The 58681-nt window shown below is 38.2% G+C and overlaps 1 long non-coding RNA gene across 2 annotated transcripts; it reads left to right on the plus strand.

Annotated features, from left to right (window-relative positions):
• Positions 1-20258: 20258 nt before the first annotated feature.
• On the plus strand, positions 20259-34813 carry LOC146440234 (uncharacterized). 2 transcript variants are annotated; one of them, XR_014851375.1, is made up of 3 exons: positions 20259-20366; positions 21614-21690; positions 34630-34813. It is a non-coding gene; the product is annotated as an uncharacterized LOC146440234 (long non-coding RNA). The 2 variants fall into 2 exon arrangements; XR_014851376.1 differs by lacking the exon at positions 34630-34813 and adding an exon at positions 23579-23724.
• Positions 34814-58681: the final 23868 nt, after the last annotated feature.

The following is a 58681-nucleotide window of genomic DNA, read 5'->3' on the forward strand; positions in this document are numbered from 1 at the left end:
TTTAAGAGAATGTTTTATTTAATTAACCTGTCACTACAAAAATCTGATAGACAAGACTGAAATTTATTTAACAAAATTAATAATGATTAATTATATGTCTGCAAGGTATTCCCTCTGCAGCCTCTGGAAACATTTTGGAGATTGCTAGATCAATCTGAACTAGGAGTAGGACTCTTTCTATATTACTAAGTAACTACAGCAGTCTTTTTTACTAGCAAAGCTATGAATGAGATTTTTTTTTTTTTTTTAGAAAGGAAGAAACACAGATTCTTCAGATTCTTCAGTTTTAATGGCAAAGAGGAATTAGATTTTCAGTACACTGGAAATTTAGGAGCAGCAATGGATTTAGTACTTTGAACAATATTACTGAGACCTATTTACATTTTTAGTAAGAATTTGTGATGAGGAAGCTGAATGTTTATTAAATATGTGAAATACAATCCTTTTATGCCACCCAGTTTGCCTATGTACATAAGATTATTGAACATGTGGAAATCTGACTCTTTTCCCTGTTTTTGACACCCAAACTGCTTTCCTGCCTCCAACAATATCAGATCTATCCTCATGTCTACCATGACTGAACTATATTCTAACATTCTTGCACTCATCCCAATTCTAGCCTATTATTCATGATGATGCTATTCTGAAATACATGAGAAAAAGAAAAAAAAAAGACATATCACTCTATATTTTAAAGAGCTTTCTGGTTTCTGCAGAAACTCGATTTTTTAAATAACACCTAAAACTTTAATAGTACTTTTAAAAATAGGAAGTGTACTGTAACAGTAAGGTAATGCTAACTACAAGGCTGGATTTACTTTTCCTTTCCTGAATCAGTTGTCTCTGTTTCAATTCTCTGCCCTCTTTCTCCTGAGTATGCTGTCTGTATCATTCCTTCAAGTACTATTCAACAGAGAAAAACCCCCTGTTTTAAAACTGATGTGTTGCAAAGCTCTAGGCATTCACAGGTAAGTAATTTTTTAATAAAGATTGCTCTCCTAATTTGCCTTTCATACACAATAGGAGTTTACACAAAATACTGGAATTTCCTATGCTTATACCAAAATGAAGCTACATTTACTATTGATCATTTTTACAGAAAAATTTTGTTTGTTTTGTTTCAGACAATTTTTATTACAGTACATAGGACACAAGGGCTAGGTCAAGTATAGCAAGCAAGCACTAAGCCTAGGCAAACATGAAACCTCAGTTCCTGGCTGAAGGAAAATGTATTTTTGCATGCAAGATCTAATCTTTAGATTCTGCCCCTGACATGAGTGTTCCTGAACAAATAGCTGGGATCTGCCTTTTTCTTTGCACATAGACCCTTATCCCACAACAGCTTACAGGTCGGAGAAAAGAAGATTTCACAGGGACTCTAAAGCTACATGTAACTCATCCCAGGAGACTGCACTCATCAGGACACCAGGCCTGATGTTGTTAGAGTTATGCTGGGGTGTACTGATATCCAAGGTTAGCAGTATAAGGAGGTCTTGATTTTGTATATGATTTTAATTCTGTTTTTATAAATATATGAGATTGTTTATGTAATATTTTTAAAGTATCTTATTATTGTTTTCTCATGAGCTTGCTATGCCTGATAGGGTTTGTTGCATTACCCTCCCTCTGCAAAAAGAAAGAAAGTTGTGATAAGTGGACTCTTGATTAAATTAAGTTTTTTTGTGTCCCTGCATGGAGTACAGACTGCATCTCCAGTAGGTGAGAGAAAAGGATCAAGGTAACACCTGCACTGATCTAATTTGCATGTTTGAGCCACTTCTATGACCCCGGGTATAAAAGCCAACCTGCTTTAGGAAAATTGTGTAGAAGAATTAACAATTTCTTGTCAGCATTCTCTGATAATATTGTGTTGAATCCCTGCCCTAAATTCACACACCATGGAGAGAAACACCACTGCCAAGATACTTTTTGTACTTAGTAACTATTCTGTGACTGTAGGTACAGACACGTGAACAGGATTTAAACTCATCTTTTTTCTTTTCAGTTTTTCTTTCTTTCCCCAAATTGTTACTGAGGAATCATTTTGGTTTAAGGATCCCCTCTGAACTGCTTAAATGCCCACAATAAGGAAAGCTATGTTTACTGGTTCTGTGGGGTTTTATTGCTTGTTTTACATTAAATTACTCTGAAAAGAAGAATGACTGCAAAGTGTTAAAACTGATCTGTTTCCTTGTCTGTGCATATGTGGGTGTTTGCCTGTGTGTACACGTGCTCTTTGGAAAAAATGCTTGTCAATTAGTTGGAGGGAGATGAAAAAGAAGAGAAATTCGCAGGATTTTAGAAGAGTATTTTGAAAGCATCTCCTCTGCCCCACTTAACTGATATAAAAGAGTCAGAAACTGTTTTCAAGAGCTAAGGCTGAAACCTGAACTATCCAGACAGCCACCAGCACTGACATTCAGCTCTCAGAAGTTTCGTAGAAGTATTCCAGTTACTCTGTAATTTTTCTTTTTCTTTTAATGTTTGAAAACTGATTTAAATAATGTATTTCTTTTGTTTCCATATTTTGCTCAATAATTTCTTTAAGCTTTACTTAAAATAACCCAGAAGATATGCTTTGATTCATGCTCGTTTTATTGGCCATGTGAGAAGGTCAGCATGTTTCCTTCTTTAGTTTTAAACAGGACATATTCTGTTAGCACATCAGGTCTGTTGAACATATTCAGTGGATGGAGTTAATCAATTTAATAAATAGAAGCTGCAAAAAAATGCTGTGAAGATGAAGACATCTCAATCCACCATATTGGCCGATACAGCCAGTAAGGTCTAATGCCCCCAAAATTAAAGCATCATAGAAAATACTTCTGAAGTGAAATCCTACATCTGATCAAAGTTTTCCTTACAGAGAAGGTATTTACTGGAACTCCAGCTATTCTTTAATAGAAGTCTGGGCATATATACATAGAATAATCCAGTTTCCAAATCCAGGGTAAGGTTATAGAAAACAGATGCAGTTGAAAGTTTGGAAATGTTTATATAAAGTCCCGAAGATGCACTGGGACTTTCTTACATGGTTTACCAATCATTTATCCAATAGTTTTGAGCAAATTATTGGGTTTTGATTTTAATATACTTTTGAAAATAAGCAAAATATTTGAATCACTGTCAGAGGCAACTGTCACATGCTAATAAAACTGAATTTAATCTCACCTAGGAACTTGACATCAAGTGTATTCTTCTTTCCTTCCACATGAGGTACCACAGAAAGAAGGATTATAAATAAGCCTTGGAGACTAGGGATATCAATGGAACAGTGCATGCAAATTGGGGTACAAGCCTGCTTTCAGACTGTTCCCTGAGTTGAATACCAAATAAACAGGGAGCTAGTGAAACTGTATGAGATTGGATGTAGCTGGTGACATTGTGGGTTTTAGTACGCACATGAAAGGGCAGACGAAAACTGTGCTCTGAATAAAGTAAGGAACACAGACTTTGGATGCAGAAAATGTTTTTTTAAAACCCAAGGTGAGAAAAATGAGTGGGTGCAGGAATCTATCAGCAAGTTGCAGAAAGAGCCATTGTTACAGAGTGGATGCTGAAAAAGGCACACAAAAATTGCGAGTGGAGCTCATAGTTCATTTCATATATCGATGTTAACAGTGAAAGTCACTTCAGGAAAAAATAAAACCAAAAGGCAAAAGACAGAGAGCAAAAGGAAGAGAAAACTCTCCTAAGTGGCCAGCGGGAAGAGAGGTGATGGAGGTCCCCAGGCAAGCAGGCACCCCAAGGCTTCTCTACAGCGCAGCAGAGTTTTCCCATAACACTCTCTTGCAGTTGAGACACAAGTTCCATGCTCAAATTCTTATTGATGGGTCCTGACTCTGAGCTCTTATCTCTGACGTTCTGACTGGGGCTGGTGCTGCATCCTCACTGCTACACTCAATGAAAGCATATTACTGGATCTTCAATGTACCCCAAAGACACAAACAAGGGTAAAAGAGGTCAAGACTGAGTGTTTCTCTTGACTGACAAAACTGCTTCCTTTGAGAACCCACCACAGCCACATTACCAACTTAGCTGGTGCAAGACCATGAGAAGAGATTGTGGAGAGGAAAATCTAGGCTCAGGCATCTGGGACACCCTGTCCAAGTGGCTGGGGTGATGGGCACACCACCACTGCTGGGGGAAGGCAGGCTGTACATCTGCAGACAGGAGGCTCTCAGTACAAAGGAATCTACGTCATCCAAAACATTCTGCAGCATTCTGCACGCACACATCAAATTAGCTCTGAGCAACACCATTGTCTGATCAGGCTGTAGAGTATGAAAATTCTCTTCTGAGCTGTGACTCATAAAACAATTTTGTTAGTGCAGCCATTTATCAGCCTCGGCTCTCTAAAATTAGATGCTTGGGATCCAAATCATCAAAATATTTTCTACATGTGCATAGAATTCAGGCAAAGCTTCAGAGGCAAAGTTTAAGTTTTGTTTTCCTTGTATTAAGTACCATTATAATTTACCTACCATGTAAAAATCTTAAAATGTCTTAGAAGATAATGGAAAAATTAAAAAAAAATTCATTAGTTTGAGAGCATTCAGTGTCCAGACACTTTTGAACTTCTTTTAACAAAGACCTTGCATAGTTTCTTTCTTCTTACTTTAAATATTTTAGACTTTTAGTGTCCTTTATAGAGATTAATATCGTAAGACAGAGTATACTTAATTTAAACATTTTAGACTTTTAGTGTTCTTTATAGTGATTAATATCATAAGACAGAGTATGTTAAAATTTAATATGTGTGCTCTTCCAGGGCTTCCAGTGAAGTAAATAAAGAGCAGTATAGTATTTTCTCTGATGTGCTCTTAGTTTCTTGGTAAACAAAGATAAACGGCTCTATTCTTATTTAGCTCCAGACTAATCTTCAGTGAAATTAAAATAAAATAAAAAGAAAACCAAACCAACCAACCAAATATCCCCATAAACTGACATGCTCCCTCAAAGTCAGATATTTTAATTTCATTCACATAAATGCTTTATTCTCAGCCACTAACATATGCACTTGAAATATATCTTCCTTTCTCTCTATTCATCCCTATTGCCACTTTTACATGCTAGCCATTTAGAATCTTTAGAGATTCTGGGGTTTGGTAATCTTTGTCCAAAAAACAAATTAGAAACCTATAAGCAATTTGGATTCATATGGTAAAAAATGTAGATTTTTTAAGAGATGCAGAATAAATTAATTGCATTTATACCAATGTATGGCAATATTTCATACTGTCATTTTTGCTGGTATTTATATTCTCTATGATCTCTGCACATGACTCATAGTTAAAACACCGTGTCTTGATTACAGCTATCTTTTTATGCTGGTTTGAAGGTGACTTTTTAGCTTTCTCATGTAACAGCTACATACAAAAATTTCTATGAATGTTTTTATGTTTTTTATAAATTTGACTGTGTTTTCAGAAAAGTAAGTTCATTTTTATTGCTGTTGGTTGAGCTAATTTTAAACACAGTCTGATTGCACTCTAATAAAACTTGCACAGAATCACAAAATGGGTCAGGTTAGAAGGGACCACAGAAGGTCATCTGGTCCAACCTTCCTACTCACACAGGGCCATCCCAGAGCACACTGCACAGGATTGTGTCCAGACATATTTCCAGTGAGGGAGACTACACAACCTCTCTGGGCAATCTGTTCCAGTGCTCAGACACCCACAGTAAAGAAGTCCTCATGTTCAGGTGGAAGTTCCTGTGCATCAGTTCCTGCCCACTGCCTCTTGTCCTATTGCTTGGCACCACCAAGAAGAGCCTGGTCCATCCTCCTGGCACTCTCCCTTCAGATACTGACAGACATTGATCATGTACCCTCTCAGTCATCTCTTCTGGAGGCTGAAAGACCCAGCTCCTTCAGCCTTTCCTCATAAGAGAGCTGCTCCAATCCCTTAATCATCACTGTAGCTCTCCATTGGACCTGCTCCAGCTGCTCAATGTCTCTCTTGTCCTGAGGAGCCCAGAACTGGACACAACACTCCAGATGTGGGCTCACCAGGGCTGCATTGAAAGGCAGGATCACCTCCTGAGGCCTGCTGGCAATGCTCTTCCCAATGCATCCCAGGATACCATCAGCCTTCTTGGCCACAAGGACCCACTGCTGGCTCATGGACAGCTTGTTGTCCAACACAACCCCCAGGTCCTTCTGCGTGGATTTGCTTCCCAGCAGATCAGCCCCCAGCCTGTGCTTCTGCGTTGGGTTATTCCTCCCCAAGTGCAGGACCCTGCACTTTGTTGAATTTCACAGTTCTTCTTGACCATCTCTCCAGCCCACCAAGGTCCTTCTGAAGCACTGCACAGCCCTCTGGGGTACCAGCCACTCCTCACAGATTTATTTCGTCAGCAAACTTGTTGAGGTGGCATCTGCCCCTTCATCCAAGTCAGCGACAAATAAATTTTGGTAAATTAAAAAATACTCACTCCAGTACTGAACCCTGAGGGATCCCATTAGTGACAGGCCTCCAACTAGACCCTGTTCCATTGATTACACCCTCCTGGATCTGCTGTTCAGCCAGTTCTCAATTCACCTCACTGTCCACTCATCCGGTTCATGCTTCCTGAGTTTGCCTGTGAGGATGTTGTGAGAGATATTGTCAAAAGCCTTTTTTTTGTCTATTTCGGTTACTTTTCCTTTCTGAGCCTCTCTCTGGATTTTCAGGCGCCCATAGGATATGTATTTTTTTACATCGAATACTCATTTGAAAGGAGGCATGAGAAAAAAAAAAGATATTGTAAATGTTTTTTAATTAATAACTAGAAGACAGACAATATGTAAATTCATTTAAAAATATTTATAGCTTTGTTGACTGAAGCAAATTGAAAAAAAAACCAAACAGAGTGAATACAAAATACTTTTTCTAAGGCTTATGAATGGTTGCAAACATGCAAGAATGTATAAAGCAGGAAAAACCCCCACACTCTCATTCTACCAAATCAGAGATATAGCAAGGACTTAGTCACAAAGATTGACAAAATATTTGAGTTGTGGATATCAAAATAGATTTTAAAAATGTGTTTAAACTAGTCACACTGACGTTTTCCCAACTTCATTGTATCTTCACTGTGCCTTCACAATTTTTCTTTCCTTTCTCTTTTCTAATTCACACTGCATCTTCAAAGAGGTGGTTGAAGAGTGCCCTGTTTCTGCATTGTAAGGCAAAACAGCAATGTACTGTAGTACAATGGATTTACTTTAAGGCATTATAAGATATCAGGGAACTTCTAATGAGCTCCATTTATCACCCTGAAGTGAAAAATTCACCCACACTATACAGGGAGAGAAAATATTAAGCTCTTGCTACAATACCCAAAAAAAGAGAAAACTCAATTGGTCTTGACCTCTTCTTTCTTGCAGTAAAAAGAATCAATTACATGTTCTACAGGGTCTATAGTTTAAATATAAAACCACAAAGAAATACTCAGTTTAATTCCAAAAATGTTATTAGCTCTGCTCAGCACAACATAGAGACAGTGTGTCACACTTCTCGGTGTATCATGGAGGAGCCAACATTAGGGTTATTCCCTGCCAAAAGCTGCATAGGATGTTGCAGATACACCCCTAGGCTCCTACAGATTCGTGGGCTTGCCACAAGGCTGACAAATTGACATCTACTTCACATTACCCCCAGAAGGCAACAGTCAATAGCAGGGCTGACACTGTTCATTATCACCAACATGTATTACTATTACAAAAACTACACATTCAGCAATCCTGCAGATGATGCCAAATTAGGAATGACACCAGATCAGGTGGTATTATCTGTAGCGGAATAAACACTGTCAAACCTGTAGGAAGCTAACAAGAACATGCAGCTCCAGGACTGCTGCAGACAAGACTGGGCAGTATAAAGAGCCATTTTAACTTTGTACACAGGCTCTGTCTGCATTAGCAAAGAAGGCCTGGGCTTGTGGCTGATATTTCTCTCACAGTCATACATGCGGGGTTTTGACCCATATCACTAAAAATTCTATAGTGTTGGGGATCAGAAAACCATGTCTAGCACCCAGTGTGATTTGCTCCAAAATTGCTACAAGACTAATTTCTGAGATTAATATATTAGCATGAAATCCACAAACAACTGAATCATTTTGAATTAGAGCTGAATTTTAAAGGTTTTTAATGAGTATGGCATGGGGCCACATATTGAACAAGAAAACACTGAAGACCATATACAACGCTGTGCTGGTTTGTGTGGAAAAAAAATTTACAAGCGTATTGCTAAGCAAGTGAAGTATAAACACAAGGGACAGAAGTCACAATCTTCAAAATGTCACCCCTACTTGAACTTGCAGTCTTAATAAATTGTTTTGTTGTCACTGTTGCTGCTGGGTTTTTGTAGCAAATCTATTCTTTTTCTTATTCTGGCCTGATTTCCTCTACCTTCCTGCTGCAGATCTTTAGGATAAGAGGATATAAAATTCTCCCAGAAGCAGGAAATTGGCTTCCAAGAATAAGACTATCCAGCACTATGAAGCTTTCTTGGAAATAAGGAGAAGAGTTGAAAATGGCTTCCACATTGCGTTCCTGTCCGGGACTGTGTTGGTTCCACTCACTTTTTCTATTTCACTCTCTCCCACATTTATATGTGAATCAGGATATCCTGCAATGTTAATGCTGAAATCCATCTCCAGTTCACAGCTACCTCCTGCCTACTTCCTCACCAGCCCTTCTAGCTTTGACAGTATCAACACTGCAGGGCATATATCCCAGGTATATTGATAAGCAAAACAGTAAATTTAAGGTTTTAAAAGCTTTGCAGCCACTGGAAATTCTGCTCTTGATCTCAGTGAGACTGAGATGTTCTCCTGAATAAGCAATAGAGGCTGGTCTGTTGATTCTAATAATCCTTTTCATAATTAATATTTTTAATTGTATTTTGTTCCAGCATAGTTTTCTTAAGCTTTCTTTAAGTAGTAGCTGAATTTCCAGTTCACTGTATCACATGGGCACTGCAAACAGACAGTCTTACACTGACAGCATAAAGATGTTTTAACACTTGTTTATTAAACCAACGTAGTTTATCATTGATATTTGCAAAGCATTTCCTTGGTAGAAATTAATTCTATATTGCCATGAGTCACAGAAAAAAGGTTTCTGTCATGAACCATCCTTGGCCTTCTCTTCACATATTTAATGAGCAGAGACATACAGATTTAGGCTGGCCTGGCTTATAGCCACATATCATTGGAGTAGGGCCCAGTGTTAGAAATCAAATTTTCTGACCAAAGTTGGCTTGAGTGAGCAATCAGTAGTTTGTGACTCCTGACAGACTAATTGCTATATGTGGGGCTCCATAATAATTTGTTTGTATTGATCCTGACTCTGCTGTGTGAATTGCTAATCTAATACCCTGGAAACCCCTGTGTCATGCTCTATTTAGCTGTGTAAATGTGCTTGCCATTTATTGTAGAGCTTTTACAATGATGGTTGCTCTGCATGGTTTCAGGCAACAGTACTGGGGAGCTAGAATAAGCAGGGATTCTAGAGATGATGCATCTGTGATCAGCCAGCTCCACCAAAATATTCAGGCAGAATTACAGATGAGTACTACAGCTGCTTGTCTCAGTTACATGAGTTGTTTTCATTGTGTAGCAAATCTTCAGTGTCAGTGTGAAGTTTTGTAACTTGTAAGAAACATCTATATATGATTACCTTATTAATAGTTTTTTGTATGCAATTGCCGTTGATTTGGGCAACACCCTGGGGTAGCTTGTATGGAAGACATTTGTAAATATTTTCATAAATCATTATATTTGCTTAAGTAGTCAGGAAAAGCAATCACCAGCATCATTTTATACCATTCTCCTGGGCATGAGGACTTTTCTTTCATCAAGGGGAAATACTGGGGAAGAATACAGATAACTAAGACAGCAGCAAAGATGATAGTTTGGAGGGTGGTTGTGAGAGGGTCTGTGAGAACCCTGAAAGCTTTAGAGACAAACTAAAAAATAGAAAGAATGCAGAGTTTTCAACTACTTCCAGTGATTTCGGACACATGCCATGTAAAGTCTGCCTCAAACAATGAGAGGTAGACAGTGACTTAGAATCAAGATGTTTTTGTGAATGAGCTTGATCATGTCACAGCAGTTGAAAATGTTGAAGATAAAAAAAAGAGTGGAGAAGAAGGAGGAGTACAGAATGAAAGGGGCAGGATGGTATAAAAAAATGTGCATTGTCACAAGTTGTAGCAATATTGAAATAAAAAGCAGAAGTCGATTTTTTTACCTAAATGAAAGGCACATGAAGTGGGAAAGAAAGAAGGATAATTCACACCACAAAAAATTGTTGGAAATAAGTTGAGTCAGGGATGTTAAGCTATAGGTCATTTCTGCTTAATTTTCAAAGCAAAACCTACCTGCCACTGTAATAATTTATCCATCTCTGTAGCATCAGAAAGTCATAAAATCATTCAGGTTGGAAGGGAACTCATGCCAACTCTAGTGCAACCTGCTCCTCAAAAGAGAGTCTACACCAAGTTCAGTCTAGGTTTCTGAGGTCTTTGGCCAGGTGGGTCTGTAAAACTTGCAAGGAAGTTCCTGGTTTGCATACTGACTTGTTTTTCTCCTCACCATGGACTTGAGCAGAGAGCTTGGCTCCATTTTCTCTGTAGCTACCATGCAGGTATTGCAAGGCTGTTGTCAGGTTCGCCCAAGGCCATCTCTGCTCCAGGCTGCACAATCCCAGCTCCCTCAGCCTATTCTCTCAGGGCAAGTGCTCCCATTCCTTAAGTAGGTTGGCTTCCTCCAAAGAACTCGTTGCAGTTTGTCCTGGACAGAGCAGACCATAAGCTGTCTAACAAGTGCTGAGTGAAGGAGGACAATCCCTTCCCTCTTAGTACAGCCCAGGATGGTGTTGACTGGTGCTTTTGCCAGGGTTTGCTCTTGGCTCAGGCTCAGCTCACTTCCCACAAATTTCATGAAGGTTTATTCTTCCTCCTCCTCCTTCACAGGAGTTTTGATTGCCTTCAGAAGGTCATAAACTGGTCATAAGCACCCTAATATTTCTAAGCACCTATTGGAAGCTGTCAGTCATTGCAGTCCCTCCATAGGTCTTCTTAGTCATAAAATGACTAATGACCAAATATATCTGTTGTTTTATAACTAGTTCCAGTATTTTTATATCAACACTGAAATGTAAATTAATGCAAATGTTATTGTAAATTCTGTTACCTTTTAAAACTAAATGAATATACCATGGACAGCATCCCACATCATAGGAGCCATTCTAACTGAACAGGGAGAGGAAATATTAGGGAAAATGTTACTACATGCAATCAAGATACTCTGCTGCTGAGCTCTGCCCAAAAATGCAACTACATTTGTCAAGTGGAGCTGAAAGTCCCTGAATCCAGTGCAGACATTTCTGTTCTTCAAACCTTTGCCATTACAGCTGAAATTTCACTACATTGATGTATCACGGGCCGGGGGGGCTGCACGAGCCGGCTCCCCCCCGGTCCGGGGTCCCTGGTCCGTGTAATTCCACCGGATCTGGTGCGGGCGGCCCCCGAGGTTCTGCGGCATGGCTTCAGTCTCCAAACCACATCAATTCAGCAGTAATATACTGATACTAAGAACTGGACTCCATCTCTGTTCTGCTAGGGAGGTTTATTTGGGGTATGGGGAAAAGGGCTGCAGGGAAGGAGAAGGGGGAAGGGAGACAGGGCAGGTAGCAGGTGCTAGCAGCTCAGAGATGGAAGACCTCGAGCAGATCTGGACATGGACTTATAAAGGGAAAAGAAGGGGAGGGACTGTCTCCCCCAGAGCCAGTCCCAGGGAGTCTGAAGGGAAGACAGGCATAGGGGACCCACCAATAGATTTCGGGTACAGCAGAATGCATATTTCAAAATGAACCAATGGTATACAAAGCAGAGGGACAAAGGAGCACATGGAATCCCAAAACCCCACATTGCTACACTACATCACTCTAAATGAAAGAAGGTGGGGAAAGAAAGTCTCTCTTCTTATATGCTCCATCTTAGATCCCCTACTTCATAATTGCCTTCATTTGATATTGTTAGAGAAACATTTAAGGTGTCTGAATCAAAGCCTAAGGTACACTGCTAATCTGTAGAGTTCATTGCAGGGTGAACATCCTGAAGACAGAAATGGTTTAAATATAGATCAGATACAGACCTCTGCTGATAGGTGCACCAGGCCCTTGTGCTGGCTGGCTAGGAGCTTGGTATCTGTCATATTATTCATTCTTCATTTTTATCATTTAGATATGTTTGTTTAAATGGAAAAGCATGAAATATAGTAAAATGACCCCACTGATTTTTTTCTCAACTTCAATCTTCAAAAACAAAATGAGGAAAACTTCTTTGGTTTTCCCCTTTCTCTTGCATATGAAGTTAATATTCACCAAAATGAGAGGCTTGTCAAGTTGTTGGGTTTATAACATCATTTTGAGTTGGTATATTTAGTGTTTTCCAAAAAAAATTTTTAGGGTCACAGAGGGGTTATGTGGTATTTTGTATCCAATGTAAATATGTATTTGAAAGAAAATTATTTCAACATGGCCCTGTCCAAAGCACTTTGGCATGCAGGAAGTGAAATGGTGCATTTTGGTGAATATTTAAACTCTGTCTGTGGAAAAAATATGTTATAGAATCAAAATTTAAATTGTGTTACTGAATTAAGGGACATAATTAAGAATTTCCTCACACAATTTTTATTCTACAGATAAAAGCCTCTGAATACTCTGTACTTGCACTTAATTTGAAAACCTCTGCAGTGCTGGCTGATTCATTCAGGCTTTCTCAGCTCTTAAAAGTTGCAGAAACAATTGTTGAGGACTTACACCTGCTCCTTCTAATCATTAAAAAAGAAAAGATGTGTAAGTGCGTGAATCTTTGCCCTTGAGAAGATGGGATTTTCATATTTGCTGTTGAAGTTCACTTGTTCCAACCTCATTAGTCACACTTTTCAAAAGACTTTTATTTTGTTTCATACTGTAAGTTATGAGTCTAGGAGCTCTATTAAACTGAGCACTACTGTTTCATATATAATTCAGATAAAAATATACATTGTGTAAATACACATTACGTAGGGAATATCCACATTAAGGTATAAACAATAGTGAAATTAATGAACAGAAATTCAAACTGGGAGAATCTAACAGAATTTCACTTTTGCACCGGAATTCTAATATAGCACTATTCTGGACAGATATATTTAGGGTAACTGCGTATCCTCCAGTTTAATTACAACACTCATACTTCTATCATGGCTAAAAATATAGAGAATAGATCAATGTAACACTATAAAGTAGATAAGGTACGTTATCAGAGGTAGGAACTACTTAAATTAACTGGCCTTTATCTGTGCTCTTAATTTTTGTCTTAATTAACAATATACTAAAAATACTACATAGTTCTTTTATGGTAATGATGCTAATTTGTATTCAAGCGTCTTTCTGTAATAGAAGACACTCTGCTTTTTCTAGCAGTTGTAGGAAATCATACAAATGAAAATACAATGACTTTATCTGAACATATGGGAGAAATGACATGGGTTTGTTTCTCAAGACTATATTTGGGATTGCTGGCAATTACATTAAACTTGATTTATTAATTGCAATAAATAGGAAGCCATCAATAGGTCAGATCCCTAAATGCAGCACTTTGGCTTTGAGGGCAGCACAGCTAGGTTGACCTACCTTAATTATGGATCTGGCCCACAGTTCAAAAGAGAGAATATTCCAGGGACCTCCATTTACTCAAGGTCATGAGTGCAACTCAAATTCACTTTAAACGGACACAATATATTAGAAGAGTAAAAATATTTAGGCTGATTAGAAATATAAGAAATTTAAACAACAAGCCAGATGTGTACAAGCATTTGAAATATAATAATGCAGAAATTTACTGAGTAGGATTTTAAAAGCTTCAAAAGCTAAGAATTCAGTGTTCAAAACTCTCATCTAAAAGTCTATCCATAGCTTGAGCTTTTTCCTTATTTAGGTGTGGTCATTGAGATAAGTTGCTTATATAAATATACTGAATCTTTAGGAGGGTACTGGAGTGGCCAAGCTACTGTGAACTTGTGACAGGGAAAACATTTATAGTAAAGCTAAACCAGACATACACCCTGCTATAACAATAGGTACCACATCAGTTACACAATTGGGAAAGAGAATTCCCTTAGAAAATGATGGGAGTTTTCTTTCTTTTTCAGCAGCCACTCGAAATAATGGGGGTTTGTTGTTGGGTTTGAGTTTGGGTTTTGGGTTTTTTTGCATGTTATTATTCTTGACTATGTTTGTTATTGCACATTGATCTAAGGCAATTAACAGAAATATGACTGAAATTGCAGGCTCAGAAAGACAAATCAGTTTTTTTTCAGAAATATCTTGTGACTAGCCTGTGGTTTTTTTTATTGACACGAGCACTTCATCAATGCTAAACAGTTTTCTCAAATAATTTCAAGGAGATATCAGAACTGACAATTTCTGCTACCATATTTGCATCCTAATGAACTTTCTGATAATGCAGGCTGCTGCTATTCCAGTGTCTGACTGGAAGTAGCGTATTTTAAATTTTCTACTCTGCTCTGTCCTGTAAAATACTGCAGAGAAGGAGGGGAATGTGAGAAACAACAGCTAGGCTCAAAAACAAACAGCTGAGGGCAGAAAACACAGCCGACCTCTCAGCTTTTACATTAGAAGCTTAGGTGGAAGTGCCTCCAGGGTTAGTCCCTCCTCTTGGCCCCTGGCTGCCTGTTCCCATCAGAGAGGGCAGTCTACGGACAGCTGGCTGTGCAGACACCAAAGATAAGACCACATCCTGCCCTCTTCAGTGAAAGCACTGCCGGGCTGACCTCAGCTCGCTACTACAATCTCTTCTTTCAGTCCTGCACCTTTTGCAAACCAGACTCCCTTGCATTGCCCAGCCGTGCAATTCAGCGTGACAGTCTTGCTGTCATTTGCTAATTTTACTGAGGCCATCAGTGCAGTAGAGTTAGCCTCTGACTGCCTATTAGTCTTGCTGCCAAACTATTTAGAAAGTCTGCTTCTACGCCATGTTATCACTGCTTTTAACCTCTTCTGTCCGCATGCAGAAAACTGAAGCCAGAGGAGGCACATGCATGAAAGGCACATGGTTTCTCAATGCAAAGCATAGAAGCACAGTTGGACTTCAATGAAGGCAAAATGGGTCACTCTTCTGCAACTGCCCCTGCTCTGCTTCTCCCAGTATCACCCAGAAGATTAAGAATAGAACCTTTCCCTGTGCTGTTTTCCTAATAAATTAAGAGATGTGACTGACAATTAATAGAAAAGTAGGGTGAAAAATCACTACTAGGTGGAAAACAAGTGTAAGCTGGTGATAAAAAAAATCTTATTGTACCAGAATATTCATTCTAATGCGATGTTGCTGATACAGTCAGTGTTCTCTCTTTCTCTGCATCTCTTCCCTCATCTTCCCTTTTGGCATACTGCTGTCTTGGCATAGGAAGCAGCCTGTGCTGCACAGCAATCTAGTGGCTCCTTCATGGCTAAAAGGCTTGGACTAAAGTATACAATAATGTGAGAGCACTTGGTGAAATGAGCTCCAGGCTAGTCTCAGAGGCTCAGGAGGCAGCTTCCAACAAAATGATTAGCAGATATTGAACTATAAACACTACAGTGCAGCAGAAGAGGGTTTTTTTTTTCTGAAAGCCTGACACTAAGAGGAAAAGAGAAGCAAGACTAGGACTCCTTCAGTCAAAGGTACATGGGAAAATTACTTTGAGAGGTTCTTGGCCTGATAATTTCAGAAATCTGGCTACATCAGAGATAACTTTCATTTGAAACTAAGTGTGAAATTAGGGATTAAGGGATTGGAGCATGTCTCTTACAAGGAAAGGCTGAAGGAACTGGGCCTTTCAGGCTACAGAAGAGATGACTGAGAGGGTACATGATCAATGTCTGTCAGTATCTGAAGGGAGAGTGCCAGGAGGATGGACCAGGCTCTTCTTGGTGGTGCCAAGCAGTAGGACAAGAGGCAGTGGGCAGGAACTGATGCACAGGAAGATCTACTTGAACACGAGGAAGAACTTTCCTGTGTGGGTGACTGAGCACTGGAACACAGTGCCATATCTGCATGCTTTTTAATTATCTTTGGGGACAGTGAATCAACCACTTCCCTGGGCAGCCTGTTCCAGTGCTTGACACCCTTTCAGTAAAGAGTTTTTTTACTAATGTTATAATACACCAGCATATTAGTGTTATAGAAAAGAATTCAACATTTTTTTTTTTTTTAACAAACACTCACTCACAGAAGCCCATTCAATATGTTTACATGACCCCTCACAACAATTTGTGAATTAATCCTGTGCACAGAGTGACTGGTATGTTACTCACAGCTAAGTAATTTAAAATTAGGAGTTAGAGTGCAATGCATATTTTATTCTACAGCGCCATCTACAGTAAGGATGAAATATCTTTAGTAAAGTTTCTGTTTTATCAGATGTTAAATCACAGTGGGCTTGAATTTATATTTGTCTACAGATATGGCATGTTATTCCCAATTTGCAACACCAAAACTGCTTATTTTCTGATTAATGAATAATAACCTTTACTTTCTCACCTATTCTTTTTCTTAGGCTCCCTCACTTTTTCTTATTTTATGGGCTAACTTTTGTAATTTTTAATTTTATAATAATTTATTAGTCCATGATAACTCTTTATAATTCTATAAAATATAAGAAGTATTTAGGTTACATCATTTGTTATGAATAAAATAACAATCCACGACTTAAATACTGAGTTATGTCACATGTTATGTTCCAAGCCCAGATCTCCCTGCTTCCTCCATTTGTCACGACAGGAAGGTATTTGCTGCCAGACAAATTATCTGTCTCACTGAGCCAGCATCCTGGTCCAGTGGTTATCGAAATATATGTCAGTTCACTCCCAAGTTCTCACTCCAAATAACTGAAGGTGCTGGGAGCATGTGAGCACAATCCCCAGAGATACTTATTTTCATTGTTCTAAGGAGAACAGAAAAAATAAAGTTTTTCTTCCATACTATTCAAGTTTCTGGAAATATCTTATCTGTAGATATCTTATCTGTATCATACAAAAATGTCTTTCAGTCTGGTTGACCATATTAATCCTCTATCTCCTCAAATCATTGTATCTATACAGCATCAGTACATACCTCATTGTATACATTTAAATTTAGAATTTCTGCTAAATGTGACAATTCTGCTGGACTTGCCTGTAGTTTAATAGTACTTTTGAATTTCTCTTTTGTTTATAATATTTCCCTTTATTTTTCTTTTCCTGTATGTCTTACCTAAAGTATAGCAAATAATTTCTGTAAGTGTTGGAATTTTTTTCATAGTGGCCTATACCAATTTGCATCATGGGATCCAGAAAATCTGCTTTTCCATCCAAAATGCTACAAATTGCAAAATTTTATTAGGTGACCAAAAGAAGCTTACTTTAAACCTTCAATTCTTTATTGCTTCCCATCTAAGCAATAAAAAAGAAACTAACACTTTCACAGATCAGACCAGACACTGGAGCACATGAGGCAAAGTCCTCTTTTTTTATTTTGTTCTGTTCTATTATTAACCCTTTGCTTCTATTCTGCAAAATGAAAACAAAATGCAGGTGAAAAAAGAATGTAGAAAAAGTAGGGGCAGCAAGCATGTGAAATGGCTGGGCAGGTCTTTTTATAAACTCCCTAGTGTCCCACAGTAAAACACTTGCACCAAATTCTGAACTATTCCAGCAGATTATTTTTCTTCTGACAATCTAGCATAATCTCAGGTGAATCACCTCATACTTTCTCCCGTGAAGCACAGGAATTTGACCTAAGAAACAGGTGGAATTAGAATAACAATCATTTAATTTAAGAGAAGAGCTCTATGTATGGAAAGGCTCTGTTGTAAGTTGAAATAACAGTTCCTCACAAGCAGGATTTCACAGTTAATAACTTTACCTCCTGAGTGTCAGAAGAATATTGGCAGAGCTAATGAGAAGCTGTAAGAGCTGTACCAGTGGCCTAATGCAGATTCATAAGTGGAATAATTCCTGAAGGTATGTGTAATGTAACACACATCTGAAATGATAAAGCAGCTGCTCCACAGTTTGCTCCCTTTTCACAATAACCTTAGCAGAGGGCCCCTGAATTGAGAAGCCAACTATTGCTTCCTGTAAACCTTGCAGGGAAACAGGGGCAGCTAAAAATTCTCAAATTGTGTATAACTTATGATTTCAAGTGATTGGATGTGGCATTTATTTCACTTTTTCTAATTTTTTAACAAGTGTTGAGTCAGTTTCAATACTTTTCTTGATCATAAAGTCTTCCCAAGAGTGCTATTTCATCTTTATATCTCTTCCAGACCTAAAAAATGGTGGCTTTTTAAGTGTGAGAGGATTTTATTATACACAGCCGAGTTACTTAAAGACGTAAGGTTTGAGACAATTAGAAAGCATTAGATTTTTTGGTCTGATTTCCCATGTCTGACACACTTTTTGTTTTTGTACAGTTAACCGACCCATCTTGTGAATTATGACAAATCACAAAAATTATGTTAAGACAAAGTTTGAGCAAGGTTATCTGATCTTTTTGTAGCTGAACATCAAATAAGGAAATAGGCATGACTGAATTTGGCCACTTGTCCATCCTAATCTCAGTATGGCACTGCCCTTTCTATGCTCTAGGACTGCTGCCATGTTCTTACTTATGGTGCCTCTGGTTCTTCCCCTGTGTGTAAATAGGGATGAGCTTTAAATACATTTAATGCCTCATTTGTGACATGATTGTGCCTCCTGGTTTGGGAACTAGTCATGATTCTATGATAATGGGAGAGGAAGTACCCATCATTTCTAGTCAGCCCCAGCTGTTAATGGTACTGTCTTGTTTTGAATACAAATTCTCTGGCTTCAAGTTTCACTTGCTACTTCTTGTTGCCTTTCTCTGCTGCATGTTTTCTCCTCCTGTAGATATTAAACTTCTGTCAAAAAATCATAGTTTTGCCCTTTCTTTAAATTAAATAAATTGGATTTTTAAATACAAAGTATTTCCTTTAGTCTTCAATTGATTTTTCTGTGGCCCATTTTGCAGCTCTCTAACTTTGTCAGCCTGCTAAATTTTGCTAGATGTTGTGATGAGTCAGGAAGCTGGAGATGACTGACAGTAGGGGCTGTTCAGCCTGGGGGAAGAGAATGCTCCAGAGAGACCTGAAAACACCTTGTAGTAGCTAAAGGGGGCTTACAAGAAGTCTGGAAGGAGACTTTTCACAAGGGCCAATAGTGATAGGACAAACACAAATGGCCTTAAGCTGAAGGTGGGGAGGTTTAGATTAGATATTAGGAAGAAATTCTTTACTGTGAGAGTGGTGAGCCACTGAAACAGGTTGCCCAGAGAAGCTGTGGATGTCTCACCCCTGGGAGTATTCAAGGCCAGGTAGGATGGAGCTTTGAGGAACTTTGTCTAGTGGAAAATGTCCCTTCCCATGACAGGTGGGCTGGAACTCGATGGTCTTTAAGGTCTGTCTTAGGTTACAATATAGATGTATTTAGTATTCCATTACCACCAGCTAGAGGGCATTAGCTGTTATCACCTGCTAATGACCCACCCCTGATAACAGACAATGGGCCATCAAGAAACCACTGCATGACTCATGGACTTATCTCATCCTATTGTGAGATGCTCCACCCAGGAGGGAGGAGCCAAGCATTCCCACCTGGATATAGCCTGGCCTTGGAACTGCCTGAGCTAGCCCTGTCTACTGGGTTCCCAGAGGACAAGAGCTACTGCTTGCCTGTCAGCTGGAGACCAGACCTTCACAGGATCACTGCTTCAACCAAACTACTTCACTTGGATTGCTGCCACCACCCTAACCGGGTGTCAGGTTGTATCTGACTTTGTCAGTGCTTTTCCTTGTATTATTGCTTTTTTTTTTTTTTTTTTTTTTTTTTAACTTTCCTATTAAATTTTGATCCTGACTTGCAATCTCTCACTGGCTCATTTTCAAACTAATTCAAGGTCCTTTCACCTTTCCAACCCAGGCCATTCTATGATTCTGTTCTATGATTCTAAACGTATAATTGAATTGAAGAAAGAGTAAATCGTTGTTTTTATCAAGACAATTAATAACTCTCCCACCCTAACGCCTAATAATTCATCTACATAACAAAGAATTACTTTGGTATATTTCAAGATCTATCAGCGTATTTGTGCCATAATATTTGATCTGATTAACCTGGATTCTCATAAAAAATCCCTCCATTTCCTGTATAGGCCCTAACTTCTGAGTGACAGAGTTGGATAGACTGCTAAGCTTGGTCTGACTTGAGGTCAGGAAGAGGAGGGCTCACTTTACCTTCCAAGATGTGTAAATCAACTGCATTCCAGGTAAGGTGTTTATACTTTTTATTTTATTCTGAAATTGTTTAGGTTTAGTTGACAGTCCATGGATATTTTTATGCCTTTGCTTGCAAGATTAATGGCTCATATATTCTGTTAAATCACTTTCCTGTGTAGGCTTACACATATTGGTTCAGTTACTTCCTAGGCTTAGATTAGAGATTGATACCAGCTGTTTCAGCATTGCAGTACATTTTAAGTTCATGTCCAGTTTGTTATCTACCACAGTCAGACTAATTCCCTTCCTGAGTCAGTGATATCCAGAACATATTCCCCCATTTGTAAGAAGCATCATTAGTCTCTAGAATATAGCCTCAAATTTGCTGCTTTAAAATACTTATGGAAATGAATTCAGGTGCCTTCTTAAAGAAGTTTTGGGGATTTCCTGGAAAAGCTTACTTATTTTACTATTATTTTTAACTCCGGCATTTATTATATTTTATACAACTATTGCAGAATGGATTTGCATTTCCAATAGTTTTCTTCAGGATAGTAAGAGGTCAATGACGTATTCTTTGTTAATCCCACTTGAAATGTACCAACTGGATAATGATTAACCATTAACTTATCTTTTAAGGAACTGTAAGACAATCATTTTAGTGTAGACTTGAAATAATAGTGTAAGACTTTTTATCAAAATACTGTGCAATGCTCCATGCACTGACTTCTAGTAGTTTACACATATTTTATCAAGTCTTTTGTAAGTCAAATCTGTAATCAAACAATGAAGATTTGGTTCAGTTGGGAAGATCTATTAACCATAAAAAACTGTTGAGTGGTATTAATAAGGTTACAATTCTTTAACCCTTTCTGAATCATCATTCATCAACAATTTCATGAGAACTGCATAAATATAGATATAGAAAAAATATAAATGGAGGCTCTGTTGAGACCTGGCAAATGTTTTAATGAATATTTTTCTATCTGCCTAATTTCATTAAAAGGCAATGCAAGCAGGCATGATTTGAAGGATTATGGTTTAGAGAAACTGCAGAGACTGGCAATGCAAGAGTGGGGTTATACAGTCTAAGTCAACATGAATTTCAGTTTCTCAAGGAGAGTCCATTTTCATTCCTGGAAGTCTTGTCAGAGCAAAATATTTGCACAGTACTTTTCCAGGATTTCTAGACATCTCTCAGCACAGCAGGAGCTCTAAGCATAATATCTGTAGATCAGATACGCTCACTGTGAATCTTCAGACCATTATCACTGGATCAAAATTTCCACTCTTACAGATCTGATGCTCATCTACTGAACATGTGTCATATCAAAATGTCTGGACATATTGGAACTATTGTAGATTTTTGAAAAGGTGAACACATGTAGAGTGTGTCTTGTGCTTTTTGGGCATGTTTAACTCTTTGGTGTGTGGTACATAGCACACTCTCAGCTACTTCTGGGCAGAAAATCTAGCAGAATTTTGGGCTTCTTGCTGTCAACCACGTGGTATTAATATTCCTTTGGGGTCAGGAATTATATAAAAACATTACCAGAAGATCCTGCTTGCAAATTCCCAGGAGGCAGTTGCAATACAGTGGGCTTCAATGGTCCTGGACAAAAAAGATCTTGAAAGTTGTGACCTGTCAACTCAAGAGAGCAGACCTGAAGCCTTTAATTTCCATCAGCAAATTACAAGGCTCCTGATCCCCATTGAACAGAAAGATCACATTTTCATTTTCACAAATAAGAGATGCTGATTAAAAATGTAGAAGGTGTACCAGGGAGTAAATGTGACTAACAGAGACACCTAATTTTTTGTGCAAAAGGATCTGAAAACTGGATGCAAAGCATCAGTGGGAAACACAATCTGCTCTTCTGAAAAGACATGCTTCAATTCTTTCTGCAGTCAGCAGAGAAACAGCGACAGTTTTGGAGGCTTTTGGACAGCTGTAAAGTAAAATTACACTAAGTGCTTACATCTTCTTTCCTTAATTGAAAATGCCTACATCCACTGCCAACCTGAACCAATGGTGTCTTTTAAAGGATATAGCAAAGTGGTCAGCACAGGACCACCAGCTGTGAACCTCTTTTCTTTCAGGGTCTCAGCCCACCCTTCCAAAGACATGCCTTAACTTCCAGCTTTTGGGGTTGTTTTTGTTATTTTTATACTTGTGGAGCCAAAAATGCATGAGTGAAAAATGGTGAGATGTGGAACTAGGCAAGACAGAGCCCAAATCTTACCCAGAGGGGAAAGACTTGGACTTTTTTTCCCTGCTCTGTTACACTAACAGAGGACTGTAACGACAGAATGGAAAGAAAAATGGTATTTGTGGGTGAGAAAGGAAACATTTTTATTATTGTTATTGAATAAGTATCTTATACAGCTTGGCCAATGTCAGCATTGATAAGACATTGGTGTCCTCTGAAGATAAAAGCACCTAAGTCCATGTAGTAGAGCAAAGCAGTGCTGCAGTGTTTGAAAAGCACCTGTCAGAGAAACTGTCAATGTTACTCCACTAATTTAATTCAATGTCTATTAGAAAGCTTGATGACTTCATTTAGAAAGTGCAATGTCATTCAATTAATTTATACTACTGTTAGTAAAATCTTCTGGGGATTAGTCCTGAAATTGAGTTATATGAAGAAATTCCATAAAGAATGTATATGAAAACTCAAGCAAATTTAGCATTTAATTACTGCTTATAACATGATCTTTCAAGGAGGTGACATTTCATTGCTTCCTGTTGTAGCACAAGGCTTTGTGCTCACTCTTATCACAAGTGTAAATTCAGAGTTATTTCTGATTCGTACAAAGAGTTGGTAAAACTCTCAGGTCACAGCCACTGTTTTCTTCTCTAAGTCTTTTGGAATACACTTAAGTTCCATATTTTGCACTTCTGATTCTATTTCTGTAAGAAACAGGGAGGAAAACAAGCTTATGACATAAGTATGAGATCAGCAATGAGAACAAATCCCTAGGGAACCTTCAGTGATGCCACACAGTGCAGAAATAAATCATAGTCTTGGGAAAATACTTGAATATAACCTGCTAAGTAATTGCCTGGTTTATTCAACCTACACACAAAAGGCCTGAAGCCTAAAATATTTTATGTAATGCTGGTTTGCTAAAAGACATATACAGTTACTTTGTAAAAGCAGTGATATTACGGTTGATGTCTGGCTGAACTAAACAAAATGTCAAGCAGATTATGAGTCCTTTGGCTGAACTTTTTCATTTGAAAATGGTGATTTGCTCATAGTGAAACTCTGCAGAGGAATGTGCAGCTCTAGTGAGATGTTCTCCTCGTGGGGAAACTGATGTCCAGAGGAGCACCTCTGTGCTGGGAAGCTTGATCCTGAAACAGCATCTGAAACACTCACTGCATCTATGGCCACAGAAGATGAAAGGCATGAATTCTCAGAGTAGAGCAAGAGAAAATGTTCCAGTACTGTGGGTTGAATTAAATCAGGATCAAAGCAGTTTCTATATTTGTTGATGTACAGAAGTTACTGACAATCAATAATTTGGGATCATTAGCATCAATAGAACAGATAATCCACTATACTAAAAACATACAAAGTGTAAATAGATGCTATTCTATAAAAAAATTCCCAAACTTACTAATCCCACCCCAACACACTCATACAGAGTGATGTGCACACTCTGTGGGCCCTCTTTGTGGCCCTCTGAAGTCACCTGTGCACCTCATATCCTGAGAATGAGGATTCCCCCCTTTGCAAGCCATACATTTTCATATCCCACTGGAGATGTGTGTTCTCCAGCACTACATGTGCCCCCGTAGCTTCCTACAGCTTTCTGGGGCTGGGACAAGTGTAAAATGCCCCTCAGAGTCCCTCAGGCACACCAAGGTGTGAGTACCCATGTGTTTGTCCCTCTCCTCAGGCTGGACACAGATGGCTTTGGGTGGCATGTGAGAAGGTTGCAACACTGCAGGGCAGCTTCTGGCAGTGCCACACCAGGCTTTGCTTCACAAGATTTTCTTACACCCCTGTCTCCCAGGAAAAAATTTCAAGGATTCTTTATCCTTCTTTTCAAGCTGACCCATTTTATGATTGAAAATTCTCCAGACAAATGCCTGGTTATTGATTTATCTGGCTGGTGGTCATCTTCCTCCCCGCAGTACCAGTCTGTTCAAGCACTTGGGCTGGTTGGCTTTTGGAAATTTGGGGTTGGGCTTTTTTCTTATCATTGCCCAGATGCAATTAATGATTGCATCTGTTTAGATCATTTAAGAGACTGAATGGGTTGGTTGTAAGTAGTAATCAAAAGTTTGAAAAGGGATTTGGAACTAGGTACTTAATTGTTATATTCCTTAAATGAGATCTCTTACTAAAACCTGACATCCCAAAAGGGAAGTGAGATAAAGGGATATCTGATTGCTGCCTCATACAGACTCATAGACAATAGAGAGGCAGATTCTTCTCAGATGTGCTCAGCAAAGGGACAAAAAGCAACAGTTTTAAATTTCATCAAGGGAAATTTCAAGTTTTTATTTATCTACAGAAACTCCCCGCAAAAGTGGTTAAGCACAAGTTGCTAGAGGATCTGGGATATCTCCATCGTTAGAGATTTTCAGAAGTTGACTGCACAAGGCTGTGAGTAACCAAAAGTAAACTAGAAAGAAATGTTGCTCAGAGAAGGATGTTGGATTACCTTTGGTCAGCTCTTCCAACCTAAATAATGCAATGGTTCAGTACTTCCACCTTTCACATACTTAGCACTCTCCAAAGGACAAATACCTGATTACTGAGAACAAGGCTGCAGTCTAGTAGGGTAATTAAAGAACTCATGAAGAACACTGCATCTAAAGTAGAAAACTTCTCAATGCATAAGCACTAAGCTGGCAGAGTCTGGACAAATAAATTCTCTTAAATATCAAAACAGATTCAATTGGTTTCATGACCCTGAGAAATATAGAAAGGTAAGCTTGACAGAAGAAAGGGTAAGACACTAGAAAATGTGTGTATATCTCTGCTAACTGCACCACTATTGGGAAAGGGCTGTACTAATTTGATAGCTTGATTGTAAAATTTAATTTTGGTGCAATTGGCATAATAGTGATATTGCCCACTTTAGGCTACTAATAAAGTATTGGCTCCATTGGTGAGATTCTTTAGCCCACTTTATTGACAGAAGGTGCAGCCTGGTAGCCCACCTTGAGAACCAGTTGTGAAATTTTTGTGTAATGATGTAGAATGTGGGCAATAAATGGTGTAACAGGGAATGCATCTGATCAGGTCAAACAGCTGGTTTGAATCCAGGATTATTTAGAAGAGTTCAAGACAGCCTGGGCTATAGGCATACATAGAAAAAAATTAACCATGGAACTCATCAAGTTTGTGTCCTTGATAACTAGCACTATCCAGCACAGGCGTGTTCCTCTCTTTTCCAGGGATATTCAAACATACATTCTCCATTTCCTTTGTCAAACCTTAGACAGTGGCTGACAGAAGTAAAACTTCGGCTCTGTTGAGAATTGTTAGGAAGCCATGAATGTCAGAGCCATGAAACTGGACTGAGATCAAATACAAAGTCACCCTGTGATTTGTACACTTAGTTTGATAAGTGAGTAAAGACTTGTGCATTCCTTCCCCAGATCAATATGCATTCTTCATGGTGTCTCAAGGTGAGTAAACACTCACTTTGAGAGGAAAACAAAACCAGAAACAAGATACTTAAGTACCTCCAGTCACCTCTCCCGAGGGAGTGTCTTAGCTTTTAATCTGCCCAGCAAAAGTGGTTCACTACTCCCCTTTTTCAGATGATGGATACCATCTGTGGCTGCTTTGCTGTCTGCTGAACTCTGTGCTTACTCTGTGGCAAGTGGTGCAAAGATCACACCTAATAGATCACACCTAATAGACCCTGCTTTCCCCAGGGTTTTAGTCAGCTTTTTTGTCTCAGCTCTGAATCACAACACAGATGAGGCAGGAACTAAAAGGACTCCTTTGTATATTTGCATACCAGGGAACTTTGCAATGCCAAATGTAGACAATAATTACCAGTATGTTCTGGAGTGTAGGTTTTTCAAATTGCTCTTCTTGATTGTGGATCTAAAGCCGATAGGATTTTTTTTAAGAACTCTATCTCCAAATGTTAGACATGAAACAAATTAGATGGGGGGGAAACAGATCTGGTGATAATTTTCAGGCTTTCAGAAGGCCTACATAGTCAGAAAAGAGGAAAAAGAGAAAAAGAAAGATGGAATCTGTTGTCTAAGTAGCATGCTTTCTTGAGGAAGTGTATCTATAGGAAAAAGAGGATGCTTGAACATTTAAAAGCCATCATCAACAACCAAAACCAGGAGCAGAAAAACTAGGAACATATCAGTAAAATCTCTTTCTCGCAGGAGTTTGGCTAATTTTCTTGCTTTGTTTGCACTTTGCTATAAGAATGTTCAACAGAAACAGCTCAAAAGATAATTAGCCCTGACTTTTCTGCCCATTTTTTGGCTACAGAATAGTAGAAATCATGGAGCAAACATCCTTAAGCTAATGTAAACCTAGAACCTTTCTCTGATTTCATGGCAACTGCACTGCTCTGTGAAGTAAGCCTTCTCCTGCTATCTCCTTCTACATTAAGTGCCTGCACCCCAAAAGAGCATTAACCCTTCTGAGACTGTTTAAGAATCTCTGAAGTTACAGTCTAGAGACCTCTATGGCCAGGTAGGAAGCCTAGGACCAGGTTAGATTGCCTGAATTAGTTTATGAAAGCCTGCAGTCTACTTTTTAAATACTGAAGTATCCAAGTTGAACATGTCAAGTGGGCAGTGTGAATTACAGGTCTCTCTTATCTTAGAGCAGTGTTGGATTTCTACAGCAGGTACTAATGCTGTTCTAATGCAGGACAAGAAAAGTAACTTATTTGACCTGCAAAAAGTCCTAATGTCCTCTTTAAGGACCAAATTTAGTTCTGCTAGAGTGTGTTTTGAATGTATTTTATCCTAACAGCATTCTGCTATACACAGACTCCTTTATTGCAACACGGATTCCAGAATGGGGAAAAATGGTCACTTCTAGTAGTAAAAAAGAATTTCCTTGCTCAACAGTACAACCCCCTTTCACTAGTATATATTTTAGAAGCTGTTTCATATTGTCTAATAAACAAAACTTCATCTTATTTTTTTAAGACTTAGAGTTACTTCAGTGGTGTTGTAGTGAAGGATAAGAGAATATATTTTCACTCTTCTCTTTAAAATGGTGTCTGTAGAAATAAACGTGAAAACTTTTATATTGCCTGTTACTAACATAGAAAATTATTCAAAAGTATTAGGAAATTCTAGAGTTAAGTTTCCAGTGCTTGTGCTAAATCTGAAGTATCATTTTTATACTACAGCCTTTAACAACATAAGCATATCATATTTTTTCCACAGGATACTACGTCATTCAGTGCACAGGACAGACTGTTAGGCCTGTAGTGAATGAAACTGTTGTCTGTACAAGCTCTGCCTTATGTTTGATAGACTTTGGAACTTAAATAGAAAAAAAAAAAAACCAACAACAAAAAGAAAAACAAAATGGGGGGCAGACTTTAGGAGGAGAAAGGATGGTCTTCTTCACCAATTGATTAAGTACAGTCTGGGTATATTTCAGCCTCTGCCAGATGTCCAGTTTGTCAGAAGTGCCTAATTTCAATGTTTTCTATGAAAATGAGAGCTGGAGAAAGCAGCATTGCAGGAAATGCTGTGCAAAGTAGCACTTAAATAGATTTATCCGCTTTTTAATATAAAAATTCATTATTTTATGATATTTACAAACACATTAAACATTTATAAATTTTAAATATCTAAAAATTCAAGGGCATAAATCATCTGTTTGTAATTAGCTGTGCAAGTTGTGCCAAGTTTACAGTGCTGTCATATTAAGCCCAACTTGAAAGGTAAATCTACCCATTGCAATACCTCGTTATTTTTAATAGAAATTACCTTCTATTAGAGTAATTGTTTCATTTTTAATTTCAGCAATATTAACTATGTATTGGTTTTGGCTCTGCCTATGGAGTACATAGGAATATTTGCACGTTGGGACATATTTCTTCCCCACAAGGTGGTGGTATTACTATGTTATATAGTATCTTTTCTTCAGAATGAACTGAAGCAGTTTTATTTCCAAGAGGAATAAAATGTCATGCCATTTTGAGACATAAGCAGAACAGTTTAAGCTCACATTTATCTATTTAGAAGGTTAAATAACTCCACCCCCTTCAGCTTTTAAGATGAAAATATCTTTTTGTAGATATCTTTACCCAGATTTGCCTAGAGAGCAATTTTGTTGTAAGAACCCAAGAACTGAGGAATCAGTTTCTCTGTGTAAGATCACTTCAGTCAGACAGACAACTCTCTGAGGATGGTCAGCAGCTCACATCTCAGGGGTCTCTGGGGAGCTGCTGACCAGCATCCTAAGGTGTGTGGCAGAGAAGGTTGATTAAACTGGGCTGTGGAATGCCAAATCCTCTTCTTCTATGTAATTGATTAAATCCCCCTGTCCATCACTGAAGATTCAAAATTGCTGAACACCTATATAAATTAACAATTAAATAAGTTTCAGTGTTATCTCCAGTTTCTTCCTTGCTGAAGGGACTTAGAAAAATCAGCTGGTTCAACCTTTTAAGGGAAAGGGATCCTTGATGAGATTATCTAGCACCCTGTTCAATGCTTTCTTGAAAACTTCCAGTGGTGAGGACTCTGCCACATCTCTGGGGAGGGTATTCCAGCACTCAAAACACTGTCACTAATATAAACAACTCATTGCCAAGGGAAAGGTGTTGTATAGATGTAGAGATTGACAGCTTTAGATCTCTCCTCTATTTCCTGAAACATAAGAACATTAAACATGCTAAAAATTCATTGAAATATTTGGTTGTTCTGAAGCATTATATTCCTTCTTTAATCAGAGTAATATCTAAAGTAAGCGAATACATCAGTTTTTAAAATTTTCACTTCAGGGAAAATATGGGAACAAACGGAATTAGATTATCCATTTTAAAATTTCTTTCAAAAACTTTAATATAGCCCAAACCAGTTCTAATAGATAACAAATAAATGCAACTTCATGGGAAACAAACTTTTGAAAAGCCAGTGGTAAACCAGCCAAAATCTGCCTTCCAAATCACCCACATAATTCACATTGGGGAAGTGATATTCTTAATTACTCTTTTACAACCTGCTTCTTTGGTCACTGGAACATAATAGCAGAGTTTAACATCCAGGTAAATGGAAGCAGACTTTGGCACTGAGTGCTTTCTTCAGGAAGCTTGGTGGTCTGGGAACATTACTGATGGATCTTCATTTATGTAAGAGAAATAGACTCAGCTCAGAGGAGGTATTTTTACTCCAAGCTATGAAACAGACTGATCATGTTAGTAGTTTCTAGACAAAATTATCTAGTGTGAGGAGTGGCCTGCTCTGAATGACATTGCTTCAGAAAACAACTTACAAATGTAGGAAATCAACAAAACCTTCAGCAATAATTTGACTGCAGACAGCTAAGAGGAAACTCCTGTCAAAAGTGAGGGTTCTGTCTTAATCCAAGAAGTGACAAATGGAGACATTCTTTGTAAATAAGATGTTTTATATTAAAATCCTTAGCAGCCAAACTATTTGCACTTTTCCCTTGAACCATATTAAGGAGAAATTGGATGAGAAAATAATTATACACTAATAGTATGTTTTACTGACATAATCACCAGAGAATTTGAGATCACCAGAGAATTACTTTTTAAAGCCCTTTTTTTTTTTTTTTAATAAACAGTCTTGTTAAGAGATTTTATTTTGTAAATTGAGGTGCAGGGAGGAATAAGGAATTTCTTATTGGAAAAAAGAAGTGAAATAATGATACACTGTTAAACAATTGCTCTATTCTACTACAATCAAGGTATGATCATATTCACAGGTGGGAGAAAAGTAAATGGGAAAAATAATTTGGCTAAATGGTAGCTCAACCACTATTTTTATGGTCTTTTCTTTTGGAAGATCATAGACTGCTGGCTGTATTTTTTACTTTGGCCTCTGAATCTGTGAATTTTTTGATCCATCTTTCCCTGTTTTTTTCTATTTTTTAATAATGTGTGAAAGGTGGTTACTCACATTGCCTGTCATATACTCATGCCAAGTGCACTTTCACATTAAGATGATGATAACGTAAATCTCAGCTGCACAGTTTCTGTCAGCTGCGTGAGGATTTTCTCTGATACCTTTTTGGCCTTAAGCAGTGTGAACAGCTGCACACCAAGAGCTACTTGTATTACTTATTTTATATTCCACACATGCATCTTTGGATATCATGGTGCAGGAATTCACCTGCAGCAACTAAGGTTCCTCTTCCATGTGCCTTTTAAACCACCTAATTTTTTGAGTTAGACTGACAATTTCTGGCTCCTTCTTGCAATTTTCTACATCTGGCTACTTTGACGGGAGCAATGGCAATATTTCCCATCCTACCTCAGGCTCACATCTGAGCTGCTCTTTGACAAGGAAAGAATTTGAGGCTTATATTCTGCCTTTAGCAGAGGCAGTAAATAAACCTAAGTGACCCTAATGTTATCCTTTCCCAGGTAAGTGTTTTAATGATAGTTATAAAGATAGTTATACAAAAGATGGGCATTTTTTCTACCTATATAATTCAGTTCCAAGGTCTTCCTTTAAAAACATTATTTTTCTAGCAATGAGTATAAGCACAGAATATATAATCACTTGCATCTGGCACAAATTCCTAAATATACTAATGTCTGGAGTTTTCACAGAACCAGCTGCAACTTTTGACATCAGGGCTTGAGCATCATGGGAATCTGGGTCATAACATGACCTATAATGAGGCTTTAATTATTCTTAATAATTAATGTACCTCTAAAACAGATTTTTGTTAGTCAATATGGCTTCCTGGAGCCTTAACTCTGCCCTTAAACTTGAGAGAGTAGAAAAATTTCTGTCATAATCAATCTTTGGCAATTTCTGTTGACTAGCCTTTTTCTCCCCTCGGTACACAGGTGTTTGGGACTACCATTTTGAATTATATAACCCTTCCCATGTCCTGAAGACTGTAACTCTTGATTCAGGATTGCATTTCAGGGAAAAGTGTTTAAAATATAGCTGCTACGCTGTCTGTTTTCAAGATCCATAAATCTTCTTTTGGCTGTAACCTAACTTCTTATTGAAGATCTATCCTTTAATGTCTAGGAATTCTATGAAACTGAACATTTCAGATGGCTGAAAATGCAACTCTCAGAATGAGGGCAAACAAATACTTAAGCCTGAATACACTGAAAACATTTTTATGCTTTTTCTTCAATCTGGAGATTAATTAAATTAATGCAACATTTTTGCAGTAAAACTTGGCACTGCAAACCATAACAGATGATTGCATGAACAGAGCTGAAGGCAAGCCTCTTTAAAGATTGCCTAAACTTCATGAGCCTTTTCATATTTACCCAGACCACTTTGAGGTTTTATGCTGAAATTATATTTAACTTGGGGTTTTGACATGACACCAAGTGAAATTCTGTTTCAATTTTTAGTTCCATTCAAAGTAAAAAAAAAAAAAAAAAACTGGAGGGGGAACTGTATAACTGTATCCTTATTTGCTGTAAACCAGCATCTCTACACTACTTTAAATAAGGGTGTGTAAGTTTACAGCAACTGAAGAGCTAATCCCAGTGAAGTAAAGCCGTGTCATGAACTGAACCACAGAAAATGTTCAAATGAGTAAGGCCAGCTGTATAGCACAGGCAGACTCTGCAGATGGGCACTGGGCCAGGTTTCCCCATTAATTGCCTCCCCATGCTTCATTGAAGGAAGTTTGAAGCCAGTCCAAATCTCCTAAGATCCACGGCACCACCCCTCTGTTTTTACTCCAGCTGAGACTTCCAGACATTGCTCTCACTGGCAAAAAAAAAAAATGGAAATACACATGAAGAAGTTTTCTAAACAGTACTTTGCGTGAGCTGCAGAAACAGGGCTTAGTCATGAGTAACTCTAGTTCCTGGAGCTGCACTGTTGTAGGGGTTGGTGATGAGGATCCAAGTAGAGGAAATGAGGTGGGAGGAGGGGCTGGTGCTGGAAAAACAAGAGGGAAAAGCATATGGGAAAATTAGAGGTTGTCTGCACTTATTGCAAAGGAAGGGAGAAGTAGCAGCTCTGAAAGCATAAAGATTTCTGGAAAAGTCTGAGTGAAAAAGCAGAAAAGGAAAGTCCAAAAGGAAGTGTATGGGATAAAGTTTGTAAGTTAGGAGATGTTGCAAGGCAGATCTGTGTCTGGAAAGGAAACTGTGTAGGGCAGTATGATAAGGAACTGAAGAGCTCTTTTAGGAAAAATAGTCAAGAAGGTTGAATGGACCAGGGGAATGTGGTGGGAGTCAGCAGAGAGATGTTGGGGTTAGGGAGGTGAGCGCTGGAGTGGAAAGAAATTAGATTAGATAAAACAAGATATGTGTGAACACCTGACTGAGGTGCTGGGAGAGAAGAAAGGCTTGACACAAACATGGTGGTGGAGACATCAGCAAAACCTAAAGGTTAAACTAAACATTAGCTAAAATTAAAGGTTTCTCCTTGGGAAAAGACATGGCCTGACATGTCTGTATCCAGTAAAGCCCAGTCTCCCTTAAAACTAAAACATAGATATTCATTTCTGAGCACCAACACTTCCTATGGCAGCACATAACTGTGAAAGTCAGAGTTATTTTTATTCTGAAATGATCAAAAATAACATGTATTGGAATGGTTCTACCCATCAGCTCTCTGTGCTGTCCAGTATTAGTGTTCTGACACCTCACATATTCCAAAATACCACTACTGAGGCCTATTGGCAAGCAGTCTCAATTCCCTCTCACAGCTATTCCAGAGATGATAGAAACTTATTGCTGCTATCAATTAATCTTTGAGTTGAAGTGGGGCTTGAAGAGTAAATGAGAACAGGGAAAGCCATGTTATGGAACTGACGAATGAATGAATGTGCAGAGGCCAGAAGAGCTGTTTTGGAAAAGTTAAATTTTTTTTCTTTACTCCAAAGTTTAAAAAAGTAAACAAAACTGTGGGAAAAAAAAAAAAAAAAAAAACACTTCAAGATTTTGAAAAAAGTTCACAAAGAAAAATTCATAGTTTTTCTAGCAGGACATCTTCTGCCTTATGTGTTTCAGAGCAGAGAAGACCCCCAATGAATAAGACAGGGATGCAGGGAGAGGACAGTTTCTGAAAAGATGCAGTGTTATCCAGCACACAGGCTGTCACCAAGTCCCTGTGCCGTGCTGAGTTATCAAGCCTGTCAGCCAGGGCATGAAATCCATACTTCCCTTTCCCTGGTGCCTGGTTTAGAGGACTGAAATAAAGATTGTTTGCTTCTGTCTTACCTCAGCTTTACTCTCCATGAAAAGTGTTCATCTTTAGTACTTGAGCCCTCTATCAAAATTTTCAACTTGAAAGGGCTGATACCTTTAGCCAGCAACATCTCTTGCTTCCTGTAGTTATGACACGAGTTTTGTTACAGGACTGTGCATACTAATCACATGATAAATATAGAGAAGATAGTTTACTAAATGCTTTACCAAGTGTCATACAAAATTGGTAGCTGGGAAACGAGACTTCCTTTTTCCTTTCTTAGTCTCCAGAGCATGTATGAACCCTCAGATCCCTCAGCCTGGCCTGTGGGAGCTGGCAGAATGTCCCCTGGGAAGTGGCGGCAGACAGCTGCTACAGAACAGCACAGGCTGGGCTCCCTTCCTCCCTCTCCTCCTGGCCAAGTCCAAGCTGTGCTCCAAGTATGCAGACCATAACTCTCTTAAGTGTGAAGTCCTCAGTTTGTAAGACAGTCAGTTTTAGCTCTCCCTGCAGTGCCAAAGGCAAGTCTTGAAGCATGAATGGAGTTTTACATGTTCTCCAAGATATTCACTAGCATAGCAACGTGCAAACCTTGCTCCTTTGCCTTCTGTTCTGATTAAGTCAGACTTTGGGCCAAACATTGGAATCAGTTGCAGTGATTCTACTTCACTTCAAGGTACAATAGTGTAAGTACTATGACTCTGTATTTATAATAGCCTAAATTCCCACTTCTGTATCCTTCTGTGCAACTGCTTCTCTGCCTTGGTTACTTTTAATTGGGCCTTTCCTTAACTTATTGTTATGTCTGACAATAGCAAATAGAACTTTTTGTCATCTATTGTCTTCAACCTTTTTAGCATTTAGGTTGCTCTGGTGAACGACCCTTCCACCTCCCAGTCTCCCACTATAAAGCTGTGATTTGGGGAAGACAGGGAGAATAGGGGGACACTGCATGACACAGAGATTTTCTTTCTTTTAACCAGGTGTATTTATCAGACTCCATGCTCTTCATCCCAGAACAAAAAAAACAGAGGTTATATGAAGAGATTTGAAAAGCATGTGGATGGCATGTACTGGATTTATTACCACTTCATAAATTCCCACAAAGTTTTGACTTTCTTTGTTTTTAATTGTCAGCAATGAAACAGTTCACAGTACACTGCAAACACAGCCTCAGCTTTTTGTTTGAGACAGTTGGAGGGGAGGGGGGAAGAGAGGGGAAAGGCTCATGAGAAACATGAATGAGTAAACTTTGCTGACTCTCCTAACTACAGAGCCTGACAATACATTTCCCATGATGTTATTAGCTGAGCAGGACTTTCATTGTACAATAAGTGAGAATTTGAGCTTGTAAAACTTAGACAAGTGGGACTGAATTGTAATTAACATCTCTAATAGAAAACAACTTATTAAGGAGTTGATTTGTATTTTAAAACATACATTTGACGTGCACATCATAAACAATGCATTTGCTTTACCGATTGTGTTTTCAAGTTACCTCTTTAGTGCTTTTTGATATTTTACTATATAGAATCTCCTAGCCTATCTAACCCAAATCACAAATATCAATCACTAATACTATTTTTGGTTAAGTATGACTGTCCATTCATATAAATCTCACAAACATACTTATTTGGAATAAGTATGTATGGTTACATGATTGCAAATAATGAAAAAAGAAAGAGAATGTATGAGAATGTTTTTCATAAGGTGTATCTGAAAGCAGTGAATTTTTCCTTTATTATCTTTCACCTTCCTCTAGGGATATTTATTTCCTGAAAACCTGATTCAGACAAAAATTCAAAAGAAATATTGTAGTAAAATCTCAGAAAAAGTTTTAGTGGGCATAACCATAAATCAGTTACCTTTCCACTGAAAACGGAAAAAACTAAACAAAGAGGCTAAAAACATGATTTAAAAAGTATTTCAACATGTTAAAATTTCAGGAGGCACTGAATTTCAATCTCATGGATTTATGTCTTGCAGAAATAGGAATCTTCTTTAGCCACTGAATTTTTTTAAACGGCCTGAGATACAAAGTACAGACACTGCATCTTTTGGTATCCCTAGTTACACTTTTTCAACTTCCTTCAGAAAAGGCCATCAAGTTCTGCTCAATTCAGGTGCTCATTGTGACTTACTCTGCCAACAATTTGCACTAAGTATTTTACAGGTTTGCTCTTTTTGGTTGCACTTAACTAAATCAACCACAATATTTTTAGTTCAAGAAAATAATGTACTATTTTATTAGGAGAGAAGATGCTAGATGTAGTGCATCCCTGTCATACCAATATTTTATGAAAATTACTCAGTGAAATCATGGTGCATTTCCTGTTGGAACTGTTGATAATTTCTAAACTGGGTTTTTGCTCCATATTTGCATAGTATCTGAGAGATATTTCTTTGCTGTTTGTAATGGAACAAAATTACAGGCACATAGTAATGCAATCTGATGTTCATAGTTTGAAAGCAGATGATCTTCAAAACAGGATGAGATTTCAATGCAGGTCTACACTAATACCCCTCATACTTGCACTCTGGAGTTCCCGTAGTATTCTACCTACAAAAGAGCCATGAAAAAACATTATGCATTTGCTCAGTAATATTTTCCATGTGTTTTAGTGGGTATTTTTCTATTCACTCCCCCATTCCCTTCATTATATGTCATCTTCCATGATACCTGCATGATATGCATAATTACATTCCTATGCACAAATGCAATCAAATATTGATTGCTGAGATACATATGTTTTATAAATTATTTGCTTTATACTCCAAAGTTACAGATTCTGGTGCAGCACCACTTCCTCCAAGCCTTCAAAGTTCACTCTTATGAATCAAATGAGTAAAGTTTCTTCCTAGCTGTCTTCATCCATTTTCTGACCTTAGTTGCCTCTGCAAACAATCTCTGTACATGCTTAGATGCATATTTATACACACGCATTCTTTCACTCAAAGGTCTTAGCCCTTCATTTTTTTTCCATATGAGACACTCTGAGGTGACAGCAAATTTCAAAGTGCAAGCCTCAGGAGGCAATCAACATCCAAGCTACTGCTCATTACCTCTGTCCTTGACGTAATATCTTACTGCAAACTACAGCAACTTCTTCCAAGTTCTCAGGGCCTCCATCATGCCTTCTCTTGCTGTTCATAGAAGTAACTATCCATATGAGACTTTTGACCAGTAAGGGAACAATCACCTGGGTCTTTTCACACTAGCCAAAGAAAAGGATAAATAGAGAGTCACAAATTGATCACTTGAGTCTTTAGAAGCAGTAATGAGAGTGGTGCCTGGCCAGATGTTCAGAGGTAAGGAGAAGAGTGAGGAAAGTGAGGTTATTGGAAAAGGTCAAGTGAAAAAAGGAAAGTAGAAGACTGCGCATAAGAATGGATAAGAACTTGAGAAGCCAGGTACTGTCAGTGCATTAATTAGAACTTCACTGCCCTTGAGTCCAGCATCCTCACCCTGGGATAGCTTCTGGTGCACCTTCCTTCTGCTGGCTCTGGCAGCAGTGTGTGAGAGGGGGAGCATGAAGTACAGCTCAGGAATGAAAAATTCTTGGAATGCAATTAAATATTTTCGGCTTATATTCAAATAGCGATTCTGGAGGCTTCAATTACATGCATAGAAGCAGCATGATAGGCTGAAAACACACATGATAGAAAGTTTGGGCATATGCTGAAATGCGAAAAGAAGTGGATGAAAAGCTGCTGCACTGGTTTTGGCTAGGATAGAGTTAATTTTCTTCCTGGTAGTTTGCCCGGTGCCATGTTTTGGATTTGTGCTGAAAACAATGTTGAGGGATTTTTTTAGCTATTGCTGGGCAGAGCTTGTGCAGTGTCCAAAGTCTTTTCTGCTCCTCATCCCACCAGTAAGGAGGCTGGGGGTGCACAAGAAGTTGGGAGGTGACACAGACTGGACAGCTGACCCCTCTTGTGACTGACCTCTCAGTCAGGACAGCAGCATTCATTACTAGAGGATTCCTTGGAGGAGATTACAGCAAAACAATGTTGGAGAACTGATTTTAACAACAACAATAGCTTTTCTTTTTAACAGCTCTGGAATCATAACTAGAAAAACCATAACTGGAAGAAGCATAACTGAAAAAAGTGGTCTATGGGCATTCTAGGATTTAAGATTATGCTAAGAGAGGAGAGATAGAAGGAGAAGGATAGAAAAGGAAATAGAGAAATAAGAAACAAGATAGAAAGATATCACCTGCTGTGGCTCCAGCAGACATGAATTGTTGCAGTCAGTCACAGCACACAGTCCCTGTCCCCCATATGCAGCAAAAATTAGGGGCTTTATGCCCTTGGTATCTTTTAAGAGGTGGCCCAGTATCTCTTCCAGGAGGAGTTATGGTGGCCATGCATCATCTTTCCTTGGAAAGGTCTGGAATTTTTGAGAGAGGGGATCTGTGTAGGCTGGAACTTCAGTTGCACAATGATGATTTTCTGCACAGGAAGAAGACTGACACAGTAAAAACGCTACCTTATCTCCACAGGATCTGCTGCTTAATGGCTGCTGGTAGTCTAAAATCTGCCCAAAATATGTGAAGCATGGGCACTAAGTGCTTAGCACCAACTCACTTGCTTCAAAGCTCTTCCTTACACGTCACATAATGTGTCACTTTGCCAAAATTGGCATAGCCACAGCTTCTAGCTACTTCTTGTGCTGAAGTAATGCTTTTTGAATCCAGAAGAGTGGATCTCTGTTTTCTCTCAAAACACAGCAAACGCTGTGTCATTCAGTCCTTGGGCTGCAATTAGAGACCCAATCTGCAGACCCAGTCATACATGATTGGGGATGTGCCCAAACGACATGTCAGAGGCCCGGGTAGGTTGTTGTGCTGAACTGTGGGAGTCCCACTGCCAGCTGTCAGACGTGGGATTAATAGCTGGGCATTCCTAAAGCTCAGAATAGCAGTCAGTCATGGTCCAGAGACTAGTGGAGCTTAAAAGGGCATGAAACCCTGTGACTGGATCCAGTCAAAACAAGCAGTGTTTTTTTCAGAGTGGTGAGTGAGAAAGTTGTAGAACATCTCTAGCAAAGCTATCTGAGGATGCTCTATCTTTCTCATTTTCTCACTTCTCCCTATTTCTTTGGAGCCACACAATGGAGAAGCTGGAAAGAGAAATTTTTCAAAAACATAATCAAACCCACATGTTCAGAAAAAATGCAACATTTACATTGAATACATAATACAGGAAACTGCTCTGTCAGACAAGATATTCCTCACCTGATTATGATTGGAAATCAATAAATAGGAAGAACTAGTCATAAAACAAATTAAAACTGAAAACATATGCATTTAGGTCTTTGGCTCCAGAATAAATTAAGTGCAAATGTAGATTTTCCATGTATCTGCCAGAATTCAGGTAACTATTGTTATTTTAGCCTATTTAACATGTTGCTTGTATGAAAAGGTTTTTTTCTAACAATGAACTACTCATTGTGAAAGAGCTTTAAACATTTTGTTACTGATACAGTTAGAATGAAAGTGGTTTATTCCTGCTTTTTTGTGCCCGTAGAGCTACAGTAAATGCCAATGGAAATAACAAATACTTGCTGATGGCAAATACAGACCCTAAGGTATATTACATCATTAGGTCTAATTACTGCTCAAAGAGTTTAACTGTTCTGAAAGTCTGGTCTTTGTGGCTTATGTGATAGATGTATTTATTTAATTAGGCTAAAGTATTTTAAAATATTACCATTTAATGGACCATGTTCAAGAATAAATAGCTGGATTCTATTCTTGGGTACTACAAAGTGACTGCCAAAGTGACTGAAACATTCTGGATTCAACCAGATATTTGGGCACATGCCTTACATCACATATTTTCAAATGTACTTAGCCACTGAAATCAGTTAAATCAATTTCAATGGAAGCTGGATAATTTGTCAATGTGGGTTTGGTCTCCTTGTTTTTCATTTTCTGATTTGTAAAGAGGAAATTTCCAAACATCACCAGCTGTAATTTTTAGCAATAAATTTTCACAGGGCAAAAAAAAAAGTCCAAAGTCTTCAGAACACTGGCCGACATAGGTATGCAGTAATTTATATTTTGCAGTTATTCCAAATTTTCATAATATTATTTGCAGAACAGCTCTATGATTATCTCAAGACCCTAAAGAACCAGGAAACATTGATATTTGCAGCTCACTGTCATTCCACAGGACATGTCATATTCTGTTAAAACTGTCATTTATCTCCTCTCCATACAACTCCTTTTTTACTGTCTAATTCTACCTCCACTATGAAAAAAACAATTACTATAAATGGCTTAAGACTGCAGAGCCAAGTGTAACTCTGTGTCTGCGATTCTCTGCTTCTTCATAAGTTTTGACTATTCTATTATTAGGATTAGAATGGTATTCAGAAATCTCAGTTGTGCTATATGAAGCCTCACAGCAGTAGTCAATCCCTGCTCTGAAGACCTTAGACCCTCAATAGGCACAAGAGAGAAAAAAAAATACCATTTTCAAAATATTAGAGATCACCCAGCTTCCAGTAATACAAGTTGATGCTTCTGCTCTGAGCAGTTATCAGACACTGGAAGGCAGAAAGTGTATGATAATTGCTCAGAGCAGCTCTTTCCTCTTCAGGCAGTAAGTGGCAGCATTGCAATAGCCTTTGCTACCCTATCTTCTTTGTTGTTGTCTTCTAAAGCAAGACTTTGCTTTTCTGCTAAAGCTCACAAAACTCCTTCTGCCATTTCTATAGCCCTAAAATAAAATATTATATTGAAAGCAATATATTGTATTTAATATAAATAATTTTGCGTAAAGTAAAATAAAAAAGAAAATTTGCAGATGTGGGGTCTTGTGAATTGAGACTGTGCATATGAAAAGCAACTCCTTTGTTTCTATGCTCTCAGTCAGGGAGTGATTTGTATCCTTAACATTTCTAAAAATTGAACAAATTAAAACAAGGGAATCTGGAGTATTTTCTTTCTGTTTCTGAAGAAGAGAATATAAATGGGATTCTATCTATAGATAGACATTATACTGTAGATTCTTATTCTTGAATATTTCATAGCCACTAAAAAATAAGCGTGCAAAATCAACTTCAGATCATTTCATGTTAATTGACTTGCCAGTGATACTGGATTGGATTTACCCTGTTCTAAAGGGTTTTTTGGAACTACAGCTGTGATTTTTTCCTGGCTCGTAATCATCATCAGCCATAAGGAAACTGCAATCAGAAGGGAGGAGACAGATCTGCTGATGAAGCACAAGCCTGCCTTGTATCTAACTCCCTCTCGAGCTTTGTGAGCTCTGCAGTGCTAAAAGGAACAACATAAATCAGGCATTCAGTTTTGTCACTTGCATAAACATATAGTCCTAAATATGAATTACACCCTTTTGAGTGTCTGCTGAAGTGAGTTGCAATTTTCAGTTGTGGGTAGGACTAAAGAGTGGATCTTTTCTTGAGATCTTTTCCATTTCTTCCTAGAATGGATTCTCAGAATAATTGATTTTCTGGTTAGACCTGTCTGTGGTGATTAGCTTGTGTAGTCATTAGTTCTTGGGCTGTTTTCACACTCTCTGGCTGTGTACTGTGATGCTGGATGTTCCTGTCAAAGGTGGTCATTTTCTCTGGCGTGGTATTTATGTTACTGGCCTTTGCAGAGGAATGAAAACTGTATGCTCTGTGTCTTGTGGAAAATTGTCTTTATAAAGATACAGTTTTCCCATAAGAACATGACAAAATGTGTAAGGCAGCTTTTCATTAAGAAACCTTGCTTATTAGCTGTCAAGGTTAAGAGGTGAAAGAGGTGAATGAAAAGACTCCTTTATTCTTCAGGGCAAAATGGAGCATTTCCAGTGAAGAATCCTGGAAACACAAGAAAAGGAAAAGGAAAATGGCTTCATAATAATTTGCACCATGCCTATGTCAAAAAATCACTATTTTATTACATTTCTGAGTCCCCGTTTTGAGAAATGTCATATTAACTGAGGCCTGATTTCATGCCTGGACATTTTTGTCCATGTTTAGGAGAATCAGTCATAACAATATTTTAGTGGAAATTTTAAAAGGATTAATTAAAAGGATGATACACTCTGTTGTCTGGCAATTATTCAAAATTCTTTTTCAGTGATATTTATGTTTTTCTGCAAAAGCAAGTACAAACACTTTTATTTAGAATGTTTGTAATATACTTTGGAATACTAAGAATAAAAGTGCTTTATAAAATTTAAACCATTACTGTTAATTATTACTACAGAATTTTTCCTTCATCATCTTTCTGATCTTTGAAGAACATTAATGAAGAAGTTTACTCATTGTAAGTATGAGCTAGTTTTAATGAGTGTCTTTCACAGAGACTGTATGACTGCTAAGATGAAAGCTCTCAAATGTTAATGCACTTGAGGTTTATGATGTCTAATGTTAATGTCACAGGACATAGGTCAGGGAAGTGAACTGGGAGCGATTGCTCATGATAAACCATCTGTATGTTATTTTGCAGCAACAGAACAGGGTAAACTAAGTCCCAGGACAGTCTACTGAGTTAAGAAGTTATTACAGGACTTCATCTAGCATTAATGAGGCTTCATTTGAACAAATGGGAAATTCTTGAAATAGGATATCACAGAACTAACCTTTGAGGAGCTCAAGGGAATAAATGTTGAGAAAAGGCTAACTGGATTTGGCCTTTAATGATGCATAGGGAAAAAGGAGAGAACTCCTCATATGTCATATTCCAGTGTTAGGCTACAGAAACTGCCCTGTGTCCCCTTGAGATATAAAGAAGGAGTTTTTGCAGAATTTTTTTTCCTTTATTTTCTTCTCCTCTCTTCTGTGCTATTCTGGAGGTCAAGATTTGAGATTACATGTTCACACACAGAGCAGTGAAAAAAATCTTTAAGCTGACTGTGTACATTCACAGTTATAAAGTATAAAAATCTTTTAATGTCATTTCCCCTACTATGCTCTAAACTACGTTTTTCCTGCTAGTACCCAGCTACAAATGATAAGTTTCAGGCTGAGTTGCTATGTCAGCTAGATAGTGATTCACATGTGCTTTTATTTTATGGTCTGGTTTATATTCTTCTTAGCCATGTACTATTCTGTGATGTGGATGAAAACTGTACATACAGTGGAGGAACTAGAGAAATTAAATAGCTCTTTTAAATTTTATCTGTTTGAAAATGAATTTAATTTTGACTACGTGATTTGGAATGAAGTCTGTAAATGTTTTGAGACCACTAGTTTCAAACGTTAAATTGCTTTTTATTCCTACAAGTTACGTCTTCAGAATATATAAAGGAAGCTGCCCTTAAAGTGGCAATGGTGCAATGTGCAAGCCTTAGATTATCCTATTAAAGGCCTGTGCATCCTGCTAGCTTTTAAGACAGTACACACAGAACTAGTTCTCTTGGATGAGACGCATTTATTTGTCCCCATGCTCTCAGACTCAAAGAAGCAAGGATTATGTCTATTTTCCACCCAGCATCCTATACTCTTCCTGTGGGATAACTAAATCCTTACACTACAAAGTGACAAACTCACTGGTACTCAAATTTGTTCCTACAGGATTCCCTGGAGGAGAGTTGATGGGAGTGAATGGGGTTAATACCAACAGACAAATTGAGCTATTTGTTGTTAAGTGGCAAAACAGCATAAAACACCATTGTCATTGGTCTCTTTTGTAAGCTTTATAAGAAATACAGATATTTAGAGATATGTAAATAAGGTACAGGAAATTATTTTTTTTCCAGGGAATTAGACTGTTTGATTACAGCATGCTTTGGTTATTTAATAACATCTGGAGAGGCTATTTCAACTGCCTTCAAGATAAAAATTAGATAGAAGTCTTGGAACATACAATTTCATATAAGTGGAAATACGGCTGTGTATGAATGAGGAAAATAAATAACAACTCGTATTCATGTTATTAGGCACTGTTCAACACTCATTTTTATATTAAATTAGGACATTCTTTTTTACATTTTACCTTATGTCAGTCATTCCTAACAAGTAATTCCTGTATTGTTTCCTGTTGCTACTGGAGAGGGCAGTTTAAAACAATTCAGGTATTTTTGGGAACCACCAAAAGTTATATCATCTAGTAATAGAAATGTTAAGTTAAAAACCTTCATGGCACAATACCCTCCAGATCTTTCTACTGGGAACACAGAGGAGCCTTGAACAGACAGTCTTCTTGATTCTGGTCAGGGAAGATATGAAGGGTACTAAAAACAACACGCTAATGTCATTAATCTTTAAATATAGAGAGATATCCCCCAGTCTTTCCCTGAGAGCTGAAGAGATTGTCAGTGGAGAGAAGCATATAAAGGCACATTCCTGACTTGTGGATATCTATTACAGGATGAGTTGAATTACACCCAAGATGAAAGGCATCTCGATAACTAGGATGAACATTTACCTCCTATCCTCATTATGGACGTGAATCCAACCCACAGAGTTGTATTTTCTCAGAAGCAAAGTGGAACTGAGAGAAGGAATTCTAGGGTTCATTGATCAGCTTAGGTGCATCTTCAGAGAGCCAGACAGCCTGGCATCTACAGCCAGGCACTTGCCCATAAGCAGTAGGCATTTGCCCTTATAGGCTATGTATGCAACCAGCTGTCAAGCAATAAGCCTAATTAATCTTTTTCTTGATGTGGCACAGTGAGGAAAAGTCTAAAGCAGACTAAAAGGTGAAATAGATGAGAAATCATTTGTTCTTAGCTTTGTAATACTCATATTGAAGGGTAGACGGGAGGTCCTAAAAACAAGGCCAGAAGCGTGACCCCATACTGGAAAAAATTAAACCCTTTTTTAGTGGAGGAGCCTGCTGGCTGGCATGTGAGCTCAGAGGAACCCAGGAAGACTGGCAAGCCTGACTCTAAGTTTGGCTTTTGTCTTGTAATCAGTAGGATGATTCCAGAATACTTCAGTTCGCTCAGACCAGCAACATCAGCGAAAATGAAGCTGTCGTCATTCAAGTCACGTATGGGTTTTCCTCTTGAGCCTTTTATATTCTATCTATAATAAAATAATTCATTGTAACTGTTGGGCTTAAGGTCCTGGACACAAGTGAATTATTTTAATTATTCTTATGGGACCTACAGCCAGTGAAGTACTACATTTTTCTTCTGAATTTCTTTGTCTTGAAACTTAGCAACCATATTAATATCTGTATACTCTTTAATATTTGTTATAAGTTATGAATATTCAAGCTATATATTAGAGGTGTATTCAATAAATCAGTGAAATGGTAGATGAAGCAGCTTGCAGAGACATTCCATGGAAGGAGAAAAGAGAAAGGAGAAAGGAGGAAACTGTGAGGATTTTACAATTTAGGATTGCCAGATGAACAACAATTAGACATAGTACCTGAGCTGAATGGTCTGGAATGACTGTATCCCTTAGCCAGCTGTGACCAAACACACATACCCAGCAGAGTGAATTACAGTCGATTAATTTACATAGGAGCAACAACAATTTTCTCTATGCTGATGTTGTAATTTCCTCTGCATCAGGTCACTCTTACTTATCTGATTATTTAGCTGATCAGCAACCTAAACCATCTGCACTCAATTAACCATGTCATTCCTGCTAAACGCTGAGCTGGTGTTATTTGTAGGGATATTCATAAGTTTCTCGTTAGTTTGAAGAAATGTGGTGCTGACTTAACTAACCGTTCATGGGAAAGGAAGACTTGGCACTCACTGTAGGTGCTGTGACTGCTATCACACATCCTCCATTGCTACTATGAAAAGCATTTTGAAGCAGACATTATTAAACACCCCATAGCTGTTAACCCTTCAAAACAAAATGGCACAGAACATGTATGAGTTATCTGCTCACAAAGGACAACCTCATCAAGAATAATTTCATTTAACTTTGGATACCTGCAAGGTATAAGTTTACATCCAAGCTCTTTGCTTTTGGTTCCTTGTGCCATCAATGAAAGTATTGAGTCATATTATGACATGATTCCTCAGAGCATAGACATTCACAGGGTGAACCCTGTCAAACTGTAAAAGTGCTGCTTTTCTTCATTTATGGTGATGAAATAAGCCTGACTAGTCTGAACACACATGCTCACATTATAGTTTTCTAAAGTGAAGTAGAAGGAATCCAGACAGGTCTTGACTGCTCTTTGAGAATAAGAAATGTCTATCACCTGCCATTTTGTTTTGCCATGATTCTAGTGTTTAAATTCAGATTGCAGCAGGGGTTTTCAGAAAGATGGCACACTCCTGGAAAACATGCAAAAAGATGAAATAACTTTAATGGGCAATAGGAAGGAAAAGGAGCAGTGAAAGAGTGAGACATTACAAACTGTGTAATATAGAAATTAGGTTACATACTGCACTTCTGGCTGACAGTCTAATAGCATATACACAAATAGCATCCTGGCACTTATGCCACACTGCCCTGCCCTGTGTCCATCACCCTCAGCATTACCAGAGCACAGCAGAACACTCCCCTCCTGTCTGCCTCTTGACTGCTGGCAGTGACAGGTGAAGCTGCACCTCGCAAAATGCAAAGGAATTTGTGGCCCTATTTTTGTTCAGCTACTCTTTAGTGACTTAAATTTTCCTGTGGCTTTATGTCTGGGGCAGATATATCTGTCTTACAAGCTAGCGATTTTGACATTTCCTTCTCTGTCTCATTGATTTTTCAAAATTCATGCTAAGTAAAAAATTTCAGCATTTCCTTTCCAACAGAAATTACTATATATACCAGAAATACTCAGTAGTGAAATTCCAGTATTTCTAGTCAGGTACAATCAAAATTTCACGTGCTAAAATGTATGTCGAAGTAGTGATAATTTTTCAATTGATCCTTTTTTTTCTCCTTAAAATCCATTTTTCTTCAATTTTCTTATTCGTATTATCAAAGACTGAGGATATTATTTCCCTTCTTTTTCCAGGTATTCTGGAAAATTCTTTCTGACACTTTGTATTTTGTAGGGATATATATCAATGTGTGAGGACTCTGCTCAGGAGCATTTCCTTGGAGAAGTTTAACAATGTTCCTCTATTTCCCACAGGTAGTGATGTGTGTACACACTGCTCAGAGGAATGAACCCTGTTCCTGAAACAAATTGGCCCAAAAGGTGTCTCAGCAACGTTCTAGAAATGTCTAGTTTGCCAGCTGCTAATTGTTACTCCATTCCTCAGAGTCTATCCTATTCATAAAGGCAAAATTTTCTAGGTGTCTTCCTGAGCGCTGATGAGCCAGAATCCAGCCTAAAGCAATCTACATGATTACAATCTACATCTACAATTACGTGCCCAGTGCAGGGCCTTCTCTTTGTGGACCTCACTTTCTGTTATAACTGAAATTTTGAACCCTCTTTTTTCCCTGCATATGAATTCTGTTTAGGTATGGCAGCTTTCCAAAACACCACTTATATGTAACCGTATCAAGATTACTTCATATTTTCTGTGTATATCACATTAAGTGAATTGAAGTTAAACATCCAAAGAGATTAAAAGTTGACGTATTCCTGTGCTGGCATAATCACACAGTCTAAATCAAAGATTTCTGTCACAAAACAAGACACAAGGACTGAGTAAATTCAGATATATTCTTTACATAATTACCTTAATAAAGACTGCATCAGTGCCATGTTTGCAAGGATGCTACATCGGTTATAACCAGCCAGATTTAAAAATCTGCAGTGCAAGAGAAATATACCATTCAACAGGCCAATAATTCACCAGTTAAGTTATTCTGCACTTCTTAGTGACATTTTATGCTGGAAAACTCAAGTCATGCTGAGGCATATGAGCTGACAGTTATCCTATGACAGCCTGCACTGGAGCACCTTCCAGTAGTTCAGACCTCACTCCTCAAGGAATGCAAGTGGCTTAAGGACTGCAAAGCAGTAACTCCCAGGCAGGTGATTAGTTATTTCCCTGTTTCTCCAGAAGAATGTAAGCAGAAAAAGTAGGAGGACAGCTGTTGGTTCCTGTATTTGGTAAATAATTGAAAGCTTCTCTTTGCCTACATTATCACTGTACTCACACTATGATTACTGCAAACTCTGTAAGGATCTCCTGACTTCTAACAGGGATCTTAAAGGAATGACAGCACAGATAAGCAAATAAGCCAGCCCTTTCTTTGAAAGGCTTATAAATTCCCATTAAAAATCAGAATATAATATTTGCTGGTGTTGAGTCTCCCTGGAGAATGTATGTCTGCCCAACATGGCCATTTTGTCACTTTAAAAGTCTAAGCACAATGTTAATTTTTATAAACATGTTCTGTTTCTTAATTCCTGTTTGAGGGGGTAAAAGAGGAGAGATTCAAGAGTGTTCACTTCCAAATAGCTAAGGGGAAAATGTAAGAACTAGCTGTGCTAATTGCAGTGTCTCCAAACACAGTTCACATCCATATACAAAACGTGCACATGCCTGTGTAGATTTTGGTTACCAGTGGCCTGTGAGGTTTCATGCCCAGTTATGCCAAGATAGAAAGGAAGGCCTTAGCAGTGGCATGTGGCCACCACCCACACAGGCCCAGACTCCCACTGCCACCTCTTGGTATCCATGGCATGTCCCTGCAGGCTCTGTCCTTGTGGACACAACTTGAATCACCATGCAGTAACACTCCTGCTCACATTTCTGTAATTTGTTGATGTCACTGTGCTGCTCATTCCTGTTCACACAGTGCTTCCACACATTATTGAAGGTTTGAGTCACAAGTATCAGCCCGCAGAAAATCATTTGAAAAACTGAGGTTTGAGCATCAGGCTTTGAGCCTTTATGTCTCATCTTAAATGGGGTCATAATCTCTTAAATGGGATTCAAAATCTCAATTTCTGGACTCCATTTATTTGCAGAAGCACATCTGGGCACAATATTGCCCAAAAAGTTTCTAGACCCATTGCCTACACTTGCTCTCAAGCTATTAGCCTGTGAAAAAGTTTTGTGAATAAATATAAACTGAAATTGATTTCTTTACAAAAGTAATTCATGTCCAGGGAAACATTTTTGTTTGTTTATTTTACACTGTCTTTTTTTACTTACCAGTCACCACATGTCCTAAACTGGAATTTTCATTAAAATTCCTTTGAAATGTGACTACAAATGGAGGAGTTTTGTTAGTGAGTTAGCTAGAACCTTTTAAAGTCTTCACCCATCTTTCAGATCAAAATACTGAGATTCTTTTTTTCCTCTTAGTATTTCGGACTTGGCTTGAAAAATGTAGTCTGCTTTTCAGAAGGTAGAGGTTCTTTGCTTTAAAAAATTAATACTATTACTGTTGGAAAGCTTTTGAAGACATTCCTTTTATTGTTTATATATTTTATCCCACTTATCAATGAGGCAAATTAAATCTAATTTTGTATCTTACCCGATTTACTATAAATACATTTTTTTGCCGAGAAACATCCTGTGAGAACAAAGAAAATTCCCTGCTTGAGAGCTCAAAGGATTAGGCCAATTGCAAAGTTTCCTTTCCTGAAAGAGAGTTTAGCCCAGGAAAACATAGCAGTTTGCCCCAGGCTTAAGAAACTAGAAGAATTTAATCTCCTGCCAGACATCTTAGACATGGGGTAAAGTTGTTTTGCCATAAATTTCAGATATCTACATTTACTAGCTCAAATGATGCACTAAAATTCTTGTAAAGACGTCAGTGGCACATAAGTGAAACTCATAGTGGATGCAATGGGAGAGAGAAAGATTTTGTATAACCGTGTTGGAGATTTACAAGGTTACCAAATATGTTGTGGGATGGAGAATGCCCCTGAGAAAATTCAGTAGTTTCCACACACTTCTCTGGTTTTGTTACTCATCCTCCCACATTTCTTTCCTTCCTCACTTCCCTCACAGCTGCATTTTAAATAATCAGTTTCCCTTGTCCCAGTTTCACTGCAATCTAACGAGGTTAGATCTTGTTTTATTTCTTGACTTCAGGTAACGGTAATATTATACCCAGGGACATGACAACAGAACTTGCAAGAGTGACAGAGTTTGGGAAAGATGCTTTGAGAGAAAAAGAATGAAGACTATTTATTCACATGTCAGGTGGCTAAACTATGAAGAAATATTTTGTCCAGTTCCATGTCTGAAGACCAAAGCCTCTGTATAAAGACGTTTTTTCCAGTGCACTGGCTGCAGATGAAATACCATGTAGAAAAGAGTGTTTGCAGATTTGCAAGAATTTTATTCCAGATATTACATATATTGCAGGTAGAAATAAAGTGAATTACAATAAATTTAAGAACCCCCCCCCCCCCCGTTCCAAAACATTGTATCTATGGTGTTCTGGAGCATATTTAAGACATTTTCTATTTATGTCAACTGAATAATATCCTAAATTATCTCTAAGAAAGAGAATGGATTAGTGTTTGGAACATGTTTAGATCTACAGTATTCAGATCTTAGTTGTTGAACCTCATCTTAGGCTTAGTCTACACTTCTAATAACGTATTACAAACTGCACACATGTAATGCAAACAAAACAAATGCATTTTATATATATGAAAGTTGGCACAAATAACCTGTAGAGGTGGAGGCTTCTTCTCCTTGGGAAGAATCTGCACCTGAAAAAGGAACTCTTATTTCTCCTTACATTTCTGCAGTGCTACTTTTTAAAAGTGACTTTTAAAAGTACATACTGCAAAGATTTTGGGGGCAGCATTCAGGTCTTATTCAGTGTGAGCAGCTCACTGTTACTTAGATCTCTTCATGTGCAAGATCTATCCGGTCAGGAGACCCAGAGTCCCCATCCAGATGTAGCTCTGGATAAAACATAATGTGAAGATAAAACCATCAGACTTCCTGCTGGTCACCAAAAGATGGGAGCAGACAACTCCTCCCTCTGCAAAGCACTATGACACAGTGTTTACATAACATCCTTAATCATTTTTTTCAAATGTGTCACACAGAAGTTTTACAGTGCTGCTCATCTCAACGCTTCTTCCTTTCACGGTAAGAAAAGGGGTTACTCTTGAGTCCAATCCAAGTTATTGTTCCAGCTAAAGACAGATTGTGTTACTGCATTTAGCAGAGCTCTGTTTATAACAGAGTTTTAAAATATTTTTTGTATTGTAACAGTAGACACAGTCCCATGTCTTCAAGCCTTCAAAAAGACCAATAGAATTTATGTAGTTTAAAGGAGAGCTTAGATAATTTTTGCTATGTATGTTGTACCCTGAGACTGCATAGTATGTCCAGAGTTTGTGTACTGTATATGTACTATATACAAAATGCTCAGTCAAGATTAAAAGGGCATTGAATGAATTGCACATTGTAAAATGTTGTTAAATTATGACAAACAACTTGATTTTGAGTAGCATATGAAGTATATCACAGAATTTATTCCCAAACTAAATCAACAAGACCTTTAAAAATTTTCCATTTTACCCCCACTTTCTCAGGTCATTCAAAGAGAATACACACAAATGAAGTGTCACTGATTCAATGCAAAAAGCATAAAAAGCAAAAAATAGTGTTAGAGGGAAACGTACTTCACACACAACATTCTACACTGTCAAGCTATTCTGTTTTCTTTTACATCCTAGAGATTTTAACATAAATTATTGTTTTAAAATTGACAGCTCTTAGCATTCATACTGTTCAGTCCACTCTAATGAACTTCATTTGAGATTGAATTATATAAAATCATTCCCCAATTGGCAAGCTATCCATTAGCAGTGACTTCAGACGATTCTTTATAAAGGCAGGATACAGTAAATACACTCTTCACCACATCTACAAATCGCATGCTAGAGTCAAGCGACTTTAGGATTGAAGAGAAATCACAGAATTATGGCAGTTGCATAATGTCAAGAAAAATAGTCCTTCCAGTTCAGGCCTGAAGGAGTCATTTATCATTTACAGACTAGCACATCCAAACAAGGATAGACAATACTCTAAGTCTACAAAGGTATGTCCCACCATTAAAGCCTCAGCTAGAAATTAACTGAAAGAAGATATTTCCTAGGCATTAGGTTTCAAAACAAGAATTTATTAAGTTATTTATTTTTTATTACATATTAAGTGTCACCTTGGTTAGTCAAAAGCAGTAATAATAATTTCAAAACTTTGTAACTTCAGTGAAAGGGGGTAATGATGCACATCACAGCTCCTATAAAGCTGCTCCATTTTAGCATTTCTATCATGTCTCTGCTCTTTAGATTCCTTTACAGATTAACTTCTGTTCAGACAGAGGCTGTCACTCATAAATCCCTGTTCATTTTATAAGGGTATGACAGAATAGTTAAAAATACTCTACAGGCTGAAGGGAAGGATATTCACAACAGTCAGTTTTATAAACACAGTGAGGCTGGGTTGAAAAGCCATTATGCCTTAAGCTGCGTGTGGAACCAGTTCTTTGGTGGGGCACTGAGACCAAGACTATGCTCTCTGGCTGGAGCAGCACAAGCTGGGGACAACCACCTGGAAAGCAGAGAAGGCCCTGGTGATATGAAGTTGACCATGAGCTAGCAAAGGGTCATCACAGCAAACATAAATAGCCTCCTGGGCTGTACTAGGCAGAATGTTGCCAGCAGGATGAGGAAGGTGATCCTTCCCCTCTTTTCAGTACTGGTGGGAGCCATCTGGACTGCTGGGTACAGTTCTGAGCCACTCAGAACCAGAGAGACTTTGACATATTGGAACAAAGTCAGCCAACGACCATGAAGAGGATAAGAATATGACATCTGAGGAAAGGCTGAGGAAGCTGGGACTATTTAGCCTAAAGATAAGAAGGCTCAGGAGAACCTTATAAATGTATGCAAAAACCATCTTATCCCTATCTGAAATTTTTTGCTTCTTGAAACGTAGGTTATATCACTGCTATAATTTTCACATCAGTAAATCACTTCTAAGAGACCCTAATAGCATTACTTAGTGGCAGTAGTTTTGAAGGAACTAAGGGTTCACATTACTCTCATGTTTTTTGTCAAAGTCTGTGAGTATTTTATTCTGTTCACATACCACCCCTACATTTTGAATGAAGCAAGGTAATGCAGTTCTAAGTACCTATTCACAGACCAAAAGGCCAACAAGTTAGAGCTAGATCTCTGTTCAGGGCTTTGTATTATGTTGCCCATATACATAACTTGCTGATTCTGTTCTGTGCATCTAATTCCTACACTTAATGAATTTTTATTTTCAGAAATTACCTTCCTATTAAAAAATAAAGTAAGTGTAAGGCATGAAAATAACCAGTACTACCAACTGAATTTTAAAAATTCTGGAGATATAAAACAATTCATAAATAGAGAACACATTTCAGGAACCATCTTGACATATGGTTATGGAATAGCTTGAGTGCAATCACATGGTACATACAGGACAACCAAGGGATCAGGACCAGCCTGATGGATTTAGGAAAAACAGGGGCTGCATGATAAACCTGATCTACATGGGTGACAGGGTGACCCATCTAGTGGATAAGGGGAAGGTTGTGGATGTTGTCTACCTTCCGTAAAGCCTTTGCTACTGTCTCCCACAGCTCCTGTGGAGCTTCTCCTGGAGAAGCTGGCAGTTCATGGCTTGTGCAGGTGCACTTTTTGTTGGGTTAAAACTGGCTGGGTGGCCAGGCCCAGAGAGTGCTGGTGAATGGTGTCACATCCAGTTGGTGGCCAGTCACTAGGGGGTCAATATTGGGTCAGTCCTGTTTAACACATTTATCAATGATTTGGATGAGAAGATCAAGTGCACCCTAAGCAAGTTCACAGATGACACCAAGCTGGGCATGTGTGTTGATCTGCTGGAGGGCAGGAAGGATTTGCAGAGGGATCTGGAGGCTGGATCAAGGGCCTGAGACTATTTGTATGAGGTTCAACAAGGCTGGGGGCTGAGTCCTGCACCTGGGTCTCAAAATACCCAGGCAGTGCTACAGGCTGGAGGCAGAGTGGCTGGAAATCTGCCTGGTGGAAAAGGACTTGGGGGTGTTGGTGAGCCAGGGTGTGCCTAGGTGGCCAAGAAGGCCAATGGCATCCTGGCCTGTATCAGCAGTAGTGTGGCCAGCAGTGATTGTCCCTCTGTACTCAGCACTGGTGAGGCTGCACCTCAAATCCTGTGTTCAGTTCTGGGTCCCTCACTACAAAAAAGACCTTGTGGGGTTGGAGTGTGTCCAGAGAAAGGCAACAGAGCTGGTGAATGATCTGGGGAGGAAGTCATATGAGGAGCAACTGAGGGAGCTGGAATTGTTTAGTCTGGAGAAGAGGAAGCTCAGGGGAGACCTTATCGCTCTCTACAACTCCCTGAAAGGAGATTGTAGATGGGTGAGGGTCAGTCTATTCTCCTAGGTAACATGCAACAGAACAAGAGGAAGTGGCCTCAAGCTATGTCAGGGGAGGTTCAGCTTGGACATCAAGAAAACCTTCTTCACTGGAAGGGTGGTTAAGCACTGGAAAGGTCTGCCCAGGGAAGTGGAGTCACCATCCCTGGAAGTATTCAAGAAATGGCTGGATGTGGCACTCCAGTGGTTCTGAGGTTTACTTGGCATGATAGTGTTTAGCCAAAGGTTGGACTTGATGATCTTGGAGGTCTTTTCCAACCTTAATGATTCTATTCTATTCAAATAATGTTACAATCGCTCAGAAGAATCACACATCAGACTCCTTTTACAATCATCCATCATGCCAATTTTACTGTCTCTACCCCAGACAGCACAGGCTAAGTATAGGTATCACAAACATATACAAAACCAGATGGCAGCCAGTATTCTGGCAAAGCTTCCAGCTCAGCTGTCATCCTGGCTGATTCTCAGTGAGCTCAAATATAATCCATAGAAGATGTCATTCCCACAGGAAGCTCAGGATCAGTTCACACAGGACTTTGTGTTTGTTTGCATATGCGTATTCACTGTAGTTAATGTCATTTTACTGACTGCACTTAAAAATTGCCCTCCCCCCGAACCGTGTGAAATGAGATTATCCTTCAAACCATGAGACTGTTTCTGACAAAATACACATGAATCAAGCCCCAGCAAGTCTCCCACGTTCATGAGAACCACTTGTTTCAGAAAACAAGCATCTAAATAATAAATCTTCACATCCTATTTTGTCTTCATTATTCCCAATACAAACAATGGATTGGCTACCTTTTTAAGTTTATGGTCCAGAACAATTGCAAAGTGATTATAAGCAATTCTTTCATGCCTTAGACAGAAATCAACTTTTTCCTTCAGGATGCTATGTCATGTCATGTTTCTAGGATAAGTGCTAGAAAAAAAGAAATGTAATTATTATGACTGAAACAAAATTACTGTAAGGATAAATATGCAAATTAAAACAGCAAAAATGGGACTAAATACTGCTATTTTTGACTCTGTAATCCTAAACCAGCAAAGTCCAAAGGAGGATTTGTGGTATATCTGTTAACAATTTCTGACTGCGTGCGAAAAGACTAGATCTAGTTTCAAGGAAGATCTTACTACACGTTTTAGCCAGCTGAATCTATTGAATTAAATGGAGTCACATCAATTAATTAAAGATTGCAAGAGAATGAGGTAAAAAAACATCTTTTAACAAAGAGGTCTCTAATAGGAACTAGTTCCACACCACAAAATGCAAGAATTACGTTTAATTGATATCCAGAGAAAACAGAGAAAAAAAATTATTAGACAAAGTGGCAAAATTCTATTCTAGAAACAAGCATCTGTCCACAAAGAATATGGAATAATCATTGTGTGATAAATATGTGAGGTCCCAACACTGCCTAGAAATGCATGGCTGTAAGAATATGTGGACAAAAAACATGCATTCCTCAAAGCTGAATGACCCTTACAGCTAAAAAAGAGAGAAACAGAAAACCAAATCTTGCCACTAGGATAATAAACAAGCAAAAATCCTCATCTTGGCTGTATTCATAACCATAGGACATCTGGTATCTTTCTGTTTCGTAGTGTGTCAGTCACATTTTAATGTTTCATGTACCCTAGAATAAAAGTAGAGCATCTTATGTGACACAGTTTCCAACCTTAGCAAAGGCAGCCAACACTCACTCACTCACCAGTTACAATTCATTAATTCTTTACACTGGTGGGACTCACCACCAGTTTACACTGTCTGAATGCCTGAGTATCCAGTACTGGTATTACAGGACAAATCTTTCCAAATCCTTTAGCAACACTGCTAGTACAAATATTATCTTGTGCCAGCACACTGTCAGGAACTGTGATGCTGTCCACAGCAGTCTTAGAGAAGAAATTAAAAGTGAGGAAAGTGAGGTGTAAATATGAGATCATGAAAGACAAGTTGGAAAAGGGAAGTAAGGATCTCAGTACTTCTGCTTAAATAGTAAGTGTGGAAACATCTCTTCCTCTGAAACATTCTCTTCCAGTCTTCAGTCTTTGAAAAGGTGTCTGGGGCACATTTCTGGGAATTCCCTTAGTTTCTTGACTAGGTTTCTACCCAACAGGTAACTTCTTCTGAAAACGGCAAAATAATTTTATACTTTAATATGTGAATTTTGCAGCACCCAGCTTTTGAAGTCTGAATTCTGGGGCTTGCCCAAATTTCCTTTCAACTGTCAAGGCCAATGATGATATATATTTCAGTATACTTAATTCTCCTGAGGAGTATCTTCAAAATTAGTGGGAAAAAGCTTTGAAAGATCAGATTCAAATTTCAAAATTCTTTCTGCTTCATTTATGCTTCTGGGTTTTTTACATTTTAGTAAATACAAACAGAATTTTAACATGTACTGGAAAAAGAGACAAATATTCAGGCACAGTCTGGAGTAACAAATGTTTCCTGTGAAATCTGCAAGGTAGTGGAAATGGAAAAAAAATCCTACCTTGCAAAAAGCCAGCTAATTTTCCGCAATAGAAAAGCATACTAATTCCAGAACATAATGTGACAAAAGCTCTGATAAACATCCTGAATGCTTCATCCCCAGGAAAATTCTCTTCTACGTAATGACTACTGTTGCTGTGTGATCATGTCCCTGTGAAAAACTAGTACTCCAGGGATTCTTTTGCCTTTGATGACTGATCTGTCTCAGCGGCCAGTGGGAGTTTGCCCTTGACTTCTGCAGAAGCTGGGTCAAGATCCAGAACAAACAATGACAGACTGCTTTTTGAATTTGTACAAACTTAGTGAAAAAAAAAAAAACAAAAGCAAAACACCAAGTATAAGAAAAGGGGCAACGAAATTAATTTAAGGGTAGGGTAGATTCTTTACCTGCAACATCAAACAATACATTTTTGATCAATACCATAGGTCAACTTTCCTCGTATCAAAGCAGAAGCATTAAATTAAGCTAGTATGTCCAGCTTGGCAAACTTATCCGTTGTTTTAGTGAACAGGCCAAGGATTGACTAGACACTAGATCAGAGCTGGCAAAAATCTTCATGGTTGTAACTAGATAGATTTATGCTGACTGAGGATCTAATAATACATCATCCTCTAATAAAGTAAGGTATACAAGAGGTAATATGTTAAAACTTTTGATGGTTTTCTCTGCACAGAATCTATATTACTAACAGAAGACTTAAGAATTAATTCTGGCAACACTTAAAAACATCCATTTGTAAAATTTTTGGAGCCAAGCCATTCTGGCAGCAAATATTCAGAATAGATTTGAAAAGTTTTCTCCATGGATATCTTTTATTGAAAAAAAAAGCTAACAAAATTATTACTCTGTAGAGCAGAACAAATGCAAGCCCATTTCATTAGGTGTAAACTCTATTTTGGCAATTAGACATAAAAAGCAAAGACTTTTCTTACTAGCATAACCATAAATTCAAGGTATTGCTACTGATTACATCTGGGTATCATTTCAGTGAGATTCTTTCTGATTTGAATTTAACACATCTAAAGCTGATCCCAAAATATTTTAGCTTTTCATCCATTATAAAAATATTGGATAATGGCAGAGGAAGTATGTGCTTCACATAGTTTCTCTTCTGATATTTCTAAGACATTTTCCACCTTCCCATTTAGGAAGGAACATCTTGTTATTGCAAGAAACACAAGTGCAATTTTGTTAACGTAAGTAGTGTGCCCCCTTCATCTCTAGAATTTGTTAATTTTAAAATCCCAATTGCAGTGATTCAATTAAAATTTTGTGAAATCAAACAGTGAAGAAGAAAAATAGCACATGGTCAATAATCTGAAAATATGCAGATGTCTTTGTTTTACAGTGCTTTAGGTCATTACATTATCAGCAAATCTCTGTTGTTATTTTTACAGTTTTCCCAGTTCTTAATTTTACTTCATATACTGCACCCATCAATGATTTTTATATAGATTCTCCTGCCTGATTTTATGAGACAGCTGTTCTTAAATGCTGTTTCTTCAATACAGGCTACAGGTTTTTTTCTAATTAACTATTTTCTGTGTTCCCATGTTGATTTATAGCTAATGCGACAGAAATGCAACTATGCAAAAATCCCAAGAGTAGGAATAGTTAAAATTGTCCAGCTAGTATTGGCTCACTGTCAGGCTGATTTCTGCTTTTCTCCTGAACTAAACCTGTGATTCTCTGCCAAGACTAAAAGTCTGTCTTGGGAAGAAATTCCTACAATTAATATAGCCCTTTATCCTTTGTCTTTTCTTAATGTTATATCTGCTAGACCTGCGTATAGAGAATGCATCCTAAAACCTAAAGTCACAAAAAGCAGCAGAAACCCAATATTTAAAATATATGGTTTGGATCTCCAGCTGGTACAAACCTTACCTCACTGCAAATACTGTTGTAAGAACCCATTTACAGTGTTCTTTGGTTCTCCAGTCCTCATGTCCAAGAACACAGAAGTGGAATTTTCAGCTTATGTTCCTCTCATTGGATCTGATACATCACAGAGATGGGAAAGCCATCTCTTCACACAAGCGAACACTTCTGAATAAAGCTGTTTGCACAATGAGGGTTATGCTAAGGTTCACATTAGACAGAATTATGGAGCTTTTTCTGGTGTTTCTCCAAGTGTTGTTCCTACTTACATTGCTACTGTGCACACAGCTGACACAGCTGCTCCTCTTCACCGAATAGCATTTTACCTATGGAAGGTGTAGAGACCCCTGCTTGACTTGGGATGAACTATTCCTGGAGAACTGTTTTCTTGGTCACATGTCTTGGTCAAGTGTTTGTGAACATAAGAGCAAT

The sequence above is a fragment of the Lichenostomus cassidix genome, chromosome 3 (assembly GCF_008360975.1).
Source record: "Lichenostomus cassidix isolate B80296 chromosome 3, HeHo_3.0, whole genome shotgun sequence".
Classification (NCBI taxonomy): domain Eukaryota; kingdom Metazoa; phylum Chordata; class Aves; order Passeriformes; family Meliphagidae; genus Lichenostomus; species Lichenostomus cassidix.